At 34.0% G+C, this 72,089-nt stretch overlaps 3 protein-coding genes across 3 annotated transcripts in view; 2 read left to right on the top strand and 1 right to left on the bottom strand.

Moving 5' to 3' along the window:
• The first annotated feature begins 23,742 nt into the window (after window positions 1-23,742).
• On the top strand, window positions 23,743-24,519 carry LOC149169858 (uncharacterized). The gene has a single exon (XM_089425362.1). The coding sequence runs from the start codon at window positions 23,743-23,745 to the stop codon at window positions 24,517-24,519; it is 777 nt and encodes a 258-aa protein (XP_089281488.1).
• Window positions 24,520-36,058: 11,539 nt separating this feature from the next.
• Window positions 36,059-36,839, bottom strand: LOC149169857 (uncharacterized). Its single transcript, XM_089427182.1, has one exon. It carries the CDS (start codon window positions 36,775-36,777, stop codon window positions 36,250-36,252), a length of 528 nt encoding a protein of 175 aa, XP_089283308.1. The 5' UTR covers window positions 36,778-36,839; the 3' UTR covers window positions 36,059-36,249.
• Window positions 36,840-71,633: 34,794 nt separating this feature from the next.
• The window catches only part of LOC149169856 (aspartic proteinase oryzasin-1-like), a 3,322-nt gene continuing 2,866 nt past the window's right edge, over window positions 71,634-72,089 (top strand). Inside the window, exon 1 of the mRNA XM_089427180.1 lies at window positions 71,634-71,781. Within this exon, the coding sequence (XP_089283306.1) occupies window positions 71,675-71,781 (107 nt within the window). The 5' untranslated portion in view covers window positions 71,634-71,674. The remainder of the gene's footprint in view (window positions 71,782-72,089) is intronic.

The raw sequence follows: 72,089 nt of genomic DNA, 5'->3' as shown, positions 1-72,089 counted from the left end.
CACATCCACAACTTTACACCATTAGGTGGCTTCACTAAGGACAGGATCTTCACGTGAGCTAGCAGTGTTGCCTTCCATACAACATCAAGCCCTTCACAGATGAGGTATTGCGTGACGTTTCTCCCCTTGATGTTTGTGATGTATTATTAGGACAACCATACTTGTGGAAGCAACATGTTGTGTATGAATCAAGGCCCCGTGTTGTTATTGTTACTTTGGGAAATAAGTTGTACAGGATACCGGAGGTAGCACCACCTACTGCCATCTCTTTGGTTACTGCAAAACAATGCCGTAAGCTCATTTCCAAAACTGAGAATTTTTTTTCCTGATGATAGGCCCTCAAGGAAAGAAGAAGTCGGTGGCCACGACCTCCAGACAAGGCCCCTCCGCACAATAACTACAGATGGACAAGGTCATGGAGGAGTACGAGGACATCTTCATCTCCCCCGCAGGGGTTCCTCTGCACTGTCAGGTCAAGCACTCCATTGATCTAAACCCAGGTGCATTGCTGCCCAATCGACCAATCTATTGGTGCTCCATTTTGGAGAATGATAAAATCAAGAGGCATATTCAGGAGCTGCTGCAGAAAGGTTACATTAGTTCAAGTTCATCACCTTGTGGGAGCCCAATCATGTTGGTATAGAAAAAGGATGGGACTTGGAGACTCTGTATTGACTATCGGGCATTGAACACGATCATTGTCCATAATAGGTACCCGATCCCATAGATTGATGATCTCCTGGCCCAACTGAAGGGGGGAAATATTTCAACAAGATCGATTTGAAGTCAAGATATCACCAGGTACCAATCGAACCCTCCGATGTGTGGAAGATTGCCTTCAAAGCCAAGGAGGGCCTTTTCGAATGGTTGGTTATGCCTTTCGGATTGACGAATGCTCCTTCAACCTTCATGAGGCTAATGGATGACATCTTGCGGCCATTCACCACTCATTTGTAGTGGTATACTTGGATCACATCCTGATCTTCAACCGGAGCTGGGAAGAGCACCTCCACTGCATCCGACAGGTTCTCCAAACACTGTTACAACACAAGTTATCTGCCAATTTGGAGAAATGCACTTTTGACATCACCCAGGTTCAGTATCTGGGATACATTATTAATGAACGGGGGGTTCATGTGGATCTAGCCAAGATCCAAGTCATTCGGGATTGGCCATCTCCAACCACTCTAATAGAGCTCTGCAACTTTCTAGGTCTTATCAACTTCTACCACAGGTTCGTGTTGGGATTTTCTCATATCACTTGGCCCTTGAGTCAAGTCACCAAGGGAGGAGCGAAAGAAAAATTATTTTGGTTTAAATCTCAATAGAAGTCATTCACAGAGTTGAAAGATCGTCTCTGCTCAGCACAAGTGCTCACATTACCATACTTGCAACAACCGTTTGAGTTTGAGACAGATGCCTTTGACTATGCTATTAGGGCAGTCCTTACTCAACACGGGCACCCAGTGGCATATCACAGTGAGACACTTTTAGACACAGTCCGCAAGTATCCCACTTATGACAAAGAGATGTATTCCATTATGCAGGCATGCCGACAATGGAAGCATTACATTTTGGGGAAGGAAACGGTCATCCACATAGACCACTGACCCATGCAATTCATACAGACCCAAGGGAAATTGTAGAATGATCGCCATCAGAAGTGGTCCACATAACTACAACAGTTCCATTTGAATATCAAGTATAAGAAGGGAAGCACCAATAATGTTGCAGATTGCCTCAGTCGACCACCAATCATGGCATTAACCACTGTGCTCAACTCTTGTGGGCACGAGACTTTTGATTGACCACTTCTCTACAAAAGCAACCCAGAATTCGGCCACACATACCAAACACTCTTGGAGGGTCAACATATTCCAGATTTTCACCTCCAGGATGCCCTGTTATGCCACCTGGCTCACCTTTGTGTTCCTTCAAGCAAACGTGCCAAGATGATTTGGGAAGCACACTATAGTCAGGTTGCTGGGAATTTCGGGGTCGAGAAAATGGTGGCAGTACTACAAAAGTATTTCTATTGGCTGAATCTTTGACAGGATGTCGGGAAGTACATCAGATCATGCACTGCTTGCGCCATTGCCAAATCGACCATCAAGAAGCAAGGCCTCTATACCCTGCTGCCTACCCCTAGTCGACCTTGGGAATCCATCTCCATGGATTACATGTCGGGCCTTCCTTCTACTAAGCATGGAAACGACTGTGCTTTTGTGGTCGTCGACAGGTTCTCGAAGATGGCCATTATGGCGGCCTGCAAGAAGAATATCACAACAGAAACCACTACTGAACTCTTCTTTGAACGAGTGTAGGTACACTTTGGGATCCCATAGTCTATCGTCTCAGATCGGGACAACAGGTTCCTCAGTACATTTTGGTCAAGTCTCAGGTCGATGTTGGACACCAAACTCACTAAGTCCACAGCCTTCCATCCTCAAACTGATGGCCAGGCAGAGATTGTCAATAGGATCATCGTACACATTCTGTGCATGTACAACTCAAAAAATCCACGCACATGGGATGAGAGCTTCCCCTATGTTCAACACAGCTACAACCGGGCTCTCCACAACTCGACTGGCCACAACCCTTTTTAGATGGGCTTGGGATTCCAGCCATTATGTCCAATTGATGTGGCCATGCCATTTGCAGCTACTCACGCAGATTCAGCTCATTTCCAGTCCGAAATAGATAAGGCAAACAACTTCATTAAGCCAATCCAACATATTCGCCAGTAGGTCCACAACATTTTGGAGAAATCAAATGCCAATTATAAGCAGCGACATGATCAACATCGGGTGCCACACAAGTTTCACATGGGCAACAAAGTCTAGTTGCATTTGTAAAAGGAACGCCTTACCAGAGCCTATCGGAAACTCAGACCACTCTGATATGGTCCTTACACCATTACCAAGGTTGTGGGAGACAATGCATTTGAGCTCAACATTCCCCCATTACTTGGCCTGCACCCAGTGTTTAATGTGGATTGCCTTTGGCCATACTTTCCACCATTACTAGACACATTCGACATTGCAGAACATCTCACACCCACAGAGTTAAATCCAGATTGCATGGAACAAGCTGCAACTGATTAGATCATGGACACACAGATCAAGCACACTCGCCGACAAAATATCCAACTATATTGAGTTGTCAAAGCAAGCCAACTTCTCCACCAGGGCAAGTGGCTCACCAGGGACCAAGTTCAGCAGAAGTTTCCTCATCTCATGGAGAAACTCAACGCAATAGGGACCATTGCTTCCTAAGGGGGGAGGAATGATCCAAGTGGATATTGGTGGCCACCTGCCAAGTCCACTTGGACCCCCCACCATTGTTTCTTTCAACTTTTTAGTTTCCTTAATTGTAGCACAGTTTACTCTTTTTAGTAGCTTTTCGGGTCCTGAACTTCCGGAGCTATTTTGAGGCCCTAAATAACTTATTTTGGGAAAACTGGGAGCAACATGGGGCCATGAACCGATGCTTCTCTTCCCAGAGTTGTATTTCTTGGATAGATCTTTCTAACGAGATATTGTGCGTGTCAAATGGAGAGCGTATGCCAAAGTTACGACCCTGGGAAGTTGATGTACCAATTTACCCAAACGGGGCCCACAATTTGGCGTTTCATATTCTAGGGTTAGGTTTTTGGATGTTTAGGGTTTTCCATTGTTTCTCAACAATAAATAAGCCTTCGAGCCTCATTGTAACACAGTTCAGAGGGATGTAGCTAGCACATCTCTTCTTAGAGATAAGCTACCATCACCCTAGTTTGTTTATTTCCATTTCTGTTTGTAAGCATATTTTAGTATTTTACAGTAATGAAATGAAGTATTATTTCTATTACATCTCTATATGTATTGTTATATCTGTAATTTGTTACATTCCTGTTTAAATTCAGATCAAGGAAATTGTTGACAGTTCTTGCAACTAGTTGTCAAGAACACTGTCAAGGAGATCAACGAAAACATGGTTGTTGTTTTTTCTCAGTTATCTGGCCTCGGGAAGGACATGGAGCTGCTCCAAAAATCAATGGAACATCTGAATACAGGTGTTCTGAACCTGAAACATAAAGTGGACAATATAGAATTACGAGTGGAAATAGCTATTATAGGGGTGTTGAAGGAAGTGTTCGGTCTCTGTGAAGGATTTACTCCAATGGCAGAGGGAAACATTGATGCTGCAAGTCGAGAACTGGAACCTAGTGCTAGGAGGAGTGTGGAATTGCGCATTCCATCTGAGGCAACTTAGGAATAATTTGAGCCTGGAAGTTTCGGGTAGTTATTTCCTATAAAAATATAATTTTATGTTTTGTCGGATAGTCATGTACTGTGAAGATTTTTGGAAAATATATAGTTTGAAGGATGTAAAGAGTATATATATATATATATATATATATATATATATATATATATATATATATATATATATATATACATATACATATACATATAAATAAGATAGGTAGCAATAGGGTCTCTTTATTTTCATATTTGCACAAATCTGAGACAGAGTTCTCCATGATTATAAGGGACCTGGCCCAATACCAACTTTATTAATGAAAATTGCTACCCGATTTTTTGAAAAAAATAAAAAATAAACTATTAACTAATACGATATTTGCTATTTAATTACTAAATATAATATTTATATGGTAATTTTATTAATTATTCAATTTGACTATTTTGAAAATAAATCTCAATCTTTGATTTATGAATACTACTAAAAATATTTTATGGAGGTTAGATCTGATAGTCCACTTGATAATTACTAATAATTAAATTAAAATTGTGGAAACCCTATTTCAAAATAAACAAACCAAAGCAATGTCCATTTATATAGCCAAATTTCTTTTTTAAACTAGCATAGATCCATCTTAACTCCAGATCTACCAAGTGCAGTGAGGGATAAAATTTCTTTTCGCTCTAAAAGATGTTTGCGTCTCAAGAGATTTGATACCTCTCAGTGCTAGGTGGATCCAGAGTTAAGATGGATCTAAGTTGGTTTAATTTCTCCCTTTAAATAGGCTATATTCTACTTGAATACCATGGGTTCCCATAAACCTAGACCTCAAAAACCATAGGTAATAATAATAATAATAATAATAATAAATATTTTGACCTAGTTAAAATATTTATAGGACATTACAATATCTTTACCATATTTAACTGAAGGGTGCTTCTTGGCCCACGCAATTAATTTTATTATTTTATTTTATAATTTTATTTTTATTTTTATGTAATTTGACCCAGTGAAAATGTTTACATAGCATCACATTACAACATCTCTTCCATACTAGCTTAAAGAGCAAATATCTTTTTTGAGTGCAAAACTTGAGGTTATTTTATTTTATAATTTTATAATTTTATTTTTATGTAATTTGACTCAATGAAAATGTTTACATAACATCACAGTACAACATCTCTTCCATACTAGATTAAATAGCAAACATCTTTTTTGAGTGCAAAACTTGAGGAAAGGTTTGCATCTCGAGAGATTTGATCCCTCTCCGGGCTGAATAGATCTGAAGTTAAGATGGATCGGCCCATAGGGTTCACCTAAATAAAACCTCTTTTTTGAGTTTTTGTAAATATAAAGAAGTTTATAGAGTAAATATAAAAATAAGTTTTATTTATTTAATTATATTTTCATTTATTTATCATATCTTTGGAGTAAGTATAAAAAAAGGTTTTATTTATTTACCATATCCAGGGTTTATTTATATTTTTAATTTCCCTAATTAAACCTCTTTTTTGAGTTTTTGTAAATATAAAGAAGTTTATAGAGTAAATATAAAAAGAAGTTTTATTTATTTATTTATATTTTCATTTATTTATTATATCTTTGGAGTAAGTATAAAAAAAGCTTTTATTTATTTACCATATCTATAGTTTATTTATATTTTTAATTTCTCTAATATTCGTAGGAATTTATTGAAATGAAAAGCTTGATGGATAATCCATGCACACTCGAAGTGCCCTAGGGGTTTTCCAAAGTGCCAAATACATATATACAGTGAAAAAATCAGTTTAAATAACACAAATTAAAATTTCACCTGAATCTTAATAATTCAAATATTATAAAACTTTATATTTTAAAATTTAAAATTAAAATGTATACATTAAAATTTTACCAATAATCCAATATATAAATAACTCCAAAATATATCTGTGATCGGGATCAAAAACATTAGACATCGACTGATTTGATAGAAAAACTTGAAATATTATGAGCTCGCCAATAATCCAATACATATTAAATTTGAATTAAAAAAACACAAAATGTCACTTCGTTGGAAAACACCAGCCAGTGGCCATAATTCTAGCGCATTGAGCTGCCCGTCGGTGGCCATAATTCTACGTTACTTGATTCTGAAATAAAAAAACCAAAAATCACTTCGTTGGACAACGCCTACCAGTGGCCATAATTCTACGGATTTGAGCCGCACAACTCTATGTTGACAACAAATTGTGATAGTTCACAAATTATTTCATAATTTGTTATTAACAAATTATGACCATTTTTATATAATTTGTTATTAACAAATTATGACCATTTTCACATGAGTGCAATGGTCACGCGGTTGGGGAAGTCGACTTTCTCGCACCTCGCTCATGATCGAATCTCTATGTTGCGCTGCACGGCAGCCTATGATATATCAATTGAGAATGTATATTGGTTTGAATGTGATTGATGTGATGGATCTGGGGTTTGTACATAATGTATATATTGTATATTGGGCCTAATACAAGCTTCTTAAGGGGACCTTGCCCTCCCCATTTAAAAAAAAAACAATCTGCCATAGTTCGGAAAATGTCATTGGGCGTAAAGTTGCTTCCTCCTCCTTACCTAACTTTCTTCCTCCAAAGTTCAGAAAACTCCGGTCCGTGATGGCCGAAAGATTTAATACCAATAATTGTAAAACTTGATTAGTTAGTTATTGATGATATGAGAACACTAAAGTTGGATTTTACCAAACAAAAAAAATCAGTAGAGAAAAACAAAACACTTTCATATTAATATGAATGTTTTACATATTTGATTGGTTTTTAACCAGAGTGACAACACTTCTTATTATTAATGATTATCGCAACAAATAATTTAGAATTTTTAACTTAAACTTGTAATTTTAATAAATAGTTATTAAATATTAAATAAATTTATAAACAAATTTACACTACATAGATTGACTAGGTGGCCTCAACTTGTTCATTGAGAAACCAAGTGTGTTGGCCACCTATCCGCGTTGTATGTCATCCGAAAACAAAAGTTTTCAGTGTTTCTATCCAAGCTATATAAGTCTTTGTTTCATGACCATACTCTAGATTTCTACCTATACATATTCTTACATGAGGAAAAGTAAAAGCTATCCATATATAAAACAAAATTAAACAAGGGAGATTATCTAGTCATTTTGTTCCTCTGAGGCCGATTCCACATGCGCAGGGTCTTTGACATTCGATCCAGACATCTCGGACAATTCCAAGATACATGGGATATGTTTCTCAATTCTGCCCAGTCTGATATCTTACTTATGGAGTTGAAACTGAACTTTCTGGAATATCTGTTTGTACCTTGGCATGCCTTGAATAGTGACGTCCATGCCTACCAAAATCTGCTCCATAGCCTTGCCCAACAGGCTTTTCATAAACCAATAAAGGTATAAGGTCTGTTTAAATTGAGTGATCATGCCTCTAGTGTTACCAGGATCCAGGTCTAGGGCCATTTCCGCATATGTCTCAGTGTCGTGCTTGACTTCCTCTTTCCATTCCTCTAAAATTTTTCAATTACCTTCATCTGTGCCCTCACGATATGCCTCTGCAGCCTTGCTAATAAGCCTTTCCACCGATTTTCCACCCCCACTAGGCTCGGGCGTGCTCGGTTCCTTATCATTTTTGGGCACCTAGGCCTGTCTTCCATGGCCATGGATTTTCGCAGGACGAGCCATGGCAGAGATGCCCCAATCTTGTTCAGTGCAACAATTCATTAACCAAAAACAATTCAACATGGTATAACAATGATCACACCCATGGGTTATACTATCACGGATAACCACCCCACCTTGCTCCTCCCCTTCCCCTTCGGTGTCGATGTCAGAGCCTTCGTGGTCATAGGTCCATTTCCCACGAGGGGCCAACCTATTGCCACCAACAAAGAGCCTTCGTCGCTACACCCATCTCCTCACAGTCGCAGGCAAGTTATCTCCCCCTCACTAATTACCAGTTGGTAATCATTGCTGCTTGCCAGCGTTAGGCCAGCGATGGTTTGTATACCTTTCCCCTCTGCCCAAGATGCAAGTGGATAGCCATTGATATTTTCTTGCTCGACTTCCCACCCATGATTCCCAACATTTCCCTCTCTGCAATGATAGCTATATACCTCCCAGCGACTACCCTTGCAACTACAACAGGGACCAACTCCTAGGCTGCAACTTAACTGACACCTGTGCCCCTCTGCACCTGTCTCTCTACCTCTACCTGCAAGACCCCTACAGGAATCCCCGCTCGGTCCTCAGTCCACAATACCCAAGGTCCCCATGCGAGACAGAAAGAGTTCGAAATAGAGGGAAACTGAAGCTATACAAAGCATTTGTAGAATACAAACACAGGCCCAAGCCAAATCTACCAGGCGCCACCTCCAGTTCCTACGTTGTTTCTCAACTTCCCAATTTCCATACCTATTTTTCCCCCGCGCCCTCCAGCGAAAACCCAAACAGGTCAACATTGTTATGGAAGAGAGAAACTGGAATACATACCCATGAATACTTGCAAGTCATCGACAAGCTTGGAGCTAAGAATGATGTTGCCAGACCTGCCTAGAGCACCAACTTCCTTGTCCCTAAACAAACCCAACTACACCACCCACCTGTCTACCCTCTCTTCTGTTAAAGCCTTCACCTCTACCACCCTCGCTGCCACCTTTCCAACCTCCTTTGCATGCAATCATGCCAAGGGCCACCGCATCCATCGCCTCGAGCATGTGGGGGGTGGTGGTACAATACTCAGAAATACCCTACATTAATTCCCATTTGTTATCCCAACCACCGGTTCACACCCCGATTGAGATCATTTATATTTAATTTTTAAAATAGAATATTATTAATTATAATAAAATTTTGAGGTTTTATAAAGTATAATTTTATATAAATTTAATGGTAAAAGATTTATCTTTATGAGAAATTGTAAATTCAAATTTAGAAAAGTAATCATCGAGAGAAACTAGATCCTCTACTTACAAATAATAATAAAAAATCATAAACTAATTTAACTTTATTATAAATTAAAAATAAATAGTTAACTTTATTATAAACTTAAAATAAAATAGTTTTATTAAGACCTTTATCTTATTTATTAATTAAGTTTTAAATTTCCAATAATATAAATAATCACTTATAAAATATAAATAATAATTCATTTTTAGAATTGTATAAATAATAATTCATAATATTATAAATATTAAATAATTTTAAAAATTATAATTATATATAAATATAAAATGGTTTTCTTGAAAAAACTTATTAACAAACTAAAAATCATAAAAAATTATTATACATATTTTTTACTAAACAATTAATAAATAATAATTAATAATTATTGCAATATTTTATTGTTAAGCAATATTATAGCATGATATAATTACAATTATTTAATTTGTTTATATGTATATTTTAATGAAAAAAATGAAGTATATAATATAATTCAAATGTAAGAGGGTATTAGATGAAGTTGGGCGAAAAATTAAAAAAAAAATAAAAATTGAAATATTATTATTTTCATTATATTATATATTTTTTCATCTAAAATATGTATGAATATTTTGTTACAGTACTATGCAAAAATATTTAAATAAAATAATTTTAAAAAACAAGTTTATTTTATTAAATTTATATAATGGACTTTTACCTTTAATATAAATATTTGAGGAGCCCACGGGGCTTTGGATTGACGGTGAATGGGTGCGCTGTTAAGGTACTCCTTGCGATAGGTCACCGGTTCAATTCCCCGTGGGTACTTAGTTTAGTCTTAACATAGAAAAAAATATATATATATATAAATATTTGAGGAATGAATAGAATATCTAAATTCTATCGGTTACCTTATCAGTAGAGCAAGATAATACATTTGTTACACCTAATATTTTTATAACTATATAAAATAGTTTGAAAATAAAAAGTGATGTCAATATATTGTGTTTATTAATAATGTAAATAGATATGAATCACTTCAAAAGATATTTTTGTTGATTTGATTCTTCAATGATGGGAATATTTTGAAGAAATTGTTTAGAGATTAAGAAGTGAATTGCCGTCAAATTTCTTCGATATTCAAGTACATGTTTTAATGTATTTGGTGGATGTTATTGAATTATTTGGTGTTATGAAAATTGATTGATGTTTTTTGGAAATGTACATGAATAAATTAAATCCATTTGTAACCCATGACCTTTTTATTTTTAGGGAAAAGATTTCACATCAAGTACATGATCATTTGTATTAATTTTCTGGATTTTGTATATTTATTTTATAAGAAATACTTTACTGCTTTAAATATAAATATGAAGATGAAGATTATTTAATATTTATGGATACTTTTAATCATTTGTATAGGAATATGAATGTAAGGCCTTAAATTCACCCAGGAAAGCCTAATTTCAAATGGAAAGTGCAATTTTATTTAAAGATTCTATGTTAATTTATGTTAGTCTTTATCTACACCAACATAGATAATTAATTTGAAATGTTCATGTCTTCAATAGTGTTGAAGAAAGATATACAACATGAATTTGAATCCTATAAATTCGAAGGCTATTTCAATTTATGAATACACATAACCAATTTATGAAATGAAACTCAACATGCAAAAATATATTTAAACTAGAATTTTACTTCAAAATTCATCTATAACTTCGAAGGCTATTTCAATTTATGAATACACATAACTAATTTATGAAATGAAACTCAACATGCAAAAATATATTTAAACTAGAATTTTACTTCAAAATTCATCTATAACAAAAATATTAGCTCAATTTCATAATTATAACCAAAAGCCAAAAAGAAAGATGGAACACTAATCCTTTTATCAATATGTCCAAGAAATTGGTTACATGTGAGCAATTTCCACCCCACTGTAGACATCCACTACAATTGCCACCACAAGGCCAAGATATGAAGATACAAGGCAAAGGAAATTAGTTAAGGCCTCTCACTTTAGTCAACTAACCCAATTATTTTTAGGATCAACCAAATTTTTCACCAAAAGAAACTTTATCTAGCCATTCAATTAACATAAACATGTCACTCTCTTCCATATTTTTGCATGACATAAGGAATATATTTATATTTTCTACTCAGTAATCCATTAGAATTATTATTCCTTCTAATTCTCTTCAATGTTGATATATAGATTCCAATCTATTTTCCACCTTTAATAGTAACCTAATAGAGTTATACCTTAATTTTGAGCACCAAATGAGCAAAAATTTATAAGTAAAAGGGTATGTTTCCTAAGTAACATATCCATCTCTTCTTTGAGGTCCATGATTTCTTCTTTCATAGTTAATTTTTTCATTTATAAGTTTGAGTCTCAACATTATCATAAGCACACAATCTTTAGAACTACAGAGATGGTTATTGCATGAGCATACAATAAGAATGAGGGTGTTGAATAAGAACAAAAAATGTGTGGTAACCATAAGTGACCAGAAAAGAACCAATTAAAGTTAGCATCAAGGAAGAGTGCTTACTGATAGAGGGGATTTTAATTCCGGTAAGGATGGAGTCTCTTATACACCTTCCTCTTATTTTACTCAAACCCCATTCCCTCGTAACCATGGAAGGTGGACTTCTTTACCAACCACCACATGCATTCAATCATTGGTGGTCAAAAAGCCTCAATAAATAACATGATAATAAGGAATGGGTTAAAAGTTTAAAAAAAAAATAGCTAGCTTGGAATTATTATTTCTCCCTTGGGCCCATTCATCTTCCCCTCTAGTCACACTCATAGCCCCTCTCATGCCCTCCATATCTAGCTTGAATTTTTATATTATTTTTTGAAATAATGTTTATATATCTTATTTATTTCATGGAAATCATACCACACCATACCTAGCAATCATAATTTTCATTGTACAAAATGAAGGTAGAAATATAAATGGGAATACACACATAGAGATATAGCATAGAGAATTTTGATATAGTAAAATCCAAATTTTATTAATAAATGAAATGTAAAAAACGATTAAATTCAAACTAATAAAAAATAATGAGGATTGTGGTATCTTATCTTTTAAGAGAGATCGGTTGACTATGCTCACTTAGGAGAAGAAGACTATAAGAAGCCAAACATTCTTATAAGCATAAAGTATGATGCCCTAGAATGCCAAGACCTTAAAGATACAAAACCTTAACCATAGCATATGATGTGGTGAAAGGAATGTAGGCCCGAAGAGGCTAGTTAATATGTTTACTTCCACAAGGGTGAAACTTTTGTAGACAAACTCCATTTTAGGATTTTCTTGGAACATTTCATATTTTAATTCATTTTCTGTGAGTTTGGTATGGCCTATACCAAAAATTTGAGGGATATTCCCAAAAAGAACGTTAAACTTTTAGGACTTGAAAAATTGTAGTAAATGTGCATAAACCACTTTGAATTAGTAGAGAAATGGGATGGCCACTAGTATTTATTTGGATCAATAACCCCCTTGGATAAGAAATGGCTCAGGCCATTGCATCAAGTTCCTCCATCATATAGGGAAACTTCTATTGAATCTTTCAATAAGTCACTTGTCTTGTTGAAAAAGTTGCCCTAATTTAGAAACATAATATAATTATATGTTCTACTAATTACTACAACTCATCTTTGTGTCCATGATTTGGTTGCTTGTTTTCGGCTTATTTAGTCAAGATTTATTTTTATTAGTGCCAAGTGTTAAACCACCTGTGAGGCTTCTAAGAGAGGTGGAAAATAGGGTCAAAGTAGCTCCATATTAAATATAACATAAAATCCAAAGAAAGGTGGAATACTTAATTTAGAAGCATTCTTGGTGATAGTGTAAGGACCATATCATAGTGGTAAGACCCTCTAATGGGGTCTTGTGAGGCACTGTGTATATAAATGCAACTATACCTTATCTACCACCTAAAACTTGTGTGAAACATGATGTTGATGATGGTACTACTTGTATTGACATTAGATCTCCACAAGCTATTGTGAACTTGTTGTTGGATGTGTTTTATCTTTTCAAAAAAATTGGCTTCTTGATCATCTTCAATCTATGTTTGAGAGGATTCTTAATATGTAGATGCAATTGGACAATCTATGTTAACTAGGGATAATGGTTGGAGATCTAATGATGCCTAGACATGTTTGTGGTGAATAGGGTAATGAAGGGATTTGTTATAGGTATGTTGAGCATAAGGAAGGTTGTCATCCCATGTGTGTGGACATTTGGAGTTGTACATTTTTAGGATATGAATAATCACATTGTTGACTACCTTTATTTATCCATAATTTTTATGGTGGAAGAAATTCCATTTAGTTAGGTTGGTGCCCATTATCAACCATAGGGTAAGCTAAAAATTACTTAGTAATTTTCTATCTTGATCTAAAATAATTGTCCATGGGAGGCTAAAATGAACCCAAAAATTCTATAAGAATAACTTAGTAAAGGCCTTTATTATGATGTTCTTCTTATAGGGCATCAAAATGACCATCTTATAAAACTAATCAATAACCACAAACACACAATCATGTCCTTGCTTGGTTTACGGTAGGTCAAACATGTAGTCCATGGATATGAACTTCTAGGGGTTTTTTGGGGTGACATAAGAGTGTAAAATTCCTACTAGTTAATGGTAGGTTTCGCAATGGCATAGGTGGGACATAATCAAATATACTTGTTGACTTCCTATCATAATTTTCATTGGTAGGCATAATTATATAGCACTAAAATTATCTTGTCCATGCTAAATTACCTTTAGACTTGACTATAATGCATCTCATAAATAAAATTCTCACATTCACTTAGAGAAATATAGTGATGGCCAAAATGGAATAAAAATCCACCTTGGAAAAAAATCATGAGACCATTTCTCTTGTGCCTAGTGTTCGATAAGATGTAGCAATGTTAGAGTTGCTTTCATAAAGTTGGGACCACCTAAAGGTCTTATGTCCACAAGAGTTGAGTAATATAGCTAGTTCCATAATCAGAGGTCAATTGAATTAGTATTAAATTCAATTGTGTTTCAGTTATTATACTTGATGCTCAGGTGAAACTAATGTAGGTATGTGGATCACTTCTAATGATGGTATTTTTGTAACTGTCGATTTTAAATGAGCTACAGATGCTTGCTATTAGTTTGTATGATCATATCATCCCTTACTACGTAATTCTTCCATTGGCATTAGGCCCACATAATGGAGTATGTCTTCTTTTTATAGGCGGGGTACTTGTAAACCACATCAAAGAGTGTCCCATTATGATAGGCCATTGAATGTCAATGGTACTAAGGAATTCACTAATAACATAATTTAAATCATTTGTCTCAATCTCAAATAATTGGTGTAGGTGTATTAGAGTAAGTATCAGTACCAAATAAAGATGATGTTTCATATCCTTGAATTATTTCTATTGTTACGATCCAAGTGATATGAAAAGACCCCCAATACTAACCTAAATAGAATTTGTTGAGGCCTAGTAAAATATGGAGCTTTGTTGGATTTGTTGGGATCAATAGATTTTGAATGACTTAGTTTTGAACTAGATCCACAGGTAGACCATGTTCATCCATGATGTATCCTATATGTTGAATACTATACATATTGAATGATAATTTCTCCATATTTTCATATAAATTGTGTTATTGTAGGGTGTTCATGATTTATTAAATGTGGTGTAAATATTTTACCTAAGTTCTGTTAAATATGAAGATATAATACAAGTGCACAACTAATTTTTTTTTTTTTTTTTTTGTAGATGACAATAAGATATCATCCATCTTCATCATGAGCATTGTTTGAGAATTAGGGAAGCCAAAGGGTATGACCAACCACTTGAACAAGCCTTTATTAGACTTGAAAGTAGGCTTACGTACACCAATTTTCTCAATGGGCATATGGTGGTAGCCTGACATAAGATCAATCTTGGTGAAAATAATGTCACCCTTCAACTAATTAGGAAAATAAATCTAGGGATTTAGATATTATTTCTTAATTATGACTATGTTCATATATGTATAATTAACATAAATTCTCCTTATGTTATCCTTCTTTTGCATTGACACAATTAGGGTCATCTAAGCTAGGAAGCTTAGTTTAATGTGACCATTTGGCTGAGGTATTGAATTTAAAATTTGATTTCTTCATTCTCTAAAATAGAGCATATGTATACTAGGTCATTATGAAAATGGGCACAAGGTATCAAATCAATTGAATGCTTGATTTAGTAGTGTAAAGTGACCCTTGTAGGAAATAAAAATATATATATTTGTATTCTTCCTATATTTTATCCACCTACATCTACTATATAGGGTTCCTATGTAGAGCTAACAGTAATTGTATTGATCTTCAATTTACCTTTGAAATTAATCATGAGGAGGACAAATATCTTTTTTCAAGAGAGTACCTTCCTATAGTACTTCATTGAGATTAAAGAAATGGAAATAGTTGTTACTACCTTTATCACGCTATAGAGATGATGTCCCAAAGTAACAATGACACTACAATTCTTAGACTCATAAGCAACATGATGCTTCCATATATACGATCATCCTAAAAGTTGAACATAAAGTTCAGGCCATGCAACATCACACATTACCTTTTTGAAATCCCTAGTGTCATAGGGTACATGATATTTCTATCTAATGAAAATCTCTCTTCTGTAGATTAGCTAATCAATGGTGTATGGATAAGGTGTAGCATTATGGGTAACTTAAATCTCTTTATGACTTCTACTTAGTAAATATTCATTTGGCTGCAATTGTTAATAATGAACAATAGTTGAGTCTCATTCACTAACATTGATGAAATGAAGTGGCACTCACTTCCTTGGGATCCTCTAATTCTTCTAATTTGATATTATGGTTGCAATGGTAGCACTAGGTTCTCCATCAATGATCGAATTTCCCTTATCTTTCTCCAAATAAGATTCCAAGGAAAAGTTCATCTCTAAGGCTTTCAGCTAGGTCAACAATGCTTGTTTTCAACAACATTTTTTATTATTGAGATAGGAGCCTTTGTGGTATTCACACCACTTTATAACATCCTTATTTGACTTCTTGTTTCCCTTATTTACCTGCATCTTATATTAGTTATCCAAAGTTTGGTTATCCTTGCTATATCCTTAGTTACACAAGTTAGGTCCACTATTTTCATGCTTTTGTTGCAATGGTTCTATTGATCCAAACTCCCACTTATACTTAAAAATTTCTTCAATTTTGATAGCATATTGATAGTGGATCGAAATGAGGAGATGTTTGGGAGCTCCATTTATATTTTGATGTAATTTTGTAGGCCATGATGGTAATTTAAGACCAATTTTCACTCTATACATAGCTTGGAGCACAAGGTATGGAAGATATCACTAAAAAAATTCACTATTTGGTCTCTCTCCTAACATAAAGTTATCCATATTGTGTACTAGTCATCATAGTTTTTGAGTAATTATTCTTTGATGAAATCCAAAAAATCTTCCAAAGTGGATTATGACCTGAATGTTATAGACTCATCTCCTTCATGCCTCTCCCTATAACCTTCCCACCAATATATGACATGGGGAAGGAACTTAATAAATGAAAAAGTAATATTTTCACCACTAAGATAAAATTGGATAAAATAAAACTCTTAGATTTAACCAAACTTCATCAAATAATATACGTATATTTGGCATTAAATAGAGAATTGGTAAAGTTGACCTATACTTTAAATGGTATTACAACTCCAAAATGGTTGTTGGGTAAAGGTGACTCTACCACTATTTGAAAGCATCAAAGAATCTTAGTGAAATCATTCATCATCTCATTTTAATGTCACACAATTGAATCCTTGAGTAATAGCTTAATAGGATTTCCAAATCCATCATCTCTCATTTCTTCCATTGTGGAAGGAAACTTTGGTTAGCATGGGTGGTATTCCATAAGTTTAGTTAGTTCAAGATCCAACTCCCTATATCCTAACCTCGTTAGGGACATGCACAAAGAAAAAATGAAGAAAAAAATGCAATAATACCACTAATTTAGATTATGTACAAAACTAAAACAAGATAGAAATATAAATCGAAACACAAACACATGGGCATTGCAAAGAAAATATTGATACAACAAACCCAAAATTATATTAATGAATGAAATGGAAAAATAGAATAAAATGTAGAACAATGCAAACTATCTAGAGTGGTGGAAATTTATCTCCAAGGAGAGATGTATCAATTCTTCTCATTCACTAAAGTTACGAGATCCCTAGAGTGAATTTTAGATATAAAATATGATGCCATGGGGAGGTTATTTGATATGTCAACATCTTAGGGGCACAAATTTTGCATACAAACTCCATTGAGGGATTTCATGGACCATTACAAAGCTCAATTCCTTCTCTATGAGAGTTGAAGGCTAGCTTATGTCAACTACCAAAAATGTAAGAAAATTTCTTGAAAAACCTTTTAAAAGGTTGGGACATAAAAATTGTACCACTTCCAAGATGTGGAACTATTATGAATAAGTAAATAAATGGGTATTCATTAGTATCCACTTATATCATATTCATATATACCTAGATGTAAATAAACTTTTTTGAACACTGAGAAACTTAGGCACTAATAACACAAATGATGAAAATCATAAATAATGATCTAAATTGAAGATCCTCTAATTCTTCTAATTTGATATTATGGTTGCAATGGTAGCACTAGGTTCTTCATCAATGATCCACTTTCCCTTATCTTTCTCCAAATAAGAGACCAAGGAAAAGTTCATCTCTAAGGCTTTCAGCTAGGTCAACAATGCTTGTTTTCAAAAACATTTTTTATTATTGAGCTAGGGACCTTTGTGGTATTCACACCACTGTATAACATCCTTATTTGACTTCTTGTTACCCTTATTTACCTGCATCTTATATTAGTTGTCCCAAGTTTGGTTATCCTTGCTATATCCTTAGTTACACAAGTTAGGTCCACCGTTTTCATGCTTTTGTTGCAATGATTTTATTGATCCAAACTCCAACTTATACTTAAACATTTCCTCAATTTTGATAGCATATTGATAGTGGATCTGAATGAGGAGATGTTTGGGAACTCCATTTATATTTTGATGTAATCTTGTAGGCCATGATGGTAATTTAAGACCAAGTTTCACTCTATACATAGCTTGGAGCACAAGGAATGGAAGATATCACTAAAAAAATTCACTATTTTGTCTCTCTCCTAACATAAAGTTATCCATATTGTGTACTATTCATCATAGTTTTTGACAAAATATAATTATTCTTTGATGAAATACAAAAAAACTTCCAAAGTGGATTATGACCTGAATGTTATAGACTTATATCCTTCATGCCTCTCCTTATAACCTTCCCACCAATATATGACATGGGGAAGGAACTTAATAAATGAAAAAGTAATATTTTCACTACTAAGAGAAAATTGGATAAAATAAAACTCTTAGATTTAACCAAACTTCATCAAAGCATATACATATTTGGCATTAAATAGAGAAATGGTAAAGTTGACCTATACTTTAAATGGTATTACAACTCCAAAATGGTTGTTGGGTAAAGGTGACTCTACTACTATTTGAAAGCATCAAAGAATATTAGTGAAATCATTCATCATCTCATTTTAATGTCACACAATTGAATCCTTGAGTAATAGCTTTATAGGATTTCCCACTCCATTGTCTCTCATTTCTTCCATTATGGAAGGAAAATTTGGCTATCATGACTGTTCTTCCCTAAGTTTAGTTAGTTCAAGATACAACTCCTTATATCCTGACCTTGTCAAGGACATGCACAAAGAAAAAATGAAGAAAAAATGCACTAATACCGCTAATTTAGATTATGTAAAAAACTAAAACAACATAGAAATATAAATCGAAACACAAACACGTGGGAATTGCAAAGAAAATATTGATACAACAAACCCAAAATTATATTAATGAATGAAATGGAAAAATAGAATAAAATGTAGAACAATGCAAACTATCTAGAGTGGTGGAAATTTATCTCCAAGGAGAGATGTATCAATTCTTCTCATTCACTAAAGTTACGAGATCCCTAGAGTGCATTTTAGATATAAAATATGATGCCATGGGGAGGTTATTTGATATGTTAGCATCTTAGGGGCACAACTTTTGCATACAAACTCCATTGAGGGATTTCATGGACCATTACAAAGCTCAATTCCTTCTCTACGAGTGTTGAGGGCTAGCCTATGTCAACTACGAAAAATGTAAGAAAAAATCTTGAAAAACCTTTTAAAAGATTGGGACCTAAAAATTGTACTACTTCCAAGATGTGGAATTATTATGAATAAGTAAATAAATGGGTATTCATTAGTATCCACTTATATCATATTCATATATACCTAGATGTAAATAAACATTTTTGAACACAGAGAACTTAGGCTCTAATAACACAAATGATGAAAATCATAAATAATGATCTAAATTAAGGATGTAACTTTTGTATTTTCATTTAAATTAATATTTGACTTATATCAACCTTATGCATGTCTACTTCTATAGTGTAGTGAGTTTTTCATGAAAGAAATTCTATTCTTCAATTATATAAGAAGTACATATTTTTTATTTTGATAAAATGGTCTACAATTTCATTACAATATAGTTATGAGAGTACATGAAATTCATACAATCTTAGACTATGAATAAAAATACCATGAGATAAGGCTATAAGGAAAAAATAGTTAGCTATAAAATCACACTCTACAAAGTATCCAAAGCTAGAGTAATAAAGAGTTGAGTGCTTGAGGCAAATAAAATTAAACAGAATTGAAATAGGATTATATTTCTCCATATAACAAAGTACCCCACCCTCTAACCCATAGGCAAGGTTAAGATCTCCAAGGCACAAGTTACAACAATATACTCAACAGGAGTTAATCATGTCATTTGGAGGAATTGAACCTGGGTGGGGAAGGATAAAAAGCATTCCTCCCAACCACCCAAGATAAACTTGATTGACTATGACTGAAACTGGGTTACTATAAAGAACAAGTAATTAGATCAATAGTAAAAATAGAGCAATGATATAATGAAATGGTAAATAAGAACACATTTGTGGAATTTCAACATTATATAATTTTTCACCATTATGAAGTATATAAAAATAGAGAAATTATTAATAATATATATTATCACTTAATGCAATGATATACTATATTTTTTCATGAATTTATACAATTCTCTAAACATCAATTTTACAAATTAGTTATGATATTGAAAACACTATAATTTCATTGACCACAAGAGTCTTTGCCAAGCACATGCTTTCAAAGAGTGCATGATATAGGTACCTTATTGTTTGTGGTATCATTCTTATTTAAGCTTCATGTTGTTGTTCGAACTTCTCAACCCCCATGATCATACAAGATGAAGGCTATGCAATTTTTGCTAAATTTCTAGTAAGATCTTCTTTGTGTATAGGCACCATAATTTCACCATTTTAAATCTATGAGGTATTCACAAAACATAATTACCCATTTTAGAATAATGGTTGTGTACACATATCCTATTGGTTTAACATTAGTTATTATTCACATATCATCCTTTAATGATATCTCTTGTGCAATCCCTTCCCTTTTACTCTTCTCCCCTCTTTAGAGTGATGGGATGCTAATCCACATCAAAGATTTTTTATCTCTTTTTATTTTATTCACCATTATATTCAAGTGAAATTCATAATTCGCTGATAGGTGTATATATTTCAACTTTAGGTGGATGGAGGTTGGTTGACTTTTTCTTTTCAATATTGATGAATGGCCGTGATTAAATGTAAGAGAATATACCAAGGATATGCTTCGTCTGAGTGTTAAATCCATGTCTCAAGCGTTGGGGAGCGCTAACCGTTCAAATGAAAATTAATTTAAAGTGAAATGGATTTTAAATGATGATTTGTGCTTTGAATTCAACATTATTTCATTCGGCGCGCTTTCATTCGACAATTGGCTGACAATTTCATTCGCTGTCGATCCTAGAAAGGACGCTTTCATTCAACAACTGGCTGACGGTTTCATTCGTCACCAATCCTGGAAAGGATGCTTTCATTCTACAACTGACCGACGATTTAGGAGAAGTTAGGAAATCTTGTCGAGCTAACTCAATCTTATTTGAAACTGTGATGGAAGGTTACCCACTTTCAACATGAATGCATGGGACTATCTCAGAAGTGATCATCAAGAAAATGAGAATTTTTATATGGCTCTAGCTAATGCATGGGTGTTGTAGGAGGAAAAGGATCATCCTTCTTAGGCTCGAAGATGCCATGAAAGTCACGAGAGGTCCCTACTTATTGAATTCCTGTTGATAACCATGTTTGATCCATTACATGCTCGGTTTTAATTTCCACTAGTTTTGATTTAATTTTATATATGGAGGTTCGTGTAGGTTCTAATATTTCGAGTTTAATTTTGTACAAATTCATTAAATTGACTTTGTTTAAAATTAAATAGATTCTAAATGCATTATAAGTTAAAGTTGAAAACAAGACATTTTTTGCACGTGCGCCGCTGCTCCCTCTGCGACCGTCCCCCTGCAATCCCTCCCCTCATCCATGGCTCCAGAGGGAGGCTCTGAGCCTCCTTCCTCCCTCCCCCTTGAGCTCCTAGCCTTCAGGAAGCTAGTGGGTGAATGCAGCAAGTGCCCAATTTCGGCCTCCCAACAGAAGTTTGTCAAGAAGATGGAAACAATACCAACGATCGCTCTCCCAGTTGAAGAGCCCTATCATGCTACCCTGAATATTGCAGAAAGAGGACTCATCAACCAGTTCACTGGGTTATGGCCATCACCAAGAGCCATTGAATCGTGGGTGCAATGCAACTGGAGACCGTTGGTCTTAGAAGGAATAAAATGTCATTTTGTCCGTAAGGGTTATTTCGTTTTCATTTTTTACTGCATTGAAGACAAGAACCTCATTTTCAGAAATGAGCCATACTTCATGGGACCTCAGGGCCTTTACCTAAACAAATGGACCCCGAACTTTGATCCAGCCCAAGATGTGTCCTCGGCTGTTCCTGTTTGGGTGCGCCTCCCCCATTTACCCTTGAACTATTGGAGCCCGAAGACTTTAGAAACCATTGGAAACACCCTTGGAAATTATATTGACAGAGCAGACAAGAAGGGACAATACTCCTATGCTAGAATATGTGTTGAGGTGGATCTGGAAGTTGGGCTTCCAAAAGCTATAAAACTAATAGTGGCAGATTGGTCACATGTGCAAGAACTAGATTACAAACAATTGCCCTTCAAGTGCAAGCACTGCCATGGACACGGGCACTTTTCAAGAAACTGTAAAAAGAAAACTAAAGAAGAAGCAGAGTAAACAAAAGGAGACCAATGGACAATGGTGCAGAAAATAACCACATCAAAGCAGCATAACAAATAGAAAGGGAAAGGGGCACAAACCAGAAATAGTGAGCCATCCACAGAATTGTAGCCAGAAGGGGCAACACTCCCATGAATAGACCTTCCTTCAAATTCCTTCGTAGCTCTTAGCACACAGGAGGAAAACCCTATTACGGAAAGTGATGCAAAACAACGGGCAAGCCCCTCACTAATTGAGGAAGGAAATGCAGGGGCCTCTCTGATCCAAAATGACTCCCCAGAAAGAGAAAACCCACCATCCTCTTATGCACACATGATAAGAAAGAAGCCTCTGGAACTAACAGGCTCATTGAAAGAGGAGACAAATGAAAGACCCTCAAAGAGGGCAGGGAGGAAATCCCTCAATGAAGCAAGAGAAGAAGAAGCAAAAAGACAAAAAATGCACGGAATCCAGTCCACTCTAGAAATGACCATAAGTCGAAACACCAGAGCACGACCACCAAAGGGAGGCCTCTCCTCCACCACCCCAAATAAATAATGCATATAGTCTCTTAGAACTGCAGAGGCTTGGGGAACCACATGAAGGCTACAACTATTAAAGATCTCATGAAAACAGAAACCCTAGAGATCCTCATGCTCTAAGAGACTAAAAGAGAAGGGGAAGCCCTTCTCGAGTTAAGCAGAATGACCTGGAAGACTAAAGCTGGATGGTAGTAAGCGCAAGGGGAAACTCAGGGGGAATTGCCACAGTTTGGATGGAGGAACTTTTCCAGTTGGAGAATTCCTTCGAGACTCAACATTGGATTTACACTGAACTCATACACAAAGCAAGTAACCTCACTCTCGCCCTATTTAATATTTAAGTTCATGTGCTTTACCTTGAGAAAAAAGAGTGCTGGCAAACACTTATCGATTTTGTAGAATGCTATTCTCCCATGAACATTGTAATAGAAGGAGATCTAAACATCGTTCTTGACCCAAAATAAAAAAGAGGGGGCAACAATAGCAAATATCTATTGCTACCCCTTGTGGAGGACATAATTCAGCAATGGGACCTTCTTGATCTTAAACCCAAAATGGGGAGATACACTTGGACCAATAGTAGAACAGGGACAGCTCACATCTCAGCCAGGCTTGACAAATTCCTAGTGCATAGCACTCTTTTGATGGATAAGAGAATATTATCAATGAGAATCCTACCAAAGCTCACCACGGACCATAAACCCATTCTCTTACAACTAGACGATGAAGAAAACCTGGGGCCCATACCATTTCACTTCAGCTCCTTGTGGATAGAGCAGGAAGGGTTCATGGAAGTCGTTGACAAGGCCTGGTCTACCATGGTCATCGGGTCACCCAGTTATGTTTGGGAGAAAAAAATAAAAGCAACCAAAGCAGCTCTGAAAGAGTGGGTCAAAACGCCTCCCAACACCTATACCACACACAGAAAAGAAACTATCCAACAGTTAGCAGATCTTCAATTGGAGATGGAGGATAAAGACATAACCACACATGAATTGGAGAAAGAACAAGTAGCCCAACTTGCCTCATTCAACTCTTTCAGAAAAGAAGAAGAATTCTGGAGGCATATGTCCATAAGCATATGGGTGAAAGTAGGTGATCGAAACACAAACTTCTTCCACAGGCAGTTCAAAGCAAGATTCTCCCGGAATCACATCTCAGAAATCATCACAGCAGATGGCACAGTTGCCAAAGGTTTCGCCCAAGTTAAAAAAGCTACTAAAACTCACTTTCAGCGGTTATACTCAAAGGATGGAACAAGAGATGAAGTGATTTCCAATGACTTCCTCTCCCATATCCCTTCCTTGGTCAACGAGGAGAATAATTCAAATCTTATGAAACCATTCACTGAGGAAGAAATCAATAATGTAATTTGGGACATGGAGCCTGACAAAGCCCCAGGGCTAGATTGTTTCTCGGCACACTTTTACAGAGCTTGCTAGACAATCATCAAAGCTAGCCTACTAAGAATGGCAAAGGCTTTTCAGAAAAAGGCTAAAGTGGGAGGCAATACCAAATCCACCTTTCTCACCCTAATACCCAAAGAAGTGAATCCAGCTACCTTTAACAGATTTAGACCCATTTCTCTTTGTAATGTCTCTTACAAAATTCTTGCTAAACTGCTTGCAAATAGAATAAAACCTTTGCCATCTAAGCTCATTTCTCCCAGTCAAGGAGGATTTGTAGCAAGAAGACATATTTTAAATAATGTAATACTTTTTCAAGAAACCATGCACTCCAATCATCAGAGGAAGGAGCAAGGGATGTTGATCAAGTTGGATATGACCAACGCCTTTGATTGGGTAAAACTTTCATTCCTCTCCAAAGTTCTTTTTACCTTCAGATTCAACCCAGCCTTTATGAATCCGATCAAGGCTTGCACTGACAAACCATGGATTTCCAAGTTGGTAAATGACCAACCCACCTCATATTTCCAAGCTTCAAGAGGGATAAGGCAAGGATGCCTGTTATCTCCCTTTTTGTACATAATAATGGTAGACACCCTAAGTAGGAAATTGAAAGTGAAAAGAAACAAAGGTACTCTCTCGGGCATCCAATCGACGATTGGACTAGAACAAATCAACCATGCCTTATTTGCAGATGATTCTCTTCTCTTGGGAGGAGCTTCCACTAGAATAGTAAAGGAATTCAATGAGACCCTGCAGAGCTTCTGCACCATTTCAGGAGTGCTCATTAATAAAAGAAAAATTGTAGTGTACAGCTAGAACACAGAGGAGAAAACCACACTCTGAATTGCTAGAATCCTAGACTTTCAGGGATATGCCTCTTAGGACAAAATTCAATACCAGGGACTGCATTTAACTCTGGGGGAAAACCGAGCCTCATTATGGAATGAAGCCATTAGCAAGATTAAAACTAAGATAGCTGCTTGGGGTGGGCAGTGGCTTAACTACGCTGGCAAGTTAACCCTCATAAAATCCGTCCTTTCCTCTCTCCCTATCTATCAGGCCTCTTTCCTCCTGGCACCAAAGACAATCACGGATTAGATATCACAGCTGCTCAGAAACTTCCTGTGGCAGGGAGGCAAGGGAAATGAAAATAAATTTCACTTAGTAAGTTGGGACAAAGTGAAAAGGCCAAAGATGGAAGGTGGTCTCCAAATTAGAGATCCTGGACTGGCTAACATCACTTTAGGTGAAAAAATCCTTTGGCGGCTCTACTCCAATAAACATCACCCAGTTAGTCAACTCCTCTGGAATAAATATCTCAAAGGAGTCTCATTGAGAAATCTCCAAGCAGATAAATTTCCCAAAGGCACGCTGCTCTAGAATATCTGCAGAAAAGGGCTTGCCACCTTTCAAAACCAGCTCTACAGGGTGCTTGGAAACAGAGAAAATATCATGTTGTGGCAAGATAAAATTATGGGCAATTCCCCCCTTGAACACACAGTGGAGTTAGCTGATCTCCGTGACTGGCTCTCTCAACATGGATTGCACAGTCTAGTCACCATTTCTGCCTGAGACAGTCAAGGGAACTGGGAATGTTGGGTCTTCCATGATCTACTAGCACATTTACTACAAAAAAAGCACCTTCTCTTGGATAAGTTGAAGGGCTCGGCACCAGTTAACCTTCATACACCAGATCTCTGGAGATGGGGGAAGACAGGGGTCTTTACCCCTGGGCTTGGCTTTGTTGTCTTGCAACCCATGCAAAATCAAGTCCTCAACCCCTCCATTTGGCAATGCACACGGGACACTTATGGTATACCCAAGGTGAATTTCTTCACTTGGTTACTTATTCACGGGAAAGTGCTGACAGGTGAAAATCTTGCCCATAGAGGCATTATAGGGCCACACTAGTGCATTCTGTGCAGATCGGCTTCCGAAAACATAAATCATCTCTTCTTAAGCTACACCTTTGCCCAATCAATATGGGCCCTCGTCCTTCAGGGTCTAAATGCACCTGCCCCTATCCAGTGCACAGTAGTGGAACTTTTCTCCACTTGGACTGAAAGGTATCCTAGGGCCCTCAGAGCAAACTCTCTGTGGAATCGGATCTAGCACTCCATTCCCAAGTTCATTTGCTCGAATCTTTGGTTAGCCCGAAATAATTAGACATTTAACAATGTATCATCCTCTCCCTTATCTGTGGTAGCCAAAGCTAAGGTGACCCTGATGGAGACTCTAGGGAACTACCCTAATAAGTTAGATGACACTCTCATAACTGAAAAGCAAAGCTGGCTAGGTACCCTTCTTGCTAGGGTCAGCAAAGAAGTTCCTGTTCGACCCACATTTAATCCTACCTGGTGCATCAGAACACAAGATACAGAGTTTCAATCCTGGTGGAGGAAGCAGGGAAAGGTAACCGTTTTCTTCGATGGTGCCTCCAAAGGCAACCCAGGGATCTCTGGTGCTGGTGGTGTGGTCTACTCTCAGGATTGCTCCCGTATAGATAGCTACAGCTGGGGACTAGGAAAGAGTACCAACAAACAAGCCGAAATTTTAGGGCTTCTTAAAGGCTACCAGATTGCCTAGGAACATGGTCACACAGCTCTCCAGGTCTTCGGAGATTCAGAACTCTTGATAAAGGCAATAAACTCAGATGAGCATCTAAGCAATTTGGCACTCAACAACGCTCTCCAGAAGCTAGAGGGCTTGCTGAGTTTCTATACCTCTTCCTCTTTCTTTCACATTCTCTGCACCTCAAATAAAGAGGCAAACATCAAAGCCAACAAGGGATGCTATTTGACTCAAGGATTTCTCAAAAGAAATTAAGATGAACCAGTGTGGACCACCATTCCATAGCTTAATAGTGATGAACCAAGCAAAACACACCTCGAGCAACCGTTGGATCTCAGCAATCAAAGGACCAGATTCAGCATCTAGTGAACTAAATAGAACTACTGGAATAGATCAATGGAAAAGATCAAGGGTCATCGCTCGTGAAAGAGCGCAGATGTTAAAGCAGCACAGGGTGGTTTTCTAGCCAAGAGTGGGTTTTCAGGCGGCATTAGCAGTGGTAAGAGGTATCGTGAGCTTGGCTCCAATTCCAATAAGCAAAGGACATGAAGCAGCGGCAGATGGTGGGGAAACTGCTTTATCAGGTGATTAACCCACGAGTGTGTTATCAACACTCTTCGCATGCATGGTTTCATCCATGGTGGGAAGTGGTTGGTTTCTTGACAGTGGAGCTTCCTTCCACATGACCGGCGACAATAGTTTGTTCAGTACTTTGGAGGAGAAAGATCTCTAGATACTCATAGCGATGGGTAATGATGAGAAGTATAGTGTCTCAGGTATAGGCACGGTTATTTTTCAGAGGGAGCATGGAGCTCGCCTTACCTTGACCGATGTCAAGTATGTACCATGACTGAAGAGAAACTTGGTGTCCATTGCGATGGTGGAAGACGGAGGCTATGATGTAGTCTTCAGTAAGGGAAAGGTTTTCCTTAGACACATCATCACTAGACAGGTGAAGCAGATTGGTTCACGGGTCAAGAACCTGTATGCTCTTGAGGTTCAAGATGCATGCAAAGCCTTGAGCAGCGAGGCAACTGATGGAGACTTGGTGGTTGAGAGGGAGCGTATATTACCTCTCAACATGCAGAGCCAGAAGAAGTCTCAGACGATTGTGGAGGAGCCACGATTGGTGCAGCAGCTTCAGGAGGTTGTGGAGTAGCCACAACAAGGGAAACTGAGAGGAGATCGAGTAGAGACATCTACTCATGCAGAGACCTCCAGTAGGGGGAAACTTCGAGCCAGGTGGGCTGAGGGATCACATGCAGCCATACCTCCAGGTAGGAGGTGGGGCGATATAAAGTGACCATCCCAAGGAGGAGGGGCAGGATCCTTGAGGTACCCAACCTCTTGGATGAGACCTTGCTACAGGAGCCCCGATGTGGAGTATCAGGAACTGACTGATTGGGTAGAGACAGATGCGGATGGAGTGGTAGAGAGAGTGATAGTGTAGGGAATCCCATGACAGCGCATAGCTAGTAGGCTGCAGCAATGCGAGAGGCACAAGTGTTTTGCACAGTGCTAGGTGGCACAAAGAAGTGTGCAATGGTGCGAGATGCATGGAGATGTTGCAGTAGCGCAGATGTCAGAGAGGGAGCACTTGTCAGTAGCAGGTAGAGCTTTAGCATCAGAGTATGTTCCTAGCCCAACGGAGTGGTCAGTTGGGAGTGTTTTTATTCCAAGTGTTGTTGGAGCAAGTGGACCGGGCAAATGTGTTGCATGCAGAACATTCCAGAGTTGCAGGATAGGGGTTGCAGATAATCCATATCTTGTTGAGAGGGAGTGTTGAAAATGCAACAAGATGATGGAGCTTAGTGAAAAGAAGTCGCCTTCACTAAGTGGGTCCACATGCTATTTTTGGCGCAAAGTCTATTTTTAGACATATGGATCATGGTCTATGAGTTGCAGGATGCTATTTGTGGATGATTGGTCATGTTGGTAAAAATAGATGGACTTCTATTTTTAGACATATGGGCGGAGTCTATTTTTAGACTACTAGGCTAAAAATAGAACAGTCAAATATTATTAGCTCTTAATAATATTTGGACTATAAACATTATCTTATCCTCTTGGAGCACTTCAGTTCGAGCTACAGATGTGGCACATGCAGCTGCCAGAAGGAAATACGTTTTTCTTATGGGTTAGTTGAGCTATTGCGTGATGGACTTCAGTTAGAACTCAAGTGGTTTAGTTTGGTGGAGTTGATTGAGGAGTTGATGGAGTTGTGTTCAATTTGACTTAGTTGAACTAGTTATATTTAGTCTAACTACAGAATACACTAGTGATGAGTGATGTGAATTAATTATTAATTAATTCACTATTTATTAACTCATAAAGCAACTAAAGAATACATCAGTTAACTCAGTGCATGGACAGTTTAGTGGAGACAAGTGTTAGAGGTGGGTGAAAGAGTGAGACTGCTATCAGTTGTGACTATAGCTGTGCATGAGATTTGCACATGCATTAATGGAGATTGCCAATGAGGATTCCGCAGTATAAGCCAAGGAAAACGAGCTTGGATCATTCCTATTCTTGCATTGGATTGCGCAGTAGAGGTAGGCAAACAGTGGAGGAGATTTGAACCTGTGACTTGATTCAGATCTAAACTAGTTTGTGTGTAGCAGGTGGAGATAGTACTGAGTACTTGTGAGGAGTATTGTACTATGTATTGTTACACGTTCTCTATTATTATAATATACAGATAGTTCGGGGTTTTCAGCTGTATGCTTTCCCCATTACATACTGTGTTAATGTGTGCATGCGATTGATGCTTTATTGTTTTTAATTCCGCAAAATTGATGATCAACATAGAGGAGGTTATGTATTATGCATGCATTCCGCAATAGTGTATAATCGGGATAATCTCTGTGAATAAGTGTTATATTATTCAAAATTTCTACATTTACAATATTAATCCTTTGGGTTTTAGTAATAATCCCTTGTGTTTATTAGTGCCTTGGGTTTATAATATCATCCCTTGGGTTTATTAATCTAAGGGTTCATATTCCTAGGGTATAATATTATTGATAGGGTTTATAATAGTAATCCTAGGGTTTAATATAAATCACTTGGCTTTATACCCATTGGGTTTATAATATAAATTCCTTGGGTTTATAATATTAATCATGGGATTTATATTCCAAGGGTTTAATATTAAGCCTAGGGTTTATAATATTAATCCCTTGTGTTTATTAATTTTAGAGTTCATATTCCTAGGTTTTAATAGTCATCCTAAAGTTGAATGTTATTCCCTTAGGTTTATAATCACTTTGGCCTTTAATATTAATCATAAGGTTCATGATATTAATCTTAGTGTTCAATGTTTATTTTAGGATTCACAAGATTTATGTTAGTGTTTATATCCCTTGGGTTTATAATATTAATCCCTTGGATTTAATATTATTCCCTTAGGTTTATAAAATCAAGAGTTTAATATTGTGACATTGGAATGGTACAAAAATGTATCCAACATCACATTGTGACAAGCATTGTCTCAATGTGAAAATGAGTGTAACAATCAATGTTGCAATAGTACATTACATTGTAAGTTATTCAATGTCACATTGTTACATCACAAAACTTGGGTTTAATACAAGGTTTATAATATTAGGGTATTTTTATATTTAGTTTATATATTAAAGTTTAAGATTGAGTTTATAATTTGTGGTATTAGGTTTTATATTATTAATCTTAGGGTTTAATATTAATACCTTGGGTTTATGAATACCTTGGGTTTTTAATATTAATCCCATAAGTTTATTAATCCCTTAGGTTTCTTAGGGTATAATGTTATTCCCTTGGGTTTATAATCCCTCGGGTTTTTAATATTAACCCAATGGGTGTATTAATCCCTTGGGTTTATAATATTTATCCTAAAGTTTCTAATATTATTCATAGGGTTTATATCCTAGGGTTTAATATTAATCCTATGGTTTACAATATTAATCTTAGGGTTTAATATTAATCTCTTGAGTTTGTAATCCCTTGGGTTTATTAATCTTAGGGTTTATGTCTCAATATTGTCTCAATATGAAAATCAATCATGGTAAACCATGATCCAACGTCATTTTCTGACAAAGATTGTGTCAATATGAAAATTAACCATGGTCAATGATGGTTAACCATGTTTATTTTAGGGTTTATAATTTTATAGGTTTATATACCTTTTGTTTATAATATTAAACCCTTGGGTTTATAATCCCTTGGATTTTTAGTATTAACCCCTTGCGTTTATTAGTCCCTTGGGTTTATTAATCACTTAGGTATAATATGCTTAGTGAAGGATTATTAATATTATAATTATTAATTATTTATCTTAATATTTTATTAATATTAACATTAATATGAAAAATAATATTAAGATTAAGATTACTAATTATTAGTATATCTTTTAATAGGTTAAATAATAATAATATATAATTTATAAATAATAATAAATTTAATAATGTTAATATTAATAAATAAATAATAATAAATGTGGTGTCTATCAAGTTTATCAATCATATTTACTAATATGGTTGTGCTAATATATTTCTTATATAAAACACTCATTTTAAAATATAATTTTCATTCATAATTTTATTTTTTACTATTTTATCAACAATTCTTTAGTAAACAATTGAAATCTAAATTATGACTTTTTTTTTACCCATATAATAAATTTACAAAAATGTCTTAAAAAAATTGTTGTAAAAAGAGTTTCATATTTTAAAAGAGTTCAAAAGATAGACAAAATTACAACTTAAACAAATGAATTATAAATATTCATCAAAATAAAGTTGAAAAAGGTTTTACTTGTAATAGAAATTTGGAATATAAACATTTCTAAGTAATTTTAAAGAAAAATGGATCAAAACTATAAATGTTTTATAATTTTAAATTTTAAATTAGCTTAATGTACTCTATCCAAATCTTCTCTTAGAAGTTGATTTGATACCATTCAAAATATGGTTATGATTATATATATAAGGTGCCCGCATAAGATAATTAATATGAAAAATAAAAAAATTGGAAGCATTGCTTTAAATTGTGCTCAAATCACTTGCAATTTAAGACGAGATGACATAAGATAATGACAATTAGAAGAGAGTGTACTTTACATAATATAAATACAATAAAAAGTACTCTCATATTTAAATCTAAAAAGAAATCGTTGTGAATAAAGAATAAGAGAAAATTAAAGTAGTAGATAAATAGAGGCTATTCACCCCATCATATATATATATATAATAAAATCAACATTCATAAAATATGAACTAACTCCACTAATTTTAGAGTGAAAAGTGAATATTAAATAAATCTTGAAAATTGTGGGATAAAAGAAATTATCATATTTATGATATGAAAAAGTAATTGTTTTTCTTTCAATTTCAAAATTTGTATAATAGTATCAATTTTCATATTTCTAATTTATCAAAAATTGTGAAATTTAGAGAAAAAATCTTTAATCTTTTTCATTATAAAAGCAAAAGCAAAAGGTTATATACAGCAAAATCAAAATTCATAAAATATGAACTAACTTCACTAATTTTAGAGTGAAAAGTGAATATAAAATAAATCTTGAAAATTGTGGGATAAAAGAAATTATCATATTTATGATATTAGAAAGGAATTGTTTTTATTTCAATTTCAAAATTTGTATAATAGTATCAATTTTCATATTTCTAATTTATCAAAAATTGTGAAATTTAGAAAAAAAATCTTTAATCTTTTTCATTATAAAAACAAAAGGTTAAAAAAAATAATTTTAGGTATCACTATTTCTTTAAAATTAATAAACTAAAATTAATATTTTTATTTAATAATCATCAATATTATATTAAAATATCAAATCAATCTTATCCATATAAAATAAATAAATAAATAATAAAATTTTGAAAGTATTACTTAAAATCAACCTTATCTATTTGAAAATAAAAAATAAAGTTTTGAAATTGTCACTAATCGATACCATTGACATGGCTAAGATCTAAGCTCAACCACTATATCACATGAACACGAATGTTAATTGTTTTAGATTACACTCAGGCAAAAGCTCTACACTTGTGAAAAAGATAAATACTTCAAATATATTAGGATTAAAAGTGATATCATGCATATTTATTTTTTTTCTCTGCAAATACTAAATAGTTGAGGCCTCAAAGATCAGAGCTTGAGGGCACTCAACACAGCAGAACTGCCCCCTTACAAAAAGAAGCTGGGGAGACCAGTTACATATAGCTAGAAAACAGATATAAAACCCAGAGGATGACTTGTATAGCGGAGATAGAGACATTGGCAACAAAAGCTTAAATTCATTGCAAACCAGCCAGTAAGTGAACCACCATTTCCCCGAAGGGATGCCAAAACAACAGGCCATAAATGCTGAACCTTGATTGTGAGCGAAGATGCCTGTAGGTGGTCATCTGAGCAGTAGCAAAAAACAAAAAGGAAAGAAGCGGTCCCAGGTGGCGCTAAACTTCCTTAACCTTACCAAGAGTCTTCTCCTCAACCAAACACGCACTACCGATCCTCAGACTCTCATTGCCATCCATTTCGCTGATAGGGATCGCCATGGAGTGACTTGTGGCGCCAAGAGTCCCTTCCTCATCAACTGGGCTTATGTCTTCAAGGGGCGGAATACTTTTAGGAATTTCCTCCTGACCAAACTTATCACTCTTCCAATTCTTCGGGCTATCTTTATCCATGGAATGCTCACTGCTTTGGGAAGGATCAGGAGCGATGCATGCCAGAGGGGAGATTTGATTTTCTTCTTCCAAAAGGATTATAGTAATGTGAGTAGTAATCATAGGCCTATTCAAATTGCTTTGAAATTTAAAATGCGTGGTTTGGAAAGCGCTATTAGGAATTGGCTTGCGCCCAGAGCTCAAAGGTGGCACAACCTCATGAGAGGGGGGAAGATTAATAGGCGACTGCTCAGGTTCCACAAAGTGACCGACGGTTGAGTGTATGCCACTACCACGACGCCCCCGGAGCGACTCCTTTTACCATGTCGAACCATTATGAAAGACGAAGGGTAGGGCGTAGAGAGACCAGAGACAACAATAGAGGGATGGTAGAAATGACACAGATACCGAATTGAATGCACAGAGAAAGCCCAAGACGGAGACACAATACTTCCAATGCTGAAGTCAAGAAGAGCTTGCCTCTGTGTGCAAGAATCAGCCCGTCACCATATACCACAGCTAACTAGGTCCCGCAAGATGTGAGGAAAACATATAGGATCGACATGATTATAACAGCCATAATGTTGCGTTGAACATCGCACTCCATAAACGCAGATATCCTACCAAATCCAGCCTTAATAACTCCATCCCTCTTGCGCGAGGTGAAGTCTTGGGAAGCCACGCTGCTCTGTAGCTGGTAGTACTAGAATTTACTGTTCTGCATGATGAACATTTAAAGCCATAGTGCCACCCGCATCCGGGGAATATCATGCATATTATGAAATATAAATTTTTAAATAATATTTTATTTTTTTAATTATGGTAATAATAAAATAAGATAAAAATAAAAATATCTTTTTCAAATATTAATGTTATTTTATTAAAATTTAAATAATATTAAAATTTATTTATTAATATTTTATTACATTTTAAGTTACACAACTATATTATATTTATTTTGATACGTACAATACTGTAGTGGAATCTTTATACATCCACGTTATGTGGAACTGGGCATCTGAATGGTCTATATCAGACCTTTTATCTGCAACTTCATCACTTTTCTTTGCTCTCCCAGACATCTAAATTGTCCTCATACCACTTTATCTGTAAAAAGTGACTTTCAATTTACGATGAATATGTACATTATTATTGATGTATACCCTGCTTCCAAATTATAACGCAAACGATGCACACCTTTCGTCTGTAATAAGTCACTAACATCTTCCTAGAAGCATACAAATTGTGTGGAGCCTAGATATTTACTATCCTCTCATCTTTATGACATCTAGAGTTTGTCCACACACCTTTCCTTTGTAATAAGTGGCCTGAAATCTCCACATTAAGCTGTACAACTGACATCGATACCAATCTGTCCAGTATCAGTCTAGATAGTGTTTCATATATTTTAAGTGAAACAATCGTATCACAGTAATCTTATATAAAAGGACAAAAGCTAAGTTATCTCGAGTGTAGATTCTTTAAATATTTGGGAATCAGAGGAGATGGGTGAGGTCAATTTTTGACAGCCCATGTCTTTCGGATTTCCAAATATTCAGGGAATCTGCAATGGACCACCGAATTTTATCTGAATTGAATTTTTATTTTTTAAAAGATGGAAGATAATAAATAATTTATATTTAATAATTTTAGAATAGTCTAATAATAGTATACAATCATGTCTAATATAATTTTAATAGTGTACAATCATGAAACTAAGGATTTAGTAATAGTTTTTCAGTTTCATTTCTACTACTCATATAATGAGTTACAAATTTTCATAGTTATAAATAGAAAATAATTATTTTGATAGCTATTAACATAGGGTTATCCAAGTTTTAAGGTAATATAATTATATTTTTCAAAAATTATTAAGTCATATATATATATAAGGAGGGTGAGATAAGTTCAATTAGAATACCTAATATTTTACCAGTGTTTAAATCTTCAGATCTCTGAAGTTTTGGTGTTTGGAATAGATTTGCAAAAAATCTTACTCTTAAACAATGAAATAAATATTATGTAAACAATAAAAATTATAATTCAAATGCAGTAGTTAGATTTGTGAAAAAAAAAAAATCTTATAAATGTAATTCCTTCCTTAATTTCAAAAATCTTATAAACAATGAAATAAGTATTATGTAAAGAATAAGATTTATAATTCAAATACAGTGGATTTGTGGACGGGGAAAGAGATCTTAATGTGATTCGTTCCTTAGTTTCAAAAGTCTTAACAAGTGCTTATTGGGGCTTGATTAATTCCACGACATTCACTTCATCAACTAAGCCTGTAAATGGTCTGCTGGGCAAACAGAAATTGGAAGTATAACAATATGATGTATAAAATAAGATAGTCGCTGTATTAATCAACCATTCTTCTTCAATTGAAGTCGGAGTGGAAAACAATGAATCCGTAATATATATATATATTACTGAAATTATGCGTACTTTTGCATGTGAAAACAAGAGGTATGAAATTATGCGTTGAGAGTTAATGGGGACCAGTAAGACGCATTAATCCTAACCTATTTCAGGCGGGCAATATTGCGGCTGCTGGTCCGTCCCTCCCACAGTCCTCCTCAATGAGAGCAGTTCGAGCAGATTGCATGACGAGGCCATTGGGATGAAGATCGAAAACTTTGGGATCTGCCCAGTCTTTCAAGCGATCCTCGTAGCCCCATGTATCAGGTATCCACACATTCCCTGCCACCTGCAAGCGGTAGTTCTGTAATCTTTCTCGTGCGCCGCTGTTGCTAGTCGACCGTTCATCACGCGCTGCTACAATTTCTTTCTGATCATCGATTTTCTCAGTCATTTCTGCAACGCCATTTGATGACGAGCAATCAATTAATGGAACAACAACGTCCCGAGTTCGATTCGTGCTCGTGTTCTTCTTCTTGAAATTCTCAATCTCTTTGCAGGCTTCTGATCTTTTTCGGCACTTGATCATGATCTTCAATCGTGAGCAATTGGATACAGATCTCAGGATTCGTCTGCCAGTGAATCTTCTCATGTACAATGCCAGCTTTACCGCTCTGCTGCTCCTGTGCCTCAACATATTTCAACCATGCGCTGTCCTCGACTCAACTAAAATAGCTGGAGCGCATCGAACATATATAAAATAATATTTTCGTATCCGGGACTTTGTTTTTTAGTCGATAATGAAGGAATGTGTGGTCAGATAGAGAACGATATCAGAAACCCTAGCGGAAGGGAAAGCTGGTTTATGTGGAGAAAAGTGAGCAAACGTGGATTGGAGTGTGAGATGACGTGTCCGCTGCTCTCCCAGTCAAATCTCAATTGCGTTCGAGATACTTTATCTTATTGTGGAGGGGAATCCATTAAAGGCGCGGAGGGTTTTTGTGGGATGTAGCGTCATTCTAACCACATACCTCTGTGTATACGTTTTAATTTGTGCATGATTGTACCTATTTGTACTGAACCATGGTCAAACACAGACATGTGAACATTATATGTCTAGCTCGTGGTCAAATCATAACCTCATATTGATATCTTGTGGTGAGTAGCGTAAAACCAATTGAACTCTAATGATTCCTGGGGAGATTTATCCACTTAATTTAGTCAACTTTTTTTTATGAGCATAGGAGAGAGGATTATATAAATAACATTTAATCAGGAGAACCGGTAGAGAGGATTATATAAATAACATTTAGTTAGGAGAACCAGTAATCAACTGAAGGTTATGAAGGTTATTGCATAGCAAATTTATGGCGACTCCTATTTTGTAGACCATAGCAATATTAACACGGTCTCTCTCATCACCGCGCAGCGTGTTGTATAGTCTTATATCGGCCCCATGTCAGACCACATTAATATTGCTATGGTTTACAAAATAGGAGTTGCTGCAAATTTATTAGGTATCTGAAAAGTATTTCGGGAGAATAAAAGAAAATGAAGTATAAATTATTATGAAACATTTAGATAGATTTACAGGTGTTTATGGGTTAAATTAAATGGGATATTTTTTATTTAAATTATTTTTTATATAATAGTGATTTTATTTTATGTTATATTTTGATTTATAATTAAGTTAGGTATATATCTTATTTATATTGAATTGTTATTTTGTAGATTTTTTAAAAATATTATATTAAACTAGCTCATGTTAAGTGTTGTATTAGCATTATATATAAATAGTACACTTTTTTCTCTTAATAGGTTGTAGATTTCATTTATTTTTTAGTTAAGGAAGATTAATCTAAAATTTCATATGAATAACTTAAACATGTCACAACAATTTAAATTCAAATGACTTTTTAAAGTCATATGGTTGTTCAAAGTGAGTTTAGCATGGTACATCAAATAGCATTATAAATATGAGAGTATTATGATAAAGTTCTATATGATGCTATTCTCATATATGTTTGTCATTAGTTTTTGGGAACACCATCTTAATTTAATAAGAGAATAATTTATAATAGGAAGAAGAAGGCATATGTAGTCAATAGGGATGGAAGAAAAGTTCATTTACTCCCAATAAAGATGAGGAACCTAAAGAAGCCTTGTAGTTGTTGGTGAAGAAAATCTCAAATGGATTGAAAAAATAAGTGTTCCATCATATGTTAAGGATGATGGACAAGTAACATGAGATAATTAACAAAGAGCAACAAGATGAAAATCCAAGAAAAAGTGAAGAAGTTGGTTGAAACATATAATGACATATATAGTGCACATGTATTAGCTAGATGTATTACCACCAAAAACAAAGAAAGTACATTTGATTGACTTGGTTCTTGGTGTAACACTATTGTATCAAGCAATAACCATATCAAATTGGAAGGAAAACACCAAGTTGAAGAGTTATGTAGGCAAGTCAATGTCAAAGTGGTATAATCCCAGAGGGCATGAACTTATGCATGATTTTAGCATTGATCACATTAATGAATGAAGGATCATGGTGGTTGTATTCAAACTCCAATTTATTGAATGAGATCATAATCAAGTATAGGTTTTTCATTGCTAATGATGGACCATTTCATAGAAATATTTCGTGGCCCTAGATGCTTCAATAAAGATAGATTTAAGGAGAGATCACTAGATCTAATTGGGTATGGTATTGAGTAGAATATTGCATTCAAGAACAATGATATATTATATGAGTCGTTGGCTATGTCATTTTGAATGACTAAAGTGCTAGGACATTCATATGGTTGATGACATATTTGTTATGACATTATATTGTAACATTTTGGTTTTTTACTTAGTTAACATAAATTTTCAATAAGACATGAAAGGAGAATATTTAACATATGAGGTTGATGTTTGAAACATTGAGCAAGAAGTAACTGTGAATGTTGTCACTAAAGATGGGAGAAAATTTCAATTACTCCCAATTAAAGATGAGGAACCTGAAGAAGTATTGTAGTTTTTGGTGAAGAAATTCTCAAGTGAGGTGAAGAAAAATAAGTGTTTCATCATATGCTAAGGAAAATGGACATGTAAGATGAGATAATTAACAAGGTGCAACAAGATAAAAATCCATGAGAGAGTGAAGAAATTGGTGGAAACATATAAGACATATATTGCACTTTTATTAGCAAAGTATTGCCACTAAAAAGAAAGAAAGTGAGTATATTTGGTTGAATTGATTCTTAAGGTGTAACATTATTGTATCAAGCAATAAGCATAACAAGTTTGATGGAAACTATCAAGTTGAAAAGTCATGTACGAGGGTTGACCTCAAATTGATATAATCGAGAGAGCATGAACTCAAGCATGATTTTAGCATTTATCACATTAAATAATGAAGGATCATGGTTGTTGTCTACAAACTCTAAACTTTTGAACATGATTATTTTCAATAATAGGTTCTCGTTGGTAATTATGAACCATTTGATAGAAATATTAGTAGCCCTAGATACTTCAATAAAGATAGATTTAAGGAAAGATTGTTAGATCTAGATTGGATACGGTATTGAGTGGAAGATTACATTCTAGATTGGATATGGTATTGAGTTGAAGATTAGATTCAAGAACAATGATATATTATATAAGTGGTTGGATATGTCATTTTGAATGAAGGTGCTATGGACATTCATGTGTTGATGACATATGTATTGTGACTTGTTATTGTAATTTTGTGGTTTTTCACTTAGTTGACGTAATAATTTTTAGTAGGACATGAGAGGAGGATCTTTGAACATATGAGGTTGGTGCTTGAAATATTGAGCAAGAATTAATTGTGAATTAATGAGAAGAAGTATAAATTCACTAATGAAAAGTTGGTGTACTTTAGGTTGTTAATTCTAAGGATGGGTTGCACTATCTCCACACATGGTGAATTTAGTGCTATTGGACTGTGTCATTTAATGTCATAGAGAAGAGCATTTTCCATTGCATTTTAAAATTTCTGAAGTATGTTCATAAGATAATTTAATGTCTAATATAGTGTATTTTTTAGTGGAAAATTTTTACAAACGAGTTACTTTTTGACAATTTATTTTGAAATATAACTTTTCTAAATGTCATTTTTTTTTTAATATTTCAACCATTTATATATAATATGTGCTTAGATTGATGATATTCACTAAAAATTACAATGATTAATATATATATATATATATATATATATATATATATATATATATATATATATATATATATATATATATATTATCAAACTAATATATTTATCTAAAATGCTATGCTAACTAAAATTTATTTCTTTAAAGTTTCCCTTAATCCAAAATGCACATCAATAACAATGAAAAATGCAAGAAATTGAAGGGATTCTAGTAGCATGGTAATGTAACAATAGATTTTTAGATTGATTTTTATAATTCAAACACATTGATTATAGGTTGAATAATGAACATAGAGGGAAGGCTAATAACATTTTTTAAATGATGCATGAATCCCTTTTTTGTCATCATGGCACTCCATGATAAATTATTTCCTTTACCAATGAATTATTAAATTAAATTTGAAACTCTAATCAATTATATAATTTTGAATTCATATGCACAGTAATAGTAATAATAATAAGAGTTCAGAGGTAGCAGGTTGGAGGAAACATGCACTCTGAGGGTTTACAATTCTTCACCAGCAGTAGAGGCATGGCGAGATCTGGCAGGTCGTGGCGGACAAGCCATAAGGTTCAAAGCCAGGCCCCCCACATCTAGGATTATCATCCGCTTCAGGTTCATGCTCATGCCCACGTGCTTGGTCAAGGCCCCTCAGCTCATCTTTTGCTTCTCGCAGACACAGGCTCAGGAGGCGTAGCCCTATGCTGCTCAGGAAAAGCCCAATGCCGAGAGGCAGGACATCACTGTTGCGTAATCCAGGAGCGAGAGATCTGAGGGCGTGGGTTGTCGGAATACCTTCTTACGCTGAAGTAGCTTATCTGCTTGGCAGTCGGGGAAGTTATGGCAGCCCTAGACAAGGATTTCACTCCCCAGACAATAGAAACAAAGGCAACCATGCAGAATACGCCAGACAAATGCTGATCCGAAACAACCATCATTCAAAAACAGACAGACCCATTCATGGGCAAGGATTGATTGCTCTTGAGCCGGATCAGAATTTTATCCATGGATGGAGACACATCCCATCAGATCTGATCAACCAGAAGATAGATCTGCCCTCGATCTAGCAAGATCCGGAAGGATCTACCTAAACCAGCAATGCCCAATACCATTTCGCTGACGCTAAGATAAATGGAGATAGAGGGATGCATGAAATGTCCGGCAGCTTACTTCTTGATCTTTTGCTTCACGCTTCTGGGCATTTAACAACTGATCACCACCCCATATTAAGAGATAAGCTCTACACGAGGACGGATCTGGATTATCTCCAAGTTTTACCAAATCATGCAGGAATACTACGAGCCTACAAACAAATTGGCCCATATCTACAACAAGCTTTGGTGATTGAACATGAATGACAGGAAGAGGTGATCATCCCATCACTGGTTCTTGAAGCCCCGATAGTAGAGACATTCGAAGGTAAAAAAATTACCCTTTTTATTAGATCTATGGAAGGAAACACAACATACATAAAAATAGGGAGTTGGGAAGAGATCAAAACCCTCAAACAGAGGATACATGAAAGGATAGGCACTTCACCTTGCAAACAACTCTTGATCCATTCAGGAAAACTATTGTAGGTGGAACACAAGCTAAAAGAATACGACATAGGCAGAGACTCAACTATCTACCTCAACACAAGACTCTGTGGTGGCTGCTCTAGTACAAGCTCCAAAGGACCTGTTTCTTTCAAAGATGCAGTAAAAGGGAAAATGGGGCCTCAAATACAATCAGAACAGCAAGCCACAACTCCTGGTGCCTACATCGTCGAGCAGACAACTCAGAACCCTGCTCTATCAATCACTATACCTAAGGTAAATGAAATACATGATGATTATTTATCAAAAGCAGTGATATGCAGATTTAATGGGTTTTGGCCCAAACCGGAAGCCCTAAGTCAATGGATTTACTCCATATGGACAGAAAATTGTGATATACACCTATGCTCAAAAGGTTTTTTCATTGTCAAATTCTACATAGTCAATGACAAGGAATATGCATTGAACGAGGGACCATGGTTCTGGGGTAATGCTGGCCTTTTCTTGACATCATGGTTTCCGAAATTTGATCCAAATACCATGGTGGTCTCCAAAATGCCTGTGTGGGTAAAACTATATAACCTACCTCTACATTTTTGGCACATCAAAGTATTAGTAGGCATTGGAAATGCTCTTGGGAAATTTTTAAAAGTAGACAGTGAGTGTCTTACCAAGGACATCTACACCTTCTCCAGAATCTGCGTGGAGGTTGATCTCAGTCAAGGGTTACTAGACCACATTTTCTTATTCCACAATGAAAAGAAATGGTCCTAGCCTCTTGATTATGAAAACACTGCCTTCAGATGTCGCATTTTTCATCAAACTGGTCATCTACAAAGTGCTTGCCCACAAAATAAAAAAGACAGGAAAAGAAGACAACCACCAAAGCCAAAAGGATGGCAGTTTTCAGCCTCTCCGGTAGATGATATAGAAGAGGAAGAAAATGCAGAAACTACCACAAACACCACATTCCAAGAAGAAGAACACCCAGAAGCAGAACACCCAGGAAATATCTCAGCTTTCAATGAACAAAGCACCCAATTTAAATCACAAAATGATGAGAACCAGAACTGCTCCGCTTTAGTTCCAAGGACAACCGACCCACAGCAGAAAAGTGAGCAACTCATTCCAGGGAAAGAAATCGGTGGCAGTAAGTGAATACACTCAATAGAAAGCTCAGATTTCGACAAAGAAACCCCAACTACTACCAAAGAGGCAGAAATGTCCATTGTAACATCCACTCCCAACACTGGAGGTTGGCGGAAAGTGGAAAAAAAGAAAGGTAGGAAAGCATAGATAGTCTATAAATTATTGTTTTTTTAGATCCTGTGTATCAGGACAAGTTTATACAACATATGCTAATTTAGCATCTACAACATGTAATTTTGCTCAATATGAATAAAATTACGATTTTTCCCTTGGAAAAAAAAGTAATAATATATAATATATACCTTCATTTATAGTATCATACCGTACCCATTAAGTTCAATGTACCACACATCCTATTGTAAATAGCAAACATTTAAAACAAAATTAAATATGGATACTTATTTATAAATGAATGCAAGTCTACCAACCATCACATGCATTCAATGATTGGCCTTTAAGTCAAAGTTGTTGATTGATATTTAAATAAAATACATGATAATAAAGAAAATGGTAAGGATTAGTAAAAATACGGTTATTTATCATCCGATTTCTCACCATTTCTACTTCCCCTTTCATGATATCATGGACCACCTTGTTGCTTCTTCAAGCAATTTTTTTAGTGGATATTATATTATTAATTAAATATAAGTACAATATGAAACATATAACAACCACATCATAATCATAAACCAAATTGGGGTTCAAACATTCATGAATTAGGCATTGGCATTGATATTTACTCTATGACTATTTACAAATCAGTTACATTGTTTACAAATAGGTGATTTAAATCAACCAACAAGACTTGATTCCCATTAAATATCCTCATATAACCAAAACATAATAATGTAACATGTTATAACATTTAGTAGTTGAAACCTAGATATTGCCTTTCGTGATAAGTCAAGAATGAAGAACAATTTAAGCATTATGCTTATGAGTTGAAATTTTATATGAATTTATAAGGGATAAAATACTCGAGTCACTATTTATTCTTACAAGAGTTAACATTTAAATAGACCATATGACACTAAAATTTATCAACACTTAAAGGAAGTTAAATGAATGATATGTGGAATGGGCGAAATTTCTATATAATACACATTAATGTTGAAGAATGTGATTAGGAAGGATAAAAAGGCCATGAGAGAATGAGTAGGAGAGATTTGATGTTGCTAATGATGAAGAATGAGATAATTAGATTTACATATATTTGTATGTGTGACAAGGAATTTGGGAAAGTTATGGAGATATGTAAGAATTCCATGATGAACAACACGAAATTGTAGCTAAATTATCTCATTAATCATATTTATTTGTTTAATGGGAAATTGTTATACCTTAGTGGGAATGATGAAGGAGAATTTGATTTGAGAATTGAGAATTGCACCATAAAAACTAAGCTAAAAAAATTGAGTGTGATAAGGTCGAAGCATTAATTGGGAAGATATATTATTATTGAAGTATTAAAGAAAGAGGTTTTATCAAAGCACAATGTTGGATTTATCAAATGAACAAGAGAGTGAGACAAAGCATAGAATTGTACACAACAGTCTTGATCCTTAATATAATTAATTTGGGAAGATATATTAGTGGATTTTGTGATTAGACTATCAATAACGTATTATGGGTTTGATGTAGTGTTCTTTGTGTTTGATAATTTTTTGAATCAGATGCATTCCTTTCATCTTAAAAATATTAATGATGTAATTTATCAATAAATACTTTCTCTATGTTAGAGCCTAGATTTGCCTTAGGCTGAAAAGGAAAGCTTCTAGGTCCACATCAAACCACACTCAACTTCGTAGCTAGCCCTACGAGGACAGGAGAGGGCTCTCTCCAGGTCACACTCAGTAAAAATACACAATAGGATCTGAGATGACTCAAAATGGGAATTGATTTTAGGCTAGTAAATAGATATGAAAGAGGTAGTTTAATAAATGACTGAGTTTTCAGGGTTGTATGCGACAAAGAATAGCATGAGCTAAGAAATTAAATCAAAGACACAGATTGTTTCATGAGGCAAGATAGGCAGGAAGTTTACCAATCAATTTTGAAATAATATGGAGTCGAAAGATTGTTAAGAGGCTGAAAAGGGCATACATAATGAATCCTTTTCAGACAGAAGAAGACACACAGAGGATGAATGCTTTCCAAGGCAGAGCAATAAATTGGATTCTACCTTTCTTAATTAGAAAACATTCAACTGAAAATGACTATGAATGACATGTAAAACATAACAGGATACATATGAAACAGAAGGAAAAAACATATGCTAAACTCATACCACATGAATCTCATGAATCAGAGCTACATCATTTCATTAATTCTCTGCCAAAACTGTACAATGAAAACGTTGGGTTTTTCCTCCACACTACTCCCAAAACTCAGACCCTTTACAAAATGATTTTCCATATATTAAATAAGCTTAGAGGTGGGAACAGATCGACACAAAATAGGGAGTTGTTTAACATCATGAACAAACAGGAGCCAATCATCTTTTCTGAAGATAAGCAGCGTTACATTTTCCACTCAAATGACCAATGGAGAGGTGGAAGCTGTAGCTGTAAATCCCTTTGAGTTGCAACTGAAGACAGAAATAGACCATCTGTTCTTATTTCTCTGCTATGATAGTTATCTACGCTTTATATTTAGGCATTCGGTCTTTGACTGTTCGCTTTCCTTTTTTCCGTTTGAACAAAAACTAATTCTTAATAAAAATGGTTGTGAACTAAGCTTTTGCCTTTAATAAAGGAGAAAACATGTCAATGAACGATCCCAACTAGAAAATCCACACGTTTTTGGGCGATTGGAGTGAGCTTGGGCAATTCTTGGGTTTCCTAGCTGTGTGCACCGTGTGGCAGGCCCAATGCGCCACGCCACACCAGTGCATCGTGCCCATGTAAAAATACATTGCGTGGAGGCGCCCAATGTGCCGCGCTTGCTCAGTGCGCCGCGCCACCTACTCAATGCGCCGCGCACACTCTAAGCACAGTCATAGCTTGAAAATTCACAAGTTTTTCCCTCTCTCCACTAAACTCCGACTTCAATCGACCTCTTGAGTGCAAATGGCATGGATAAACATAGAAATATTTATATCAAGTCATAGCTTTGACCTTTGCTTTATAAAGACCCATTTTTGGTAATGTTTCAGGATTGGCATTTCTTGACTTTGATTTTTTGGCTAAAACGATGGATTTTTGGTTGATTCTTGCAGGAGATGGTGGTATGTCTTCGGCAAAGGATGACCAGAGGCTGTAGTTGAAGTACTTCATGACGGAGGACTTTTAAAAAGACATACTCATTACAAACAATTAATTTGACAATTTCCTCTTCAAAACAAAGTTTTGAAGAGGAATCATCCTTGAGCATTATTGATGATGAAAATCGGAACCTCCCTCTGGCCTGTTGGCTTTATTGGACACTTTGAGGACATAATTTGTGAAACCCTAGACCTAGTGACTGAAATGACTCTGCTGATCAAAAGACTAAAACAGGATTGTAAGTGACTTTAAAAGCTTGATTAAAAGACCTGAGCCAACAAGTATAAGGCATGAGGGGTAATGAATAACAAGACCCTCCTGTCAAATTATGGCATGCCCCTAGCGGAATGCAACTGAGTGAATTGAGCGAGACACCTAAAAATGAAATGCAATAAGAGAAATGATCTCTGACAGAGGGATGTAAATACCGACTCTAACATTGGCTCCAATGGGGATGGTAGCTCCTTAGAGGTGCCAAGAACGGCAGATCTCTGGGAGAGATAGACAGTGCCTTCGTCCATTGGGCAATGGAGTCAAAAACTCAAGCTGAAATGCATGACTTGACAAACTAACTCAAAATACTAAGACCAGAACTTAAAACTTAAAGCTTGATGGCAGTACATGGCCACCTGTGTTTCTTGCAAGACAATATACCATCAAACTATATCAAAATGCCAATGTAACCAATCAAGCAGATGCCTTCTTGATTGATTCTCCTGATCAGATCTTTTGGTCAACAATAGATACTAGTAACTGGGCATCCAAAAATAGAATTGACCATGATCTCCTTCATCACCGAATACTGCAATAATCACCTTCACTGCTGACTGCAACAGATTTGCCAGAGGATCTTGAAAAACATGAAGATTTACCTCCTGCTGAAGAAACAAGGTGTCTTTTTCTTTTGATTCTGATCTTCCTTCATAATGTGCTTCAGTAAAAGTATGTTCCTGGTCCTCAAATAATTCTGAACAAGTAGATGAGCAGATTTCTTCTTCAAAGAACACTTCAAAACATGAGACATATGAAGAAGAATCTGAAAGGGAATCCCGAATGTTCTGATCTTCTGTAGTCTGAATATATTTTTGATCATCTTCATATGATATAACAACTAGATTGTCATGTTTCTCATTACATTCATCAATCATGAGAAAAGAAACTTCAAATGTTTCGTGAAACCCAACACTATCATTTCTATCATCTACCATAAATTCATCCAGAGAAACTTTTTCACTTACTTGAGCGAAGATCTCGTCTTGTTTTTCACAGAGGAAATGAACTTCCTCCTCATGAAGATCTAGTGTTGGTGAGATGAGATCATTTAGTTCTGCAACTCTGTTTTCTTCATTTGAGGCAGTCGTGACAGTACAACTCTCTTTTATGAGATCCGGAACAACATGTTTTGCCTCATCACAATTTATCTCTCGATCTAATTTATCATCATCACTTTCTGAGATTGGAACATCAGTTTCCTGCGTATCATCCTTTGTTTCAACCAGATATAAAATAAAACTTTGTCTTTCATCATTTGCAGCAATATGGAAATCTTCAACCTGCTGATCTTGATAAGTGTCCTCTAAGATTTCTGTGTGCTGCTGAAACAGATTTTCATACAGGGCTTCCATGATCTCTTCATCCATGAAATTATCATCTTCATAATATTTCTCAAGGCTTTCAATAAAACCATAAGCATGCTTGCAACAGTCTTGAACTAAATTTAATGATGGATAAGATTCTTTATATCTTTTAATGAACATGGCATGAAAATCCTTTAAACAATAAATACAAGCACGTGGAAAACTTTCATACCAAGTTTGGGCTTCACCTTCCAGAGTGGCCAGGAATATCTTCATCAAGCAATCTTCAGGAAAATCAACCTTCAACTTGCAAATATGCATGTGAAATCTAACTAGATGTAAAGAAGCATCCTTCCTATCATCATCTTTAAACATAAGCAAATTCTTTGACCAATCTACCTTCGAAATTTTATTTGGAAAGCCTGGAATGTGATCTCAACTCATGGGAGTGTATCTTCTTGCAACCCGTTCCATCTTGAAAACCTTACAGCTACTAATCTTTCTGCAGTGGAGTCACCATGAAGCATTGATTTCTGAATTTTTCAGTGAATGGAGTCGCTAGGTGAATGATTTCATCCTTCTTATGTCTGATCGTTGTCCACCATCAACAATCAGATCTGAACTTGATAGGGCAATTAACAAGTTAGATGTCACGTTTACAAGCTAGACCGGAGATTGACTGAAGCATCGTTTATCTACTTCCGCTACATCGCATAACTTTAGGCTCCGTTTGTAGCTATAAAACAAATGAAATCAATAAGCAAACCAGTTTCTTCCCCAGTATGGTCGCCACTATGTTAGAGCCTATATTTGCCTCAGGCTGAAAAGGAAAGCTTCTAGGTCCACATCAAACCACACTCAGCCTCGTAGCTAGCCCTACAAGGACAGGAGAGGGCTCTCTCCGGGTCACACTCAGTAAAAATACACAATAGGATCTGAGATGACTCAAAATGGGAACTGATTTTAAGCTAGTAAATAGATATGAAAGAGGTAGTTTAATAAATGACTGAGTTTTCAGGGCTGTATGGGACAAAGAACAGCATGAGCTGAGAAATTAAATCAAAGACACAGATTGTTTCATGAGGCAAGATAGGCAGGAAGTTTAGCAATCAAATTTGAAATAATATGGAGTGGAAAGACTGTTAAGAGGCTGAAAAGGGCATATCTAATGAATCGTTTTCAGACAGAAGAAGACGCACAGAGGATGAATGCTTTCCAAGGTAGAGCAATAAACTGGATTCTACCTTTCTTACTTAGAAAACATTCAACTAAAAATGACTATGAATGACATGTAAAACATAACAGGATACATATGAAACAGAAGGAAAAAACATATGCTAAACTCATACCACATGAATCTCATGAATCAGAGCTGCATCATTTCATTAATTCTCTGCCAAAACTGTATAGTGAAAACGCTGGGTTTTTCCTCCACATTACTCCCAGAACTTAGACCCTTTACAAAATGATTTTCCATATATTAAATAAGCTTAGAGGTGGGAACAAATCGACACAAAAAAGGGAGTTGTTTAACATCATGAAAAAACAGGAGCCAATCATCTTTTCTAAAGATAAGCAATGTTACGTTTTCCACTCAAATGACCAATGCAGATGCAGAAGATGTAGCTGTAAATCCCTTTGAGTTGCAACTGAAGACAGAAATAGACCATCTGTTCCTATTTCTCTGCTATGATAATTATCTACACTTTATATTTAGGCATTCGGTCTTTGACTGTTCGCTTTCCTTTTTGCCGTTTGAACAAAAACTAATTCTTAATAAAAATGGTTGTGAACTAAGCTTTTGCCTTTAATAAAGGAGAAAATGTGTCAATGAACGATCCCAGCTGGAAAATCCATGGGTTTTTGGGCGATTGGAGTGAGTTTGGGCAATTCTCGGGTTTTCTGGCTGTGTGTGCCCCGCGGCAGGCCCAATGCGCTACGCCGCACCAGTGTGCCACACCCATGTAAAAATACACTGCGTGGAGGCGCCTAATGCGTCTCGCTTGCTCAGTGCGTTGCGCCACCTGCTCAATGCGTCGCGCACACTCTAAGCACAGTCATAGCTTGAAAATTCACAAGTTTTTCCCTCTCTCCACCAAACTCTAACTTCAATCGACCTCTTGAGTGCAAATGGCATGGATAAACATAGAAATATTTATATCAAGTCATAGCTTTGACCTTTGCTTTGTAAAGACCCATTTTTTGTAATGTTTCAGAATTGGCATTTCTTCACTTTGATTTTTTGGCTAAAACGATGGCTTTTTGGTTGATTCTTGCAGGAGATGGTGGTATGTTTTCAGCAAAGGATGACCAGAGGCTGCAGTTGAAGTACTTCATGACGGAAGACTTTTAAAAAGACATACTCACTACAAACAATTAATTTGACAATTTCCTCTTCAAAACAAAGTTTTGAAGAGGAATCATCCTTGAGCATTATTGATGATGAAAATCCAAACCTCCCTCTGGTCTGCTGGCTTTATTGGACATTTTGAGGACACAATTTGTGAAACCATAGACCTAGTGACTGAAATGACTCTGTTGATCAGAAGACTAAAACAGGACTGTAAGTGACTTTAAAATCTTGATTAAAAGACATGAGCCAACAGGTATAAGGCATGAGGGGTAATGAATAACAAGACCCTCCCATCAAATTATGGCATGCCCCTAGCGGAATGCAACTGAGTGAATCGAGCGAGACACCTAAAAATGAAATGCAATAAGAGAAATGATCTCTAACGGAGGGATGTAAAGACCGACTCTAACACTCTAAAGAGGTGATGTGACTTCATATTTTTTTCACAAGTACAATCTTATATAATCCATATGAGGAAGTTACATATAATGTCAATATTGTCAACATATGTCATGTCACTCACAAGAATTGAACCTAGGGAGGAAGATTTCATTCCTTCCTCCCAACCACCTGAGATAACCCTAATTGACATGATGTGACTTCATATATTTTCAAATTCAAACATATTAGAGAGAGATTTTGTAGAAGAGTAACATGATGCATTGTAATAATGTTTATCATATCACCTACATATGAATAGACATATCAATGTGGAAAACAAAAGACTTGGGAATATCATGAGTTGCTTAATTGGAGATAAACTAAAACAGAGTAAACGTGTTTCCTATATTTTTTCACAAGTTGACTTAATATATAACAACTCTAAAAAAATGTTAAAAGGAAATTCACCATTCATAATTATACATAGTAAAAATCCAAAATAAGTTGCATATTTAATTGATTTTCTAACATATATGAAAAGGAGGAATATGTATGAGGAACTTGTAGAGGATATGTAGCATGTATATGAGAAGGTTCGTGATATATTAAAGGAGAAGAGCATAAAGTATAAAGAGAACATAGATTCACAATGAATATAGAGAAATTTCAAAGTTGTATATTTCATCATGTTGCATTTTACGAAGGATTTCTATCCTAGCGGTGCATGCAAAAATCTCAACATGTAGAATATTAGAACGTGTAAAAATTAGAGATTGCACATATGAGGTTGATTTATTGAAAGTGTTTGATATATCATTCGCTTCAATGCCACATATTTATATAAATACAAGGAAGAAAATTCCATCACATAAGAGGATAATGAAACAAATAAATGGAAACACAAAGGTTGGTTGAAGGAAGAAAATGTTGAGGATGAAGGGAAAAGAGGTTATAGGAGTCTTGAGTGAGAAATTAATTAGTATAGAAAGAACTAAGCATAATTATTACATACTCAAATCGAATAACACTCCAAACACAATAAATACATGGATTTCTAGGTACCATAAATATTGCAAGGGAAATATTATTACAAAGTATGAAGGATTAGTGAGGATGTGCATTATTTATTAACTAGGAGAAGGATGTTAGAGTTGGAGATCCTTGAATATATTAAAGATGAGGACATGAAAATAAAGTGTAATTGAATTAAGAATGATATAAGTAGAACTATGATAATGGAAAGATGTAATAGAGAGAAGCTTAAAAGAAGAAGTGCAAAGGTGATATGAAATCATAATCGAGTAAAAATGAAAATTACATGAAAGACAAAGGGGCATGCATGAAAGTGTGCCAAAAAATGGGCACAACATGAGTAACATGGTAGAACACTAAAGAAAGACATGTTCTATAAGATTATATAAAGGAAGGTGAACAAATAAAAGCATATATCATAGATCATATTGAAAACTAAAAAGATGAGGAAGAAGAAAATATTCTAAGAAGCTATATAATTAACCAATGAAAAAAATAAAATTATAATTAATAATAAATATTAACTAATAAAATTATATATAAGATAATATTGGATAATGAACGAGAACGAAGCTTCAACAATACACAAAAAATGAGAAGAAAAAGCTATGTTATATAACTTATACATTATTGTTGATATGGAAATGTATAAACCCTTATCTTTAAATTCATAAATCCAACTTTATTATATTATTTTAAAATATGGCATTAATATGTTTTTGTTATAAGTAGGAATCAAAATTATTACTATGGTGAATTGGTAACACATTAGAGTAATATGGGTGTGGTGGGTGGGGTAGGCTACTCCTTAAACCTTGTCACAATGGGACAAAAATCTGAAACCAAGTGAGGGAGATAGCATGTCATTGTACCAACTACTAGTTAGAATATTAGAGATAAGACACACAAGAAATTTAATAGACACAAGATGAAATCAAACTTTATTGATTCACCAAAAATGTTTTTACAACCATTTAATTTATAGGTATACATGATCCTTTTCTCGGACATTCTAGATCCAAGAGATCTAAAAATGTTTATTGAAAACTCAACAACCTTATCAGCTTGGAAACTCAACAATCTTATCAATTTTATATACTCTCGTCTTCGATATAGATTCTTTTGCCTTTCCAGACTCTTCCACCTTTCCATTTCTACATTATTCTAACATCTCCCCTATATGTATAAATGGATTTTTTACAAGGCCTAGTTGCTTTCTACACATTTCAAATTTCATCTTACCAAGTGGCTTGGTAAAGATGTCAGCAACATTTTCATTTGTATTACAATAGACTAGATCATTTTCTTTTTACTGGATCTTTTCTCTTACAAAGTGGTGTTTAATTTCAATATGTTTTGTTCTTGCATGATACACTGGGTTGTGTGTCAATTTAATGGAGCTTTGGTTATCATACTTAAGAATGGTTGGCTTGGTTTGTTCTTCGCTTACATCTTCAAGAATGCATCTCAGCCAAATAGTTTCGCAAGTCGCACTTGTCAAGGCTTTGTACTCTACTTATGTTGATGACAAGGAAATATTTGGTTGTTTCTTGTTGCTCCTTAACATGATCCCTGATCCAATATTGAATGCATAACCAAAGGTTGAATTTCTATCAACAAGCTTTCGTGTCCATTCAGAATCAGGATAACCTGCCAACTCAACACCAAACTCATCAGTGTACAAAATACCAAAATTAATAGTTCCCTTCAAATAACAATGGACCTTCTATGCTTCTCATCGATGGCTTTCGTTAGGCTTAGCCATGAATTGACTAAGGATTTTGACAGTCTATTCTATATCTAATTTGGTAATGGTGAGGTAGTTTAAACTTCCCACCATATAATGATACAAAGTACCATTTACATATTTAGTGCCATCATCACCATATAATTTAGCATTTTTCTCTAAAGGTGTTGACACTACTTTACATTCAATCATGTTGAATCTTTTGAAAAAAATCTTATATACTTGTTTTGAGCAATGAGTGTCTTTCCAGATTCCCTCCAAATTCCAATACCCATATAGTGATGCAAATCACCAAGGTCCTTCATTTCAATCTCCTATGACATTTGTCCTTTAATTTATTCAATTAATTGTGATGCATTGCATGTTATGATGAGATCTTCAACATACAAAGATATCAAAGAAATATTCTCCTTTTCATCCTTCTTAATGTACAAATTAGGATCACCCTTATTATTCTAAAAACCTTTCTGATGGAAGAAAAAATCAATCTTTTCATACCATGACCTTAGTGCTTGTTTTAAACCATATAAAGCCTTTTTTCAATTTACAAACAAGATGCTCCTGCCCCTTTTCAACAAAGCCTTCAGGTTTTTCTAAATACACTTCCTCTTTTAGTTCACCATTTAGAAAAGAAAATTTCACATCCAACTGATGTATTTTCCAATGATACTTTGTAGTTAATGCAATCATGATTCTGAATGTATTTAACTCAGCTATAGGTGCAATTATATCTTTATAATCAATTCCTTATTTTTGTGAATATCCTTTGGCAACTGATCTAACTATGTACTTATTTATACTACCATATGCATTAAACTTGGTTTTATACAACCATTTTATAGCCTATGGGAAATTTATATTTAAGTAATTCAGTTTACTCCCATGTGTCATTTTTTATTATAGAGTTATATTCTTCATGCATTGCATCTCTCCCCTCTTTAAATTATTTAGCTTCTTCATAATTTGAAGGTTCAAAACACCCTATTGTAAATAGAAAACATTTAAAACAAAATTAAATATGGATACTTATTTATAAATGAATGCAAGTCTACCAACCATCACATGCATTCAATGATTAGTCTTTTAAGTCAAAGTTGTTGATTGATATTTAAATAAAATACATGATAATAAAGAAAATGGTAAGGATTAGTAAAAATATGGTTATTTATCATCCCATTTCTCACCATTTCCACTTCCCCTTTCATGATATCATGGACCACGTTGCTGCTTCTTCAAGCAAATTTTTTAGTGGATATTATATTATTAATTAAATATAAGTACAATATGAAACATATAACAACCACGTCATAATCATAAACCAAATTGGGCTTCACACATTCACGAATTAGGCATTGGCATTGATATTTGCTCTATGACTATTTACAAATCAGTTACATTGTCTACACATAGGCAATTTAAATCAACCAACAAGACTTGATTCCCATTAAATATCCTCATATAACCAAAAAATAATAATGTAACATGTTATAACATTTAGTAGTTGAAACCTAGATATTACCTTTCGTGATAAGTCAAGAATGAAGAACAATTTAAGCATTATGCTTATGAGTTGAAATTTTATACGAAATTATAAGGATAAAATACTCGAGTCACTATTTATCCTTACAAGAGTTAATATTTAAATAGACCATATGACGCTAAAATTTATCAACACTTAAATGAAGTTAAATGAATGATATGTGGAATGGGCGAAATTTCTATATAATGTTGAAGAATGTGATGAGGAAGGATAAAAAGGCCATGAGAGAATGAGTAGCAGAGATTTGATGTTGCTAATGATGAAGAATGAGATAATTAGATTTACATATATTTGTATGAGTGTGATAGGGAATTTGGGAAAGTTATGGAGATATGTAAGAATTCCATGATGAACAACACGAAATTGTAGCTAAATTATCTTATTAACCATATTTATTTGTTTAATGGGAAATTATTATACCTTAGTGGGAATGATGAGGGAGAATTTGATTTGAGAATTAAGAATTGCACCATAAAAACTAAGCTAAAAAAATTGAGTGTGACAAGGTCGAAGCATTAATTGGGAAGAGATATTATTATTGAATTATTAAAGAAAGAGGTTTTATCAAAGCATAATGTTGGATTTATCAAATGAACAGGAGAGTGAGACAAAGCATAGAATTGTACACACCAATCTTGGTCCTTAATATAATTAATTTGGGAAGATATATTAGTGGATATTGTGATTAGACTATCAATAACGTATTATGGGTTTGATGTAGGTTCTTTTTATTTGATAATTTTTTGAATCAAACACGTTCTTTTCATCTTAAAAAGATTAATGATGCAATTTATCAATAAATACTTTCTCCAAAGAGGTCATGTGACTTCATATTTTTTTCACAGGTACAATGTTGTATAATCCATATGAGGAAGTTACATATAATGTCAATACTGTCAACATATGTCATGTCACTCACAACAATTGAACCTAGGTAGGGAAGATTCCATTCCTTCCTCCCAACCACCTGAGATAACCCTTATTGACATGATGTGACTTCATATATTTTCAAATTCAAATATATTAGAGAGAGATTTTGTAGAAGAGTAACATGACGCATTGTAATAATGTTTATCATATCACCTACATATGAATAGACATATCAATTTGGAAAACGAAAGACTTGGGAATATCATGAGTTGCTTAATTAGAGATAAACTAAAATGGAGTAAACATGTTTCCTATATTTTGACACAAGTTGACTTCATATATAACAACTCTAAAAAAATGTTAAAAGGAAATTCACCATTCATAAGTATACATAGTAAAAACCAAAATAAGTTGCATATTTAATTGATTTTCTAACATATATGAAAAGGAGGAATATGTATGAGGAACTTGTAGAGGATATGTAGCTTGTATATGAGTATGTCCATGATATATTAAAGGAGAAGAGCATAAAATATAAAGAGAACATAGATTCACAATGAATATAGAGAAATTTCAAAGTTGTATATTTCATCATGTTGCATTTTACGAAGGATTTCTATCCTAGAGGTGCATGCAAAAATCTCAACATGTAGAATATTAGAACATGTAAAAAATAGAGATTGCACATATGAGGTTGATTTACTGAAAGTGTTTGATATATCATTCACATTCAATGCCACATATTTGTATAAATACAAGGAAGAAAATTCCATCACATAAGAGAATAATGAAACAAATAAATGGAATCATAAAGGTTGGTTGAAGGAAGAAAATGTTGAGGATGAAGGGAAAAGAGGTTATAGGAGTCTTGAGTGAGAAATTAATTAGTATAGAAAGAACTAGGCATAATTATTGCATACTCAAATGGAACAAGTTACACTCCAAACACAATAAATACATGGATTTCTAAGTACCATAAATATTGCAAGGGAAATATTATTACAAAGTATGAAGGATTAGTGAGGATGTGCATTATTTATTAACTAGGAGAAGGATGTTAGATTTGGAGAATCCTTGAATATATTAAAGACGAGGACATGAAAATCAAGTGTAATTGAATTAAGAATGATATAACTAGAACTATGATAAGGGAAAGATGTAATAGAGAGAAGCTTAAAAGAAGAAGTGCAAAGGTGATATGAAATCATAATCAAGTAAAAATGAAAATTACATGAAAGACAAAGGAGCATGCATGAAAGTGTGCCAAAAAATGGGCACAACATGAGTAACATGGTAGAACACTAAAGAAAGACATGTTCTAGAAGATTACATAAAGGAAGATGAACAAATAAAAGCATATATCATAAATCATATTGAAAACTAAAAATATGAGGAAGAAGAAAATATTCTAAGAAGCTATATAATTAACCAATGAAAAAGATAAAATTATAATTAATAATAAATATTAACTAATAAAATTATATATAAGATAATATTGGACAATAAACGAGAACGAAGCTTCAACAATACAAAAAAAATGAGAAGAAAAAGCTATGTTATATAACTTATACATTATTATTGATATGGAAATGTATAAACCCTTATCTTTAAATTCATAAATCCAACTTTATTATATTATTTTAAAATATGGCATTAATAAGTTTTCGTTATAAGTAGGAATCAAAATTATTATTATGCATTAGAGTAATATGGGTGTGGTGGGTGGGGGAGGCTACTCCTTAAACCTTGTCACAATGGAACAAAAATATGAAACCAAGTGAGGGAGATAGCATGTCATTGTACCAACTACTAGCTAGAATATTAGAGATAAGACACACAAGAAATTCAATAGACACAAGATGAAATCACACTTTATTGTTCACCAAAAATGTTTTTACAACCATTTAATTTATAGGTATACATGATCCTTCTCTCGGACATTCTAGATCCAAGAGATCCAAAAATGTTTATTGACAACTCAACAACCTTATCAGCTTGGAAACTCAACAATCTTATCAATTTTATACATTCTCCTCTCGATCTAGACTCTTCTGCCTTTCTAGACTCTTCCACCTTTCCATTTCTACATTATTCTAACATCTCCCCTATATGTATAAATGGATTTTTACAAGGCCTAGTTGCTTTCTACACATTTCAAATTTCATCTTACCAAGTGTCTTGGTAAAGATGTCAACAACATTTTCATTTGTATTACAATAGACTAGATCATTTTCTTTTAACTGGATCTTTTCTCTTACAAAGTGGTGTTTAATTTCAATATGTTTTGTTCTTGCATGATACACTGGTTTGCGTGTTAATTTAATGGAGTTTTGATTATCATACTTAAGAATGGTTGGCTTGGTTTGTTCTTCGCTTACATCTTCAAGAATGCATCTCAGCCAAACAGTTTCACAAGTCGCACTTGTCAAGGCTTTGTACTCTGCTTATGTTGATGACAAGGAAATATTTGGTTGTTTCTTGTTGCTCCTTAACATGATCCCTGATCCAATATTGAATGCATAACCAAAGGTTGAATTTCTATCAACGAACTTTCGTGCCCATTCAGAATCAGGATAACCTGCCAACTCAACACCAAATTCGTCAATGTACAAAATACCAAAATTAATAGTTCCCTTCAAATAACGATGGAACTTCTATGCTTCTCATCAATGGCTTTCGTTAGGCTTAGCCATGAATTGACTAAGGATTTTGACAGTCTATTCTATATCTAGTCTGGTAATGGTGAGGTAGTTTAAACTTCCCACCATATAAGGATACAAAGTACCATTTACATATTTAGTGCCATCATCACCATATAATTTAGCATTTTTCTCTAAAGGTGTTGACACTACTTTACATTCAATCATGTTGAATCTTTTGAAAAAAATCTTATATACTTGTTTTGAGCAATGAGTGTCTTTCCAGATTCCCTCCAAATTCCAATACCCATATAGTAATGCAAATCACCAAGGTCCTTCATTTCAGTCGCCTATGACATTTGTCCTTTAATTTATTCAATTAATTGTGATGCACTGCATGTTATGATGAGATCTTCAACATACAAAGATATCAAAGAAATATTCTCCTTTTCATCCTTCTTAATGTACAAATTAGGATCACCCTTATTATTCTAAAAACCTTTCTGATGGAAGAAAAAATCAATCTTTTCATACCATGATCTTAGTGCTTGTTTTAAACCATATAAAGCCTTTTTTCAATTTACAAACAAGATGCTCCTGCCCCTTTTCAACAAACCCTTCAGGTTTTTCTAAATACACTTCCTCTTTTAGTTCACCATTTAGAAAAGAAAATTTCACATCTAATTGATGTATTTTCCAATGATACTTTGCAGCTAATGTAATCATGATTCTGAATGTGTTTAACTCAGCCATAGGTGCAAACCTATCTTTATAATCAATTCCTTAGTTTTGTGAATATCCTTTGGCAACTGATCTAACTTTGTACTTATTTATACTACCATATGCATTAAACTTGTTTTTATACAACCATTTATAGCCTATGGGAAATTTATATTTAAGCAATGTAGTTTACTCCCATGTGTCGTTCTTTATTATAGAGTTATATTCTTCATGCATTGCATCTCTCCACTCTTTAAATTATTTAGCTTCTTCATAATTTGAAGGTTCAAATCATCCTATTATAAATGTCATTAGTGCATAATATTTATACCTTATAGGAAGTTGATTTTTTCGTGTTGACCTTCTTATAGTTCTCATGCTTTCATATTTTTCTCCATTTCTCGGAGTTCTTTTGCTTTAATTTTATTCTCCTCTTCTTAGAGTGCTATGACTGCTTAATGCTTCTTCTTCTTGAACATGTACCTGTCTTTTTCTTGTTCCTAACCTAGTCATGTTCAACACTTGGATCTATCTTGACATAATCATTATTATCAAAATATGTATTCTATGCATCATAATTATTATCACTGTCATTTGTGTTCTCTTGAAACACCACATCCCTACTTGAAATCAATTTAGTGATTTGGGATCAAACAATTTATATGATTTATGATCATCATAATGACTAATAAATTTGCATCTAACTGATTTTGTACTAAACATCATTCTTTCATCTTTTGGAATATGAGCAAATGCCTTGCAACCAAAGACTCTTAAATGACTCACTTTTGGTTTATATCCATGAAATACTTCAAATGGTGTTTTGTAATCTAAACTCTTGGTAGGACTCCTATTTTTCAAGTAAATATTTATTTTAATAACTTCTGCTCATAAACCATTAGAAATGTTTTACCTTTCAACATGTTGTGAGCACATTCCACAAATATTCTATTCTTTCTCTCAGTGACACCATTTTTCTAAGGTGTATTAGGCACTGTAAATTGTTGTTGGATTCCATGACTTTTATAGTAATTAATGAAAGCTCTTGATTTGTATTCTCCCCCTTGATATGATCTGAGGATTTTGATGTATTTACCTGTTTTTTTTTCAACCATAGTCTTGAATTCTTTGAAATATTCAAATACATCATTCTTTCTTCTAATGAAATAAACCCAAGTGTACTTGGATCTATCATCAACAAAAATAAGAAAGTACCATGCACTGCTAAGTGATCTTGTTTGCATTGCGTCACAAACATCAATATGAATTAACGTAAGTATATATGTTTGTATTTTCTCATTGTGTATAGGGAATTCATCTCTATGTTGTTTTCGTAAAGAAAATGCTTCACATTCCGTATGTTCATTTTTCAAAATAGGTAGTCCTTCAACCATTGATTTTTTTTGAAGTAGCACCAAGACATTTTTATTAATATGTATATACCTCTAGTGCCATAATTATTTCGTTGACATTGTTGTAGCTCCTAACTCTTGATGTCCTTCTTTGGTCACATTCAAATTATATAATCCTTCAGTCCTTGTACCTGTGGCAACAACCCTGTTGTGATTTCGGATACCTTTAACAACACATCTAGATGTTTCAGGGAAAACTAGTGTCGATTCGAACTGCTAGTCCCACTAAGACAGGTAGCTATCTTAGAAACAAACAATGAAAGCTTTTCAAGAGTTCCTTTAAGTGTGATAGATGGAAGAGAAGAATAGAGGATCAACCTGGATCCTTCACTTTGATCCTAGCTTGATTTCTCCTTTCCTTGATAGAATTTGCCACTCCTCTCCTACTTGTCTCGCTTCAAAGAGTACCTGTAGAGTCAAAGTAACAATAAACTATCAAAGCATCGCTATCTAAAACATCATAACCAATATGGAATCAGAAACACATTGACCATACAATTGCATTCATAAACAATAAGATTCACAAATACAAGATCATATGGAGGAAAACTCAAAGAACTTTATTAATAGTAATGTAAGAGAGGATTACAACCCAGTTGTCTGATCCAGCATCATCCTCCCAGTTGTAGAAGCCCTCTTCACCTCATGAACAAGCAAATCACCCAACAATGCAATGTCTCCTCTCAACAAACCAATAGCACTTCCTTACAAAATACAAAATTCCAGCGTCTAGATCTCTCAGATGAGTGATCCAATTATAGATGTCTTGCAAGGGTGTGAGTCAATTCTGGTTTTTTATTAGTGTCATTCCACTGATAGTTCTTGGTTCCACTTGGAGATTTCATGATCTCTTACTCATCCCTGGGTGAATTCAAAGAGGCAAGTATCACAGGAGAAGTTTCTGAAGATTCCATGATCATCCACCTTGCAAATTGTCTCTTCCATTTGTCTATTCTCGCTCATCGCACCCCACAAAAGGCCATTTCAGTATGCATCGCACCTGGCTAGTTAGGTAGTCAGTATGCATCGCACCTTGTCCATGGAACAGCCTATATGGTCCAGTTTTGAGTTTTGAGTAGTTTTTCAGGTGGAACTTCTGAGAAATGATGTAATTAGCTTACCATGATCCTTTAGGGTATGAAGCAACACTTTTATGGACTTAAGGAGTCCTTAGTTTATGGACATATGAGTTTGGGTTTGCAGTGCCCAAATATGTCTATAACACCAGACTTAACAAATTTCACTTTTAAATCTTGGTCAGTGACAGTAGAGACAAATATTAAGCTCTTTTTTATTCTAGGAACATGCATTACATTATGAATCTCTTCCATTGTCCCATTAGGTAAGTTTACACTTATCAATGCATACCCTTGTACTTTAAGTGAGTTTTCGTCTCCTAAATAAACATATCAAGGTTTTCATAATACTCATCAAACCAATCCCTGTTATAGGACATATGAGTTGAGGCGCCCAAAACAACATACCATGCATTGACACCATTAGTTTTTTAGACAAAGCAGCTTGTGAAATGAACAATATAAGAGCTTTAAATCCTTCATTGGTTGAGGTATCATTGTTCACAAAATTACTACTATGTTTTCTATTTCTTTGTTTGGACTCATTGTATTTTATTTTATAGCAGTCTTTAGCATGATGCATAGGTTTCTCACAATAAAATCATTCACAATTCTTCTTAACATGAGACTTAAATTTAGATGGAGCTATACCTTTTTACTTTGCTTGATATCTGATGCCTTTGTTTTTATCCCATGGCTTACCTCTATATGTTTGTTTCCCTTTCACTACGAATGCCAAATCTAAACTGGTAGAGCCCCAATCAAAGTTACTCATCCTCTGTTCCTCTTGAAGAAGAATCCTTATCAATTCATCAAATGTAGGGGGCTTCTCTCTAGCTGAGAGACTTGAGATAAAAACCTAATAATCTGGTACTAAAACTTTTAAGGTGATTGTTACCAAATTTGTATTAGAGACCTTTTCGCCAATATCACCTAATTTGGCACTTAAATATTTAACACAAGAAATAAAATGCTTATACTTTCATGTCGCTCCATCTTGATAAACAACAACTTACTCTTTAGAAATAAAATCTGATTTGAATTTGTTGTTTCATACAAGGTTTTGAGCAGTCTCATATCTCCTTGGATGTTTTGAAATCTCTGATATGAGGAATGATGTTGTCTTTAACATAAATTTGCAGCAAGCCCTTTGCTTTCAGCTCGTGTTTCTCCCAATCTAAGATAGTAGCAGCAAAAGTGGGTTTGGCTTCATCCCCACTCAGTATGGTCCACAAATTATATATGCTTCCAACACTGTTAGTAGCTTAAATTTCCAATTAGCATAATTTGTGCCATGAAGCTTCGTGGACTAGTTCAAATATGTGTCAACCAATGGATTTGACATTATTAAACAATGAAGGGTGGTGAACAAATTTACAATAATGCCTCCTTAAAAAAAATAGATTTTTTTAAAGGCAACAATCCACATCCAACAACAATTATATATTTCAATATCCAAATATTTTTTTCCGCAGCTTATTGCTTAATACCAGCAGCCGATGAACAAAACAAGTGGTGGAATTATAAAATTAGTAGCGAATTAATCTTTAAGCAATTCTCCATTTCATCCTTACATAAAATTTTATTAAAATGATTAAATTATAATTTAAAAAAACTAATATTTAAACCACTTTACTTCTTTCACCTCCTTTTAAGGATAATACCATTCTTCATAGAACACACGTGCCCCCTTTTTTTAATCCTAGAAATTTCACTTCATAAAATTATCCACTGCAAGAAGGTAATGGAATGTTACATGCTTTAAATGTTTCTCCTGATACTCAAACACACTACGGCTTTGTCTTGCCATCCATGCCAAATTCTGCGGCAACTAAGTATCATCTCCTTCAAGAAAAGGTAGTGATTGTCCATGTGCCCTTATAGAAAACAATCTTGCTAGTAGTCTCAACAGTTTAAAACAATTGGACAGTGATCCTCCTCAAGCAATTCCACGCTTTTCTCTAGGCATTGCTACACTTGTGCAGATCCTCTAGCAATTTCCTTTTGTAGCGAGCTCCCATAGATTCAGATAACACATAAAACTACACTTTTCTACTTCACATTTCCCTTTCGACGATGGCTCACGTCCTCTACAACTCTTACTCAACAAATCTCTCACCGGAGTGATCCATGAGCACCAGCGTTCTATAAACAAAAACTTTGGCCCAAAAATCTTCCACAGCAGTAATTCAAGCCTCCACAACTTCACAGCAATCTTATAACTATCATATTCCCTGTGAAGCACCCTCAATCGGCATTGATTTGATCTAGCACTCTTACCACATGCTCTAACACCAAGTTAGAACATCAGAGATAAAAGACACAAGAGGTTCAATAGACACAAGATAAAATCACACTTTATTGGTTCACCAAAAATATTTTTACAATCATTGAATTTATAAGTACACATGATCTTTCTCTCGAACATTCTAAATCTAAAAAATCTAGAAATCTCTATTGACAACTCAACAACCTTATCAACTTTCTATACTCTTCCACCTATCTAAATTCTTTTGTCTTCCCATTTTTACATTATTCTAACATTACTCAATTTCAAAAAACAAAATAAATATAAAAAATTATTAACTTTTAAACTAAAATGGATGTATTTGACATGCCATGGCCTAATTTGTGCCAACATGTATCACATAGAATGAATAACTTTAAATTGATTTCTACAAAGTACCTTGATCTATGGTGTCACTTTGGAGATATCAATATTAATTTTGATTTAAATATTGTTAATATTAATCATTCTCGGTGCCAATAAAATAAATCTACTCTTCACTATATTTAAAAAAAATCCAAAAGTGAGAAATATTAGTATTTACACATGAAGAGAGAGAATTGTAAAGAGGCAAGCTATTTGGAACAACGTATTTTTTTTAGTAGATTAAAAATAGGAACAATATATGAGGAGTATAAAAAAATTCGTATGATTGTTTATGTGGTAAGAAATTATGTGCTCTTTCCATGTCGATCCCCGCGCCTTTGTCAAGTCATTCCTATATGTTGTAGGTTAACACTACTCGACCAGAAAGAATGAGGACAAGAGATGTAGAGGACTCTGCAATTTTTCCTTTATGGTGGGACTAACTCATTTGGGACCAATATTGATGGGTGGCTTTAGTTGAATAATATATTGCACTAATAAAATAAAGGTATTACATTGCAAAGTTATAAAAGCCTTGTATTAAAGATAAACTGTAGTTCCTAGTGCAACTAGAGTGTTTATTTCAAATTTCATGTTATTCAAATTGCATGTTGTTTATTTCAAATTTCATGTTATTCAAATTGCATGTTATTCCTTTGTTTGGTAACTATGTAAGTACAATAATAGAAAGATTGAATATTTTAATGAGGTTTTTTCAACTATCCCTTTAAATGTGCAATATAATTTGATCTATAACTTAGTAATTTTCAATACCCAAGGTTAATTATGTCGTTGTTTATAATTTAGTAATTTTCAATACCCAAGGTTAATTATGTCGTTGTTTATATTTATTAGTTGTTATTTCTTGGAAATTATACACGTGTTTAATAAATTGGGTCACTATTTGGATATATTTCTATAGTAGAGTGGAACTATTATTTATAAGGGTCTACGGTAAGCACTTTAGAAATTTAAAAGGACCATCTTTCATAGAGTTTTGATATATTTATAGTTATTTTAATGTAACATGTAAAAATGTCATTCCAAGTATATGGGGATGTTGTGATTGTACATGCACAACAAGTGTATGATGATTTCATTGAATACCTTGATCTTAGGAACAATTTGTAAATAGAAATATATCCACATTTGAAATCATTCTATCTAAAATTTTACATAGTAGCTTTTGTAAATGGCCAATTCTTAATTTGAGACAATTGATGAACATGAAATGTGAGTGTATCCATATTTGTACATAGAACAACATAGTTATGTCCTATGTAGACTTACTCTTATGATAAGGCACACATACTAAAATCTTGAGGAAATTGTCAATGACTATAAAGGAAACATAAAAAGTGTATAATGGTTGATGACCATATAAGAAAGCACATTAAGGAAATCCCCAAGGCCAATTTGGACTTAATAGATGGGCATATATTAATTATTTGCAATTTGTAGATTTGGTAAATTGCACAATATAAATGAGCATAACTATATAACACTACATCATTGTAGTTCTCCATCAACTTAATTCTATCAAGCATCCACAGGGACCAAAATGTTTTTTTTCTACATTTTTATTTTTTAAAATTCTACATGGTAATGCAATCATCTCAATCTCCCAGATGTTTAATGAGCATATATATACTTAATAGATGTTTCTTGCACATGATTTGCCCACATTTCTTCTTTTATAGGATGACACAACAATATCCCACAATACCCTTATTGCATGCTATGTTGTTTAATTTCTATTAACATGTCAATATTTGTTTTTTTAATATAATTTATTGTGAGTGATGTTGTATCAATATTATCCACATTGTTTCATTAACCTAATACTAATTTTGTAAAAATGCTTATCAATACAATTATTACAAAAATTTAAATATAAAACTATTTTTGTAAAACAATACATAATTTAAAATAAATTGTATTATTCTAACTAAAGCAATAAACCTGCAAAATATGATTCTAATCATACAAAACACCTTTTATCAATTTAAAAAATAAAATAAATAAATAAATAAAATTATAAAAAAATAATAATTTTTTCTTCTGAATAATAACATCAGACCATATCATATCAAAAATAATTGTATTACCTCTATCATGCACTATTTTAAAAGAAAACTAAAAATATTAATTTTAATAAAATATTTATCAAATCATTCAAAAAAATATATTAACATTACTATATTTATTTACAAATAAATTTTAAAAGATAAATAAAAATAATTATAAATATACATTTCGGAGATCATAAATATCATGGAACACGTATAAGACCAATATCATTGAATGCATTTAGAAGATGCTCATTTTTTTTGTGACGACAAAATTAGGACAATAATTTTTGTGTAGAGATGTAATATACTAACATTATAATCTATAAGTTTATCCAATTATATGAGTTCTGTGTGGACAATTATGGGAATATTTTTACATTATAAATCTATCATAATATTAATTATAGTTATGACAAATCATAATAATGAGGTTATGATTATTTATTTAATAATTAATATATTTATTATATAATTTTTTTCTATTATAAACTATTATATATCTATCTTAATTCTATATTTATTAAAGAGAGGGATGTAATTTTTTTTGTATTTAACAAAAAGTTTGTACCTAAAAATATTTAATTCTTTTATGATTTTGGTAGATCCGGAGTTAAATTGATTTATGTTGGTTTTGAGTAACACACTAATAAAATGTTTTAACTAAAATTGTTTTTCTTCACTTGTTTTATATAATATATACATAGTTGATATTGAAATATTTTATTTATAATTCATCTTCTACACATTAAAATGTTAATACTTCCTCCCTCATACTCAAAAGTCTAAAATATATCTCTCTATATATGTTGAATTATTTTTGTTATAATTTTTTATAAATGTTATATGTTTATCTAGATATATATGTATGTATGTATAGAATTATTTTCACTATTAAGATTTTTTTAAATGTTACATGTCAATTCCTTACAAAACATTGAAGAAAATACAAATCTCCATCATACCATGAATTAAAAATGACATATTCATATCTCTCTCTAATAATATTTTTAAATTGTTACATATCTACTTTGAAAAAAAAAAATTAAAAAAAATCAAACATTTGATTGGACCATAACTTGAAAGCCTTATTGCAGCCTTTGCATAATATAATGTCATGTAAAATTGTCTCACATATTTTATGTCATAACTTATGGGAATGGTTGCAATATTTATGCATGATTTTTAGATATTTTTACATTGATTTTTTATTCTTAAGCTTTGCACTTACTAAGAGTTACTTCCAACCATTATTTATGTCTTTTTTAGCATTTAGGTAGGAATTTTGATTATAAATATATAGAATTACAAGTGGTTACTACCCATCAAAATTTATGCAAGTATTTGTGCCTGAGCAAGCAATTAATTTATCCACTTCACATCTCAATTTAATCCTACCAAAGAAAAATTATAAGATTACATTTGTGTATTGACCACTATTAATTAAGCATTGACCAATACAACTTCTAACTTGAGTAGTAGGGACTAAGCTACCCTACAAGACTTTTTAATATGGACATTGAAATATTTTATATATGGCTAATAGTAAAACCTTTTTTTGTTATTAATATATTTTGTTTTAAATACTACATGTCAAATGAGCATATAATAAATTACACATCATGTAATGCCAATAATATTATTTTTGCATCCCAAATATTATTATAATTACCTGATACTGAAATAAATAAATTAACATTTAATTAATATTAATATATATTATATTAATACTATAATATTAATATTAATATTAATATTAATATTAATATATTATTTTTAATTATAATATTAAATAATAATATTCAATACTTCTCAACACAATAATATCACAACAACATAATCATTTGGGCAATACTTCACACCAATGTTTTCTCTATATATATTACTACTTCCAATACTTTTCCTTAAATTCTTCTTAGACACACTATATTTTATAACATAGGTTTGTTAGTGGAGGCATTGATTATGAGTTAGTATGTGTTTGAGTAATCAAATAATAAGTTTATTGATATTGGTGTATGAAAATTGTTAGGTTTAATGGACTATCGAGTGTATGAATATGTTTCATAGGTTGGACTTCAGCCAAAGAAGAAAGTGCATAACAAATAGCACTAGCTCATGTCATATGGATCTTAAAGGTTATCAGATGTGGCCTAAGATTGATGTGGCTTAAGATTATTGTTAAGTATGAATAAGGAGATTATTAAGTATGAATAAGGAGATTATGAATTTTTGTGACGTTTATTTGTGGAGTTGAGAGATTTATTATATAGCATAGTATGATGTGTAACATTTTTTGTTTTTAAGGTTGAAATTTTGCTTATGTTAGATCTATATTTAAAATGGATCTATATTAATTATTACCTAAAAATATTGAAAATTCAAACTTTATTCGTTGAGATCCACATCTAAATTAATGTACACCAAAAATAAAACTAGCATTCATAAAATACAAAGTAAGTAGCTTGGTAAAAGCTAAACATATGCTATTGATAAAAGCAAATCAAGCATCATATCTAAGTTTTATAAAATTATTTGTTTATTTATTTATTTACCTTATATAAATTTATTTTAATGTTAGGATTTTAATGTTATAAAAATATTTATTTATTTTATATAAATTCATTTTAATGTTGGATTTTAATTTTGGTTTGGTTAAATAGTGAAATAAATTTAAAATATATGAAATGTAAATCTTTCCAAATTTAAAAAACCAAATTTAAATAGATTTACATTATTATTTATATGATAATATTTAATAGTTTTTTTGTTTTGTTATATATATAATGGTTATTTATTTATTTATAAATAAGATTAGAATAATTATATTTCTATCAAAAACATTAATATATATGGATGATTGTTGTTATTAGTCGGTGATATAGAAAACTAGATTAGTAACATTAAAAAAAAAAAATTGTTATTGTTCATGTTATTTTTAACTTGAAACTCTGATAACAAAAAAACTACATAGAGTGATACATTAAAAACCAAAGATATACTAGAAAACATAAAAATACTATCAGAAATTAAACTTATACTACACGGTGGTGCCTTATTGATCTTTATTTTGTAGGGGTGTCCGCTAAGCCATGAAGTTGTGTCTTTCTATCATAGTATGATGTAGAAGGGTCCATGTTTGTCAAACTCTTAATTAACAGTATAACATTAGGACTCTTCTATTAGATCTTTTATGTGCCAATATAAATTGGCAGTCTTCATGTTGGAGGAGGCTCTACCTCTAGAGAGTTCCTAATGTATGGGATCGAGTCTCTAGTTTCTTGCTCCACGTTTGTGTCAGGAATGTACCTCTAGGATTTCCTGACTTGTTCTTCCACATCAAAGATAGCTCTCTAAACAGTTTTAGAGATGATATCCCTATATCTTTCCATTGTTTCTCTAGAAGCTAATGGAGCACGAGTGTCGTGAATAGAGGGAGGATTGAAGTTGAGATGAGAGGAAGGGTCAAATCAACCCTACATACCTCTTCGAGGTAGCTTTGATAATTTGTGTCTAGTGATGTAGAGGAGAAGGAAAATAAGGTTTGGGTAGAAGGGGAAAGTGACTTGGGAGGATGGTTGGGAAGGAGGGGAATCATGAAGCACAACACAGGGAGGGGGAAAGAATTAGAGCAATGGGAGGGGAGAAGAATGACAAGGGAGGAGAAGGACATGAGGATGAGAGGAGCGACTAAAAACTCGACTAGAGAGATAGGGGAAGAGACCAGAGAAGGAGTGTGAGAGGAGAACAATGGGAGGGACCAGGAGAGAAAATTAAGACATAAACATACCCCACAATACGATTAATCCTAGTGAGGGGAGAAAAAAACAGAAGCCTATAAAACCTAAGAATGAATGAAAACCATTGATAAGAAAATTCAAGATCAAAACAAACTTCCAAGGGGGGGAACCAAGAAACAAAACCTGTAAGTATTGGTTTCTCTCTAGGAGGGTGTCAGAGAAGGAGTGAAGAATCTGAAATAGTCATTGCTTAGGACTAGGATTAGACTACCTAGCCTAGATTGTTCCTTGGATTAACTCTATTATTATGAGAGATCGATTTTTTTTCCTCTCGTCAAGGTTGGCTACTTAAAAGCATGCAGATGTACTCTTTCCTTACCATTCGATCTCCCTATTACCACTTTTTGACATTTTTTGTCTGCCTCTGCCCATGACCTCCCATAATGAAAATCCACCTTCCTTCATTGCATTAAAACCAATGCAAAATTACCTTCCCTAAACTATGCATAAACCAACTTTGTGACTTTGAAAAAACTACTAACTTACCACATACCCATCTCCTTGTGCGACAACTCAGTCTCCATGCAGGTTGCCAAGTGGAAGGCAACCTGCCCTCCCTTGTGTTTAGAACTACTCTCATCATAAGGCCAGGTGAGATGCCCCATCTATGCACCCACCGTGGGGTTAATTTAATTTATTTTAATTGTTAAATTAATTATATATAAAATCTTTTTTAATAAAATATTATTTTTTCAAGGGAAGAAAACAACTTCCCTCTTAGTCTGAGGGCTAGAGTGAGGTCGTTTAAGAGTTCACAAGGCTCGAAGTCATTACAAGTATATTTATCAAGGCATTATAGCTCATCGTGTTACTACTAGATATTTAAACTTGAGTAAGAAAGATAACAACTATTCTTCCCAACCACTTGAAATAATCACAATTAAATTAAATAAAATATTATTTATTTATATAAAATATTAAATTTAGATGCCCTAAATTACATTTATGATTATCATTGGTTTTTTATCATATTAACCTATATCACAATAAATAATGTTAACTTCATACTATTTACTTTATGAAATTACAATTTTTTTTTAAACTATCCATATATACAATGCTATAAAGCTATTATAGTGCACCCATTAGATTTAAGCATATACAAAATACAACTAATAACATATATATAACATTGTATATATTTGTTGACTCATGAAATAATAGAGCCGTGGAATAATAGAGTGTTGGAAGTAATATGATATGACAAGATCCTCATCACTTGATTTTTATATTTTGAAATGATGAAAGTACTTTTATATAGGGAACACATGGCCTCACATTTGAATATCAATGATGTGAAAAATGGTTGTACTATGGATAGCCCATAGAAATTCACTATATGGCCTTCAAAGTCAAGTGTGGGTCGACTAACTAGAGGGGAGGGGTCCATAAGGAGAGGACGTAAATTGAGTTTACTTAACTAATTACGCCGTAAGGCATTTCCCTCTGAAATCAACTCCCCTCCTTGCTTACCTGTCATTTTGTGCACCATACGATTAGATGTTAGACGATTACACAAATTTCAAGCGTTAGATCAATAGCAAGGGGAAGAGACACTGGCGGAATGGAGTGGTCACTGTGATTTGAATTCATGGTTATTGCCAATCGCAGAACCTGCGCATACCTCCGCAATGCCATTGATGCCCTTCGTTTCCCCGGCATTGCTCTCGTGTCTTTGCGTATGCGTGGATTTTGGAGGTAAGATGGACGTTTCCTTGAATTTATTTCCCTCAGCTGCTGCATTTCTTTTCTTGATTTCCGTTTCGAAGTAATTCTCGGTGGAGTCTGAAAATTTTGATCAAGAAATGGCCGTATTTTGTTAAATTCAAACTGTTCTGTCATTCTTCCGGTTTAAAGGCTCCATCAAGGAATTTGAGGTTTGAGGATGATTTTGATGAAATATTTGCAACAATTTGAGGTTTGAGGATGATTTTTGATGAAATATTTGCAACAATTTGAGGTTTGAGGATGATTTTTGATGAAATATTTGCAACAATTTGTTTTAA

This window comes from Pinus tabuliformis, chromosome 4_2 (assembly GCF_031772625.1).
Source record: "Pinus tabuliformis cultivar Carrire ecotype Pingquan chromosome 4_2, CPIR1, whole genome shotgun sequence".
In the NCBI taxonomy this organism is placed as follows: Eukaryota; Viridiplantae; Streptophyta; class Pinopsida; order Pinales; family Pinaceae; genus Pinus; species Pinus tabuliformis.
This window is presented reverse-complemented; position numbering and strand designations above follow the sequence as displayed.

What these genes read in the sequence shown, in the direction of transcription:
- LOC149169858 (XM_089425362.1), top strand. Translation starts at nt 23,743, where the DNA reads ATGAGAATCCTACCAAAGCTCACCACGGACCATAAACCCATTCTCTTA.
- LOC149169857 (XM_089427182.1), bottom strand. Translation starts at nt 36,777, where the DNA reads ATGTTGAGGCACAGGAGCAGCAGAGCGGTAAAGCTGGCATTGTACATG.